The 60,948-nt window shown below is 37.1% G+C and overlaps 4 protein-coding genes and 1 non-coding gene across 5 annotated transcripts in view; 3 read left to right on the plus strand and 2 right to left on the minus strand.

The window, feature by feature from the left end:
• LOC126912502 (uncharacterized) overlaps nt 1–599 on the minus strand; it is a 2,307-nt gene extending 1,708 nt beyond the window's left edge. The window contains exon 1 of the mRNA XM_050704916.1: nt 1–599. This exon is cut by the window's left edge and continues 1,428 nt beyond it. Within this exon, the coding sequence (XP_050560873.1) occupies nt 1–436 (436 nt within the window). The 5' untranslated portion in view covers nt 437–599.
• Nucleotides 600–23,238: 22,639 nt separating this feature from the next.
• LOC118264853 (uncharacterized) lies at nt 23,239–24,411 on the minus strand. The gene has a single exon (XR_007707267.1). It is a non-coding gene; the product is annotated as an uncharacterized LOC118264853 (transcript).
• Nucleotides 24,412–38,070: 13,659 nt separating this feature from the next.
• On the plus strand, nt 38,071–38,727 carry LOC118264854 (uncharacterized). The gene has a single exon (XM_035577513.2). It carries the CDS (start codon nt 38,071–38,073, stop codon nt 38,725–38,727), a length of 657 nt encoding a protein of 218 aa, XP_035433406.1.
• Nucleotides 38,728–43,823: 5,096 nt separating this feature from the next.
• On the plus strand, nt 43,824–46,678 carry LOC126912506 (centrosomal protein of 112 kDa-like). Its single transcript, XM_050704950.1, has 2 exons — nt 43,824–45,446; nt 46,505–46,678. The coding sequence occupies exon 1, from the start codon at nt 43,925–43,927 to the stop codon at nt 44,567–44,569; it is 645 nt and encodes a 214-aa protein (XP_050560907.1). The 5' UTR covers nt 43,824–43,924; the 3' UTR covers nt 44,570–45,446; nt 46,505–46,678.
• Nucleotides 46,679–47,840: 1,162 nt separating this feature from the next.
• LOC118264699 (coiled-coil domain-containing protein 18-like) lies at nt 47,841–57,772 on the plus strand. Its single transcript, XM_035577299.2, has 4 exons — nt 47,841–48,004; nt 49,522–49,575; nt 50,697–50,765; nt 55,424–57,772. The coding sequence occupies exons 2-4, from the start codon at nt 49,522–49,524 to the stop codon at nt 56,453–56,455; spliced, it is 1,155 nt and encodes a 384-aa protein (XP_035433192.2). The 5' UTR covers nt 47,841–48,004; the 3' UTR covers nt 56,456–57,772.
• Nucleotides 57,773–60,948: the final 3,176 nt, after the last annotated feature.

Genomic DNA, 60,948 nt, shown 5'->3' on the forward strand with positions numbered 1-60,948 from the left:
CCCGGATCATGGACTCGCGCAGGGTTCCGAACTCGCAATCCTGGCTCTTTATCTCCAGATCGGTGATAAAATCGTCGATGCTTTCGGATTGAGCTTGCCTCCTCGTAAAAAACATGTACCTGCACATGGTAAGATTCTTACGTGGCTCAAAGTACAGGTCGAATCTGACCTTGACGTCTTCTATTTTGGCTTCATCCAGGCTGATGTTAAAGGTATTGAAGATTTCGAGACCTTTAGGGCCAATACTGTGAAGCAGAATGGCCACCTTCCGCTTCTCCTCCGACCTGTCTAGACCTGATGCCAGCAGATACAGCTCCAGTCGCTGCCACCATTTCCTCCACGCCTCCGCGTTGTTCGCGGTTGCCTCCGACGACAACTTAAGACACTCCAGACCGGCCACACGGCACCTCGTGTCGCCGACGTCTTCGGTAGACATTTTGTTTTTGAAATTTTCCGTTAACAAACGAATCTTCTTTATTTCGTTGTTACTTTCACTTCTGACACCATGTATTGTTATTGTGTTTATTAAATTAAACGACTTGATGTGAGATGACTTGTATTTTACATTATATTACAATGTTAATTATTTTATATATAAGTAGGTGCGACTGCACTCGACACACACTAGAATGACAGTGGTCGTTGACCTCAGACCATAGTGACGGGTAATGACATGAACGAATGATACTAAACTAGTGATGTAACAACATTTGTAAGTTTTTTGTTCAACAAGCGGTTAGTTTTAATTAAAGTGACCTCTGTATAATCTTATTACCAGGGGGCGGGTAGAATGGTAGTGGTCATCGCCAAAACTATCTAATTAGGTCAACAATGGCCTTTATGTCGAACTTCCGAAACCCATTCACTGTATAATGAAGTGCAAATTACTAAACTACCATTCTGTTATATTGGTGTTCATTTTAGCAAATAACGGATCGTCGAGTAAATTTTACATTTTATATGAAAAATATATTTTGTTACTACAATAAGATACCGTCTTATGGTTAATCAAACAAACAAAGTACATTACATAAATGGATCCTAATTAAAGCACAAAGGACCAAAAACCAAACCTAAAATTATATTAAGACAACAGCAAAAATATATTCCAAGACATCTGGAGCACGTAATGAAATAAATATTCAAACAGACGAAATACACAAGTCGGTTATCCTTGTTTATCGAAAATGTTGCTTACAATGCTTCAATTTGAGTAGAAATTACAATAAGAACAAACTTATTTTCTCTATCTTTAATTTACAGGAACAAGACGAAATAATTCTGGAAATCCGACAGAGAATCTAATTTAGCCAGCACTAAACACGTGTTTCGGCGAAATTTTATCTCTTTTGGCTAGAATCAAAGTAGCAATTCTCTTTCACGACAGTTTGCATCGGCTTTAGATTTGTCGTCGAAAATTCCATTAAGCGCTGTGTCGCGCTGTGTAAAGTGTTAAATTCGATAAAACCGCTTTCATGGCGGCGCGTGGCGCGGCGAGGCGCGGTGCGATGAAACGAGCGACTCTGTCCATATGTGTTGTGTAGTGAGAAACTAGTTTTGTACCTACGTTTGGGATAAATGTGCCTTTTGCAATGTAGTTCCAGGTACATCACTAAATACATATAGCTACACATTTTATGATATTATCTAATATCTGTCTTATTATTATAAGTGTGCAATCATTCTCTCACATAATCCAATGGTCCTATTACAGCAAGGTGTGTCAAATATTTACTGCCAAATGTGAAACCGAAAATTGAATGAGCACCAGATTAATTAATCTTTGGATTAGAGCTCTGATTAGTAATTACTTAATTAGGAGAACATAAATGAAAGGTTGCGCTGAATAGGCTTCTCGTAAATTAGTATCTGTATCAAATACTGAAACGTGAGGTACCAGGGCGCTAAAAATCTATAGGAGGTTCTTATTAAAAGTTAATTACTTTCTATAGTTATGAATTTCATGGATTATGTGAGCTCAGGATCGGTGAAATGATGTAATTTTCAGTTGAATCCTTAAGTCGGACAAAGCATTTGGAATTCTAGTACTGAATCTTTTTGCATCTACTATAGAAGTAAAATAAAGACATTATATTTGAAAAGCAGGCACTATACCGCTGTGCGCGAATATATCAGGAAATGGCCAACAATATAACGTATGTAACTAAGCTAAAATATGAAATAAAAGTCGTTACAGTAACACATCACACATTCAGCCGTAGTGGCTCGAGTCTCGAGTGCTTCTGTCTCAACTGTCTAACTGCCTCTGTTTACAATATGCAAATGGTTTGCCTAACTTTATCCATCGCGTTTAACTCAAACGTAAACGCGTAAGTATGAGTAGAAATATTTACGTAACGCTGCTACGTTGTCAGTTAAATATTGTGTGTTATTTGCAGTCTTTGCGTTACGTTTTTGGAGGTGAAACGTTGCGATAAAGAAATGTAGTTATATGTTGATATATTTTTATGAAATTAATATGTATATCGATAGTCTGATAAGAATAGGTGTGTTGATTTCAAACAGATTTGTTCTGTATACATTGGTATTTTGAGCCATTAACATACATGCAAAACCTTTTGATATTGTAAAGACATCATAGTAATTTGTTTCTTATTCCATTTACTGTTTAAAACAAAACGTTATACTGTACAATTAATCAAAGCAAACATAAAAATAACATTTAAACAACATCATAAAACAGTTTTACTTGCATTACAACCACATAAAACGGCCCACTGGTGCAGAATTATACGCTCCGGACAAAAAGACCAAATTACTTTTGCTCTTAAAATCTCCATTGTCTAGGTATAACAATTTTCTTTAGGCCTCCATTGAAACCTTTAAAAGTGAGCAAAAAATTGTGTGATTAGAACAAACCTATTATGTACTTAAATTTTTATTCTTTATTTTTTAATTCAATGTAAAAGCACTTAGTTTAATGTTTAAAGTAATTCTGTCGGTGCTTTTTATGTTAAATTTAAATTGTGTAACGAACTATTATAAATTACATTTTTTAAACCTAAATCGTAAACCAATGTAAAAGGTTTTTTTAACATAAAATTGAAAATGGAACATTAATAACTTAGACGTACATAATATACCTATAGGTAACCCAAGTAACCATTACTACAGATACATACATCTATGAGGTGGCCATTTCAATGAGATAAAAATGTTAACAATTCCGTATTATTACGATATTTTTCAATATGACTACAAACGCTCCAAGGTAATTTTAGTACCTATTTCTTCTTACAATATGTTTTTATAAATATTACTTTGAATAAACTATTCTTTACCAAAAAGTCTTTTATTAGCAAGAACACGGTTGTTTCATTCATGACACAACAGGATCTCTCTCCCAAAGCGAAGGCGCAACTTTCAGTCCAGATTTTTGTAACATCATTTCACGTCCATTATTTAAATTTTAACGTCTACAATGTGACACCGTTACACTTCTACCTGAACATTGTTACGTCTGAAAAGGATACGGAGAGAAAGGACCAGAATGTTTTGTTTAACATTTTTTGCTGTCCTGTATTTTTTTGGAGAATACTTGCTAAAGTGCTTTTTGTGAACTAAAAATGTACGAAGAATAGCTAGTAATGCTAAGATTGCTACATTTTTTCCATTTACTTACAACATCACAATAAATTCACACGGTGTATTGAAGACGGTAATGTGCTACGAGTGCTACGAATTGTGCTACGTCGTGCTACGACTACTACGACGTGCTACAGCGTTTACAACACTGAATATACCATGCATCACACGGACTACTAATGTCTATATCGACTAAGAACGTGCTACAATTTGTGCTACACCGTATTACAATGACTATAACATAAAGTATAAGTATATTTATTATCATAATTATTATTATCTACAAAAAGTCCTCTGAAACTCTCTGAAAGTCTCTCAAAAGTACTCGACAATAGCAGTTGTAGAATGCAAAATACCTTCTCTGTAAACACAAAACTATAGCAAAATTCGTCACGAAATCAAATGAAATACTTCAAAAGAGCCTTGAACGTGGAAGATAGCGAGAGATTTGTTTTAATATAACCTTCCCCTGACCCACTATTCGTTCCCAAAGGACCAATATTTCCCTCGAATTTGATTCCAAAGATGTAATTGAAATAACTTAGGGTTGGACAGAGCTACGGGAATATTTCTGCTTGTATTTACTATTGGCGGTGTTACATTAAATATTGATTTTATATTATATCGGTAATCCCAAGTATTTCATAGGTAACCTTGTTTTACAAATACAAATGTTGATATTTCGTGTTTGAGTATTAATTATTTGTGTTGTGTTCGCCATGTTGCGGTAATAGGTGTTAATTGTTAATATTGATGTAACGTAAATTTTCAATTAAATCCGTTTTTGATTAAATATTTTGTGGTAATTAATCAATTTTATGTAAACAGTTTACTTTAAATATTTATGGTATAATAACATATTGTCAATTTTCCGCGGTCCTTCTATAAACGGTTAACAAAAGTTAATTTTCAACAGCATTTTACTTAACATAGGTATTAAACGTAAAAGGATTTCTTGTTTCAGGTTTACTACTCCGAGCCATCATACCTTTCAGCAACAAGGAAATTTCAACAACATACCTTTTGTTACAAATTCCACTAGGATTATGTACTACAGGAAGATAAAAATATTCCTTTACAAAATAATATAAGTAAGATTTCCTGTAAAACTTACGTACTTTTCGTGTAAAATCTGTCTATTTTCCGCAGAAAGTCTTGACATAAACAATAACCCAATAAAAATTACGTCATCTACATCTACATGTCGATTTAAATGACAATTTGAACTAAACTGAAGCCTTTAGGTACACAAATATTTCAGTACCTAAACACACAGTCACTATTTATCAGACCGAATGATTTACTGAACAAAAACTGTTATATACTATCAAGACTGACCAGGATTTTTTCAATTTTCATCTCTATCCTTTTGTGACAAAGTTGAAAATCAGCTGGAGATAGACAATTTGGGGTAACTTGATATGCTGGTTGTAGCGAAATAAATCGAGCGTGAAAAAATATAAAAAGTGCTGCGACAGACATCGTTTGACGTGACGCCGTGACATCACGGGGTAATCTTGAAACATGCCTGTCATGTGTCGAGGGTGACGTGGCCTGGTTGTTGCGGCATTCCGGAAGGTTAGAGCTATGTTGTTGCTTTATCATCCAGGAAACATTATAATGGAACTATCTTTTCGCTGTAACCATTTTTCTATATTTTTACACTAGCCTATGTTGTCACGTAGCAGATTAAACAACAATATAAAAAAAATATTTAAAAAATGTCTCCAGTGGTATAACCACGTCGTAACACGTAATCTGTGATTCAATAATTTAAAAACAGTTTTTTTTTTATATTTAAATAAAACATTAACGTTAACATGCAAAAAACATACTGTAACACCTCCCCAATTAATATGCAAAACAAAAATTTCACCAAAAGCATCATAGCCATACGTTTACAATACCAATGAGCAGGCACCACAGGCACCACAGGTCGGAACACAGGCTGTACCATAAAACTTGTTACCTCTTGATTGGGATCAGTAATTGGTTGGAATTCCACGCGACACGACCGATGCGAGCGTACGTGCGTCAATCAAACACGATGCGTCGCGTCGCGTGACGAGGCGTCATAATGTTACCTGTTATTTAGTAACGGTGTTTGTGGTCGGTGCTGCCATTCATATGTGAGGGAAGAGTGGTAGTTCTGTATTGGTTTTGGTATATACATACATGTGTATAATATGTAAAAAATAATATGTACATTCTACTTCCTGACTTGACAAGGTGTCAGTTCTTTATCAATAAATTAAGATTGTACCAAGAAAAAAAAATGTAAAAATAAACTGTTGGATTATTACAATGCTAATTGATAGACAAATCAATATAACATTTCAAAAGTGCCTAATTTAGGATTAATTGAAATAAATGGTTTGACTTTGACTTTATTGCCAATTAAAGAGTCAGGCTCAGTTTTAGTAAAGCAAAATATTATCATCATTGACAGTTACAGTTTATAATAATACATAAACATCATACATAGCATCCTGTTACATGAGATACATAGGCACTTTTATTGATGGAGAGTGTGTGTTAGTATGTACATGGGCATTTCTGCATGAATCGGTAACCTGCAGATCGATGTGAACAACTATGTTTTAATACATACATACATATCGTTACGCCTTTAATCCCCGAAGGGGTAGGCAGAGGTGCACATTATGGCACGTAATGCCACTGTGTACACCCACATTTCACAATTTATGTTGTAAGTCCCATGTAATAGATGGTGAGCCTATTGCCATAACTAACCACTAACATAACTAACCATAACCATAACATAACTATGTTTTAACTGGTCGCATTTCGCCTCAGACTTGAGAAATGGACATATACTCATAAGTACTCATATTATCTACCACGTTTAAACGTAATCTGTACATGGCACTTGTTTTTAGCGTATGAAATATATTTTGTTTTACTTCTTTTAATTTAAGAACAGCAATTGACATTTCATTAACTTTTATTTTAACCATATACAGTAACCAATACAAATAATTATCGTGTCATTTCAAATACAAGTACCATTTCAAATACACTCGATGATCCCAGAGCGCCTCTGTATGACACCTGCGGGATAGAATTTCCAGCAAACTAAAATTAATCATAATATCTCGTTCAATTTTGGCCAAAAACATACAATAACTCCATATAATTATTAATTTCATCTCGTCAATATATTTGCTCGCGTTAATGTTAACAACGAAGGCCTCGGTATTAATAACTTTGTCGAATTTTAATTAAAACTTGTTGGTGAAATAATAAATGTAAACGAAATATTTTATATTCTAAATAATTCAATGTACCTCTATAGTACTAATGTAGTTAGTGAGCACAAACGAACTGAACCCAGTACCCAGCTCTACAGTTAATTAAATATTAATCTTATAAAATGAATTGTATATTTTGATAGTATCTATGTATTGTTTATGTAGTCAGCCATTTTAAAATTAATAATTTGTTGTTCATATTTGCTAGTTTGTTAAATGGCTGGCTGTGTTTTATGAAAATATTTAGTAACGATAATATATCGTTGTATTGATAAAATAAATTAAGTTTAGCTGAATGCATCATTGAAAAGCAGAATATTTTTTAACGAAGATAATTAGTTACATAGTTTTTCTCGTTCATCAAGTGCTGAATCAGGATGATGGGTCTCTCTTAACAGAAGAAATCATCCAATGACTTCTCCCGCCTCCTGCCTACCGCCGCCACAGACGAGTTCGAAGTTGCAACTTAAAAGGTTCAGGTTTATTACAGAACGCTGCTGCCCGATCTCAATAATATGCATAGGGTCTTACTTCACTTTTACGCACCCGCGAAACAAATAGAATTGTTGATAAATGTATTCGTCACGGGCGTCCGTAGAGTGATTTCTTGCATAAATTCTTCGTTCAGATTCCAATAATAGACATTATAAGACCTAAATCAGTCAAAATTTTGACATTATTTGGCAGTTCGCTCCTTGGCAGCCGGTTGCCCAGCCACCACGCCAACTGTGCAGTCAAATAATTACAAATAAGACAAATTATTATACATAGCTACATTAAATCAGTCGCATGCTCACCGTCCGAGATACATAATGAACAGCCATTAGATTATAATACCTTCCTAATCGTGTCCTAATCGCAGCCAATCATCCGTGAGCATTGCTCATTAATTAGTTCAATGATTTGTAATGACATATAGCCCATAACATTTTATTGGTTACAATTAAACCAAACATGCAAGGGATAATTTATTATTGCTTTGTGTTACAGTAGATATATCTTTAATATCATCATCATACCTATAAGCGGCCACTGCTAACCACTACTCAGGCTCAGTTATAAACATTAAATTTAAGCGAATTTTCAAAATAGGCTTTGCGTCTATTTTTATCACAAGCTGTAACCATAACCGTAAGAAGACATAAACCCTTATTTACAACCTAAAAGTTACCTAAACCTAAAAGTCAACCTAACTTCAGTACACGGATCAAAAGACCAACACAACACTTCGCTTAAACAACCAAAGTAAAAAGACCAAAGTAACTCGAGCACTTACGATACTCTTGGAACTTTATAAAGGTATTAAAAATTAAAATGAAATTGGAAGGTAACGAGGTAGGTGGCCGGTTCTAAAAACCCCCCACTTGGCATAGTTAGCATAATGTTTCACCGTATTAATTTACATCTCCCTCTAAGATGAGATCTTGAGGCTGCGCTCAGGGAGCCCTCACTGTTCAAACTACTTCAAGCACTCTGTTATAAGTATAACTAGTATAAAAAAATACATTCTAGAATTTTCTCTAAATGAAAAAGTGTACGGGGAACCATTTTATTTTATTTCATCTTGGCAACAGGTCTAAGAGGAGCTGAGGGTGTATTTTTAAGATTTTTTAAAAGATTTTACTTAATAGGGTCTATCTCGTTTGATGTTTCAGTTATGTATAATAACAATAAAAATATTACCCAAATGATAGGTCACAGAGTGTTTAGAGTAAACTTGCATAAATTTTGGTTTTTAGAAAAATCTAAAAAGATACAAATCTGTTAACCCGCCACGAGAGACGCACCCGTCAATTGTATTACAAAACTCTTGACGATACAGTGATATAAGTACATCTTAGGTAATAACTTGACCCTGATTCTAGGCTCCTAGAAAAAATAAAGCTAGTCTAGATTGTCTCCCAGGACTCTCAAGGTCACGTCTGGACCAAAAATAAATATTCCACTTGGTCCCACAAATCCAAGGGCGCTCTGTTAGTATGAAATACAAAAATATTATTTATTAGGCCCCAGGGAATACACGGACCGCCACATATGTGTTACATATTAGAATATACTGGAAACGACTCCCGGGACGAAATTGACAAGTACATACAGGTGATTTGTAGGTCAGATTTATATATTTTACAGAAAATTATCTTTAGATTTTGATTTGCCTTTATTCTCCAAAGATGTTTATTCCGCTTGTTTAAACGTGCACATCGCCATGTGCATGCCACGCCCACCTTTGGCCATTTATATAGGGAGTCTCTTGAAATCTCCGATGCTTAAATTGCTATAAACTTGCTATTACTAAAAAGCTAAACTTGCAAAACCTAATAATACTGTACTGTGTGTGACACGTCGTCCTAATAAGTAGCGTAATTTAGTTGTATAAGACACTTAAAGTTATTTGTAAGAATCACACGTGTCCTCATTTGCTCCCGAACTCTCTTCATTGCAATACTTTGCTCACCGTTAGAATCGTACCATGCATATATATCGTCACGCCTTTTATCCCTGATTGGGTAGGCAGAGAAACATTAAGGACGTACTGTACAATATACACCTTCTTTTCACTATTTGTGCTAAGTCCCATATAATAGAGGTTGAGCCTATTGCCATATACCAAACCCCGTGCTACTGCTGAAACATTTTCGAAAACCCGAAAAAAAACCGATGTCCAACAGTCGCGCTTGCAACCACTCAACCAATGAGGCAGTGAAATCGAACCATGCTTACTATCAACAAATAATATTAAATCGTTCAGGAATACTTATTAAATTGAAAATTCTAATTTATACGCTAGTCAAAGAGAAAATCCGATTGTGGTTTTGCCTCAAAACCACCGGAAAAATCCTCACCGCATTCGAGACAGATAGATACAATAAAGTTTGGAACAAATTGTAGGGAACTGTAAATTGGGAAATCGAATATTATTATTATAAATACTTAATTTCACATCGTTTCTAAGGAAGGAGATGTGTCTAGAAAGCACACAATCCATTTTGCAATCATTGATAAATATTAAAACACTGGAAAACCAGCATTAATTTTCTGGCCTGTAAACTTATTAACATAAATTTTAAGCATGCAAAAACCCAGGAATCATTCAATAGAATAAATAAGCAGCACCAAACACATGTCACGCACTCATCACACAAACAATAATTGTCCATCGTATTTTTATTCAAAAATATCCGGCTCGAGTGTTCCCGGAGCGTGGCAAATCCGTAATTTAACAAATTCGCTGGTCCCTTATTTGTTCGGCTTACGACACCCGGTCCGGGTTTCTTAATCCGGACGCCGCCATTTATCACCTTTTTAGTGTTCCGCACCAAATTGTAAAACGGTAACCACATGGAAATGCTTCTGTCTCACTCAATCTGCTAAGTATATGGCAGCACTAATGCTTTTAGGGATCTCATTGACTAGATTTTGTTGAGTAATTATTACTGAAGTTTTCTAAAAGTACAAGTTTTAAAGGAAACGAAAAATCTCAATCTACCAATTTGCAACAACGCAACAAAACGTCTATACAGCTAAACATACGAATACTAAACCAATCAAGTAGTTACTAACTTTGATTTTACAGCTAATTTAATCTTCTACCAAACATTTGAATAAGCACCAAAAATACAGAATATTTTCCATACAATATTTGGCTAAAGGACTGTTGACTACACAATATCGGAAACTCTATATATATTAGCATACATAAACATACATACGTCGTACGTACTATCACGATTGGCAAAAAACTTACTAAAGACATATTCACTGAAGTGAAATGTTATTTCTATCCCAGAGTCAACACACGATGAAGTCATGTTCGGATAATCCCACGACATAACATTTCTCCTGTGTCGTGGGTGCGTTTACAAACATACAAGTTCACATACACATGACACCCAGACCCGAAACAACAATTTGTGGATCACACACTGAATTTCTGTGCAACAGCAGTGGACATTACAAACCACGCCCCTCTCTATTTTCCATTTAGCGTTTCCATATTACAAAAACGTTGCCAATTGTCCACATTTTAATATACCACTCTCTAATCTATCTAAACATGTCTATCACTATAATAAAACATGTTAACAACAAAGTTAAAATCCACATTACGTTTACAAAGCTACACGAGCAGAAACCAGTCTATCCGATACTTTGGAAACAAGATGGCCGCCCTACAATATCCCAATCACGTGAACCCGTTCGTCACAGTTATGACAGTGGAACGTATTAGTATTCCTTGCGAGTCACTTCTCCATGAAAAATCTATTTCAACCAAATAACCTACCGATATTTACTAGTACTACAGTTCTCAGTACGGAGTTAGGATTTAGGAGATAGACAGGGCTTAGCCCAGCCCAACAAAGAAATTGTGTTTCTCCAAAGTTCGGTCAAGCGATTTTCTATTGAGTGGTCAGATTTAATAGATGTTTATTGTGTACAAATATTTGTTGTTGTTATATAAATGTTTACATAAAAAACACTTTATTTATGGGTACTGAACTGTAAGGAATAGAGAATTTTAGATCTTTCGAATAAGTAGGCAAATGTAGGACAGATTTTCAGTTTCGATTATGTATTTGTTAATAATATTGAATATTTGTAAAATAAATGTATGTCAGTGTATAATTAGGACGTATTTGTTCAAGTTTTATTTCAGCAAAATATACATAGGTATATTTATTCATATAGAAATATACTAAATACTGATATAATTAAATAACCACGGCTGGCTAACTAACAAATAAGTATGTTAAAATAACGTTTTGGGTTTAAAATAAAAACTCACAACACAGAAAACATTTTAACGTGAAAACGACGGACGAATTATTTAAAAATAAAACGGGATTTGTGGACTTAATTTCACAGTTTACTTGTCACAAATGTCAAAATAGTTTCACGAACAACACTATTAAAACGTCCCCGGGATTCCCGCCCCGCGAGTCCCGCGATCCCCGCACTAATTTCGGGACAGGTATAAAAAGGTTTCAACATAAATATAATCCAGTAGTTTGGTATTTCATCAGTTTAATCTGGATTATCACTATTTTCAATTATACAAAATGGTTGGACTGCGTGGGCACACCTCGTGCGTATTTGGTTATTAAATACTTAATTGCAATTGTGGTTTAATGTGTAATTCTTGGATTTATCATTTACAGAAATATTAATACTACTACAATATTGTGCAAGATAAACTTGTATATAACTTGCATCAGGCTATAATTCTGGTACTAAAAAAATTTGAGTATATACCTATTAATACATAGTTATTTTCATATACCTACGTGATATTAAACTTCAAGGCTAAAAATACGTCTTCTTCACACATCCCTAATTATTCTAAGATTTAATAAAAGAAGATAATTAATCATTGTAATTAAAATCAAGTTCATATCACCCCAGCTGTCATGAAAAGTAGCTGATGTCACAATATTCTTCAGTTGACTACTCATTTAACGCGAATCAATTAAATCCCGTAATTAAAAAGTCGTCGTTAAGTCGCGAGGGTCTAGTACAGCGAAAAATGTTCCCTATTCATATAAACGGAATGAATATTGTCTTTATGTCCATTATGTATTGTCTGTATGTCTTGGTGATGGAAATTAATAATGGTTTGAAATGTTTAATGCTCATTCCGAAATTCCTAATAATATACACATTTACAAAATATCATCTACTATACATATATACATCAGTAATGCGTTGAGCAATTACCATACACCAGGCATATCGTGCTATTACTGTCGTCATCATCATCATCATCATCAGCCTGTTTCCGTCCACTGCTGGACATAGGCCTCTCCAATGGCACGCCACGCTATTACTGTCAATTTTACGAAAAGCCTGAATAGTGCTACGCCTAACCCATAAATAGAATCCAAGACCTTTTACTCGACACTAGCACTTACTGCTACACTAAAGACAGTCTTAAAAATATTTCTTGCATTTTCCTTTTAATAACAAACACTCAAAAATGACTCATAATAATAACCAAACTAAGTAAGAACAGCGAGCCAATCTGGCGTCTACAGCAGACTATCTGGTGTCACGGTTGAAATGTCAATCTAATCCATTGTGGGCCATTGTATAGCATTGTGTGGCCATCGGCCATGATGGCGCGCTCACTCACTGTCTCAGTAACCAGTCACAGCTAAACCTTCAATAGATAGTTTAGTGGCTAAAGAAATTTGTGTGAAGTCATCGGTGTGAGAGGATCAGAATGAATTGTTTTGGCAACGCTGTGTGATTTGTACTGTGTGAGTAGTATAACTTAGTTACTCATTGTACATGTCTGATTATGTGTTTGCCAACTGTTAAATAACATTCTTAAATTTATGGGCAGTATAAAAAATATGAAAATCTATGATACATTATATATCAAATAATATTTCTAATTTTTCATAAGTTACCTGGAAATAACCAATAACTAAAACCTAATTAGTATTTAAATATACCAGAGCTACACAATAATCATTTTATGTCGGTTTCTCTAATCCGCCTCGTAATGATAATGGATATAATTGGTGGTTTGGATAATTATTCGTAACACAATCCCTTGGTGTTTCTATAACTAATTAATTCTGTCAGATTCGTCTGTGATTTAACCTGATGAATTCAAATGAATTAACTAATGTAATGATTGCACAGAACTCTCGCAAAATGCCATGTACTGCCAAAAACATTCACCAAAACCCGTAAAGCATTTTAAAACCTATTCACTAAATTTTAAAAGCTAAAATGAAATAAACGGGCGGACTCGTCGCCAAGTTACTAGTGAACAATAAAACAGATATTGCGGTCCGTAATCCGTTTGATTCCAGTTATTACCAGACCGATATTACCGGTTCCAACTGGTTTCAACCTGATATTAAATTAACACCCGAACACCGATGCGGTGGACAGAGATTTGTTTCTTCTGTAAAGTTCCGTTTATTAAATCAAAGATTCCAAGTTGGACTGGAGGGAGTATATGTGGGGATATTACTGAAATATAAATGCTTGTGTCCATTTACATGTGTTCAATCATAATGATACCTTAAGACCGTGATGTATGCTTCAAAATTATAATAAAGTATCATGTCTTCTACGATAGGTGAAGTATACAGTTTGTACTGAATGCGATATTTTGTGAAATGTGAGATCGTAAATTGTTTGTTTCTACAGTTAAGCTCCTTTTTAAGGAAGATTTTATACCTATCTAGCATCGTATTAAAATTTTCAGGATTATATCGGATATCGGTTTCATTGAGAGGCAGAGTCAGGCCAGGTAGGCACACACGAAACAACCTCACATCGCGAGCTTGCACCTCGCGGGCGACGCGCCGTAAGCACGATGGCAGCTAGCTGTAGCCACAATACGAAACAGCGCCTTGCCGGAGCTGAGCCGGAATTGTGTTTGTTAAGTACGTTTTAATCATTCAAAGTAAAATACAGTCCTGACAGGACAGTAGATAATCATTCCTCTTGAAATACTGAAGACAGACTAATCTGGTAGAGACCAGGTGCGACCCAATCTTGTTTGGAAAAAGACCTGCAGAATGAAAAGATATTTCTCCAGTCCTCGTGAAACGCGACTTCAAAAGAATGTTTTCAAAAGAACATTCAAATTAAATTCCTATCTTTGTGATCGAATAAACGATGCATTCAGTGGATTCGTTCTTGTTTCCTGTTCTATGTGTTTTCTTTTGTAATTACAGTTACAAAGGTCGGTGTACCTTTTGTTGTGTAATTAAATTTTAACAGTGAACTATAAATATAGTCAGAAAATCTAGAAATTGTCGAACTAATTAATCTGCAACTAGTGATTTAAAATCAAACTAATAACCAATCGTCTTCTCAAGTTCAAAAATATACAGATTTACGAGAAATTGTCAAAGAATCTAAACAAAGGAGAAACAGTAGCAATAAGGAAACAAGAGACTGGAATAAAATGTTACTGCGTGACGTTGTTAACTTTATTATCACCAGTGTACGCTTGTTATGCTGTCTTGTGTCTGGAATATTTTATAATACAGCCATAATCCATAACGTGGCATCACGCTCTTTATTCTCCAAGGGGGTAAGAGATGCCCACATTGATAGATTATATAACTGGTAAAAAATGTTCCTATCAATGTTCCTATCAGTCGTGTCTTGACTCTGGTGTTTATACAGGAGACGAGTCTTACTAATGACTGTTTGCAAAAACCTAAAAATCCAAAGTTTTTTTCTGTACCGGGACGAGAATGAAATAGAACATTTCTGTATACTGCTTCAGTGTGGCTTGCTCCTTGACTTTACTTGTTATGCCCTTAAAGTACATAACACACTTATAACGTCAATACAAAAAAGCCGACGAGGGGTAGCCAGCGAACCGTGCTTACTGGTCGCCGACAGTGGCACAAGCGAAACAACGTCGCATCGCGAGCTTGCACCTCGCGGGCAACGCGCCGTAAGCACGATGGCAGCTAGCGGTAGCCACAATTCGAAACAACGCCGTGCCGGAACTGAGCCAAAACCGCGTTTGTTACTAGAACGAAACAGAACACTTAGAAATACTGCTTCAGAGTTACTTGCTCCTTGACTTTAATACCAAGTTTAACAACCGAATTAATTATTAAAACTTGTAACAACAAACAGCGTCAATTTCAATATGGAATATTCAAATACTTGTTACATTAAATTATTCATAGTCCTAAAACAATTGGAATCAATTTCAATAGTTCAGTTGTACGTACCTACTGTTTCATGGAAAATACATAGCGCCTATTTCGGTACCAGAACGGTTCAGCAAAAGGCTTTTCAAAAACTTACTTTAGCTTTAATAAGACTTAATGCCGCAATCAGAGACATTTAATGATTACTTAAACTATTCCTTCGTAACGATTTTATATCGAAAACAATTGCTAAGGACTGGGTCAAGTAACCATTAAATGACTCTGAGTACGGTGGTTATACAACGTAATATAACGTGACACCAATTCTAGAAGAGGTAGGCAAGGTTGCATATATACAATGCAACACCCAATTTTCACCATATGAGAAAGGGCGAGCCAATTGTTATATACAGTGCATATTTTCACACTCTTCATCCTTCAGAAATTTTCAAAAAACCCTTCAACACTTCAATAAATGATAAATGATAAATGATAAATGATATTTATTTTGCAAATAGGTTATAAAATAACACTTTTACACGTCAATCTCTTAAATAACTAGATGAGGCCGGCATTTCCTAACGACTACTCTGAGAAGAAATGCCGAAACAAACTCAGAGGTCATAGTCTCTTTTAAAGTCCAGACAAAATCAATTAAAGATGTCGGAGAACCGTGCAAGATGATTCTGTAGTGGTCTTTTGAGGAAAGAACCACAACAGTTTGAGCGGACCTGTTCAGATGGCAGCACGCATGTGTCAGTTTACAATCAGCTCAGCTGACAGCTGTTGCTGAATGATCCGACGAACAACACCAACCAAAAGAACATTTGGGTAGGCCACACAAATGCTCAAACTGTCAGAATATAATTTACTAAAAATAAAATGACTAGCAAAAGTCTCACACGGTCCTCAAACTAACAATTTTAAAAGGAATTATAAAAATATAAAAGGAAAAAAAATATATAAAACAATGTCAAATTATGTTCATGTCAAATTGTATAAAAAATGTAACTATATGTTACAAACATGTCAGCAAGACCTGTGTGGACATTATAGCAGTTCATTCCCAAGCCTGACTATCCTCCAAGTAGTCTTTTATTTTATAAAAAGCTTTACTACATAGTTTTTCTTTAATAACATTTTTAAATTTACTTAGGTTTAAACTTTGAATATGGCTGGGAACTTTATTGTAAAAGCGTATACATTGACATCTAAACGAACCGCTTATTTTCTTAAGTCTAGTAGTAGGAACAACATATTTATTTTTATTTCTAGTGTTAATATTGTGTATATCACTGTACTTTTTAAATAATTTTATGTTTTTATGAGCATACACTATATTTTCATAGATATATTGAGAGGCAACAGTCATTATATTAATTTCTTTAAATAGTTCCCTGAGAGAATGCCTCGGACTAAGATTATAAATTGATCGAATGGCTCGCTTCTGCAGCACAAAGACAGACTGAATGTCAGCAGCATTCCCCCACAGGAGAATACCATATGACATGATACTATGGAAATAACTAAAGTATACTAGACGCGCTGTATTTACATCAGTTAAATTTCTAATTTTTTTAACGGCATATGCTGCTGAGCTGAGCCTTTTCGACAACTTATCTATATGTGGGGCCCACTGTAGCTTAGCGTCTAGGGTTATACCTAAAAAGATAGCTGAATCTACAGGGTCCAACTCCCCGCCCTTGATTAGCACGCTGGTTTTGACATGCCTAACATTTGGTGTTGTGAATTTAATGCATTTAGTTTTTGATTCATTAAGTAGCAAGTTATTGGCACTAAACCAGCGTACTATTTTTGAGAGAGCACTATTTACATGATCACTGACTAATTGTCCACGTTTGAGTTTAAATAATAAAGAGGTATCATCAGCAAACAGTACTATCCCATGGTTATCCTTTACAAGGTAAGGTAAGTCATTAATATAAATAAGAAATAAAAACGGACCGAGAATTGACCCCTGCGGAACACCCATCCTAACAACAGACCCGGCAGAAATTTTCCCGTTAATCTCAACTCTCTGAATTCTATTACTCAAGTAAGAGATAAGTAGGTCCAGAGAGCTGCCCCGCATTCCATAATGGGATAGCTTCCTGATCAGTGTTTCATGAAGGACACAATCGAACGCCTTGGATAAGTCACAAAAAACACCCAATGCGTCCCCTGAGTCCTCCCACGCGTCATATATGTGATTAAGAAGTTCAACACCGGCATCAGTTGTTGAACGACCCCTTGTAAATCCAAACTGGTTACCATGCAATAATTTATTTCTATTAAAAAATCTTTGCATCTGATTTAGAATAATTTTTTCAAAAATTTTACTGAATGTAGGTAGTACTGAAATAGGTCTAAAGTTAGTGGGGTCGGAAGTACTACCCGATTTAAATAACGGAGTTATTTTACTATTCTTCATGAGATCAGGAAACACACCACGATCAATACAGTTATTAAAAATTAAAGCTAATACAGGTGCCACAATAGTTATTACAGAGCTGGTAATGTACACAGAATTACCCCAAAGGTCAGCAGTCTTTTTCTTATTCAAAGTATGGAACGTTTTAATTATATCTGTATAATCTATGTGTTCAAAATTGAAACTTGAATGGCAAGCTACAACATTTTCTTTTAGTAAAGATTCTGCGACAGTGGGTGATGAATTCAAGGACCTGGTAGTGGAAACAGGAATGTCCGAAAAGAAGTTTTCAAATGCGGCTGCAACTTCAGCATCTGATTTAATTACATTATTATCAATTACCAGATTATATTCACTACTTCTCCTTTTAGATCTTCCTGCTTCACCATTAATAATACTCCAGGTCGCTTTAATTACATTGGAACTGTTTTTTATTTTAGAGCTCAAATATAGTGATTTAGCAATAGAGCAGACTTTTTTAAACAATTTAGAATACTTCTTTACATATTCATTAAATTCAATAGTGTTTATAAATATCCTCTCGTTATAAAGCTCATATAGGCGTTTCCTACTTTTATAGATGCCAGTAGTTGCCCATTGATTGAAAGGCGCATTGCCATGAGCTGGTATGGTTTTAGGTGTGAAGGTAGATTTAAACTCGGTATGGTAAATATTTAAAAAATCATCACACAAGTTATTTGTATTTTTATTCCTTAATAATAAAGGTAATTTGTCAGAGAGTTTAGATTTGAATGTTTCAATGCGTCTTTCAGTCTTTGGGTTAACAATAATATGTGGTTTCGACACTTTATTTACTTTATTTTCTATTGAAATTAATTGTCCACAATGATCTGAATCAAGCAATGATATAATTTGTTTATTAGTCGGTACAATATCAGTATAAATATTATCTAGACAAGTAGCACTAGTAGGAGTTATCCTAGTGGGCTCCAGAAACAGGTTTGTTAGGTTAAACGAAGCAAATAAACTTACAATTCTAGTACTTAAGCTAGAATTTTCTAACAAATTTATATTAAAATCGCCACAAGTAATAATGAATTTATTTGAACTACTGAGTTTATTTAACACTTCATCTAATACTGTTTCAAAACAGTCATACAAGCCAGTAGGTGGTCTATACACACTTAAAACAATAAACCGCTCTAATTCCACACAGGCTATTTCAACAGTACGTTCAACAGAGTAACTAACTATATCCTTGCGTTCTTTGAATTTAAGATTGTTGTTTATTAAAATTAGTGAACCACCATGTATAGCGTTTTCTCTGCTGAACGAGCTACCAATCTGATGATTACCAAAGTTGAACATTAGCTGATGGGATTTCAGCCAATGCTCAGTAATGCACAAAATATCAACATTATTACAGTTTAAAAATAATTCTATTTCTAATTCTTTACTCATGAAACCTTGGATGTTTTGGTGCACCAGATTGATAATATTACTGTTAAGTATGCAAGAGGATGACTCTATTGTCTTGCTTTTTAATTTAAATTATTAGTAATATCAACATTCAATGTCACATTATTAATATTAAAGTCAATATTAGAAGGTTGCTCAATAGGAGTAACCTGTTTAGCCAAGTTCTTGGCTGTTATTCTAATAAAATATGATAGCGACACTGCTATTCGTCTTAAATAATAACGAGAAAGATAGTACCTATCTTTCGTCATATAATATACACTTCGCCTGACCTGGGAAACGAACCCATATGACCTTATTTAGGGAATATACTCAAAACTACATAAGTAAATAAAGGCCCTACTATAGTTTTCAATGTATAAATACATGGTAAGCTATGTATATACTATATAGGCAGTGAAGGCGCATTCAATTGACTTGTTCATTGTCGCCGGTGTCGGGTCGTGACGGCGCAATCAATGGAGCGCCGCGCCGTCGACACATTCCTCCACAATCATACGGCGAGATCGACTGCTATTCGAATCATATCTGTTTCCATTGCCCTGGAGACTGGGAATGTTGAATATGTTCACGCTTCGATGCTTATGTTTAATAGGCTAGATTTATTGTTGGAAAAGTTGTTATTTTGGTTTTTAATGTTTGCAGTGTTTAAATGAGATCATAGTTACATACAGTGTTGGTCAATTTGTACTTAATCCGGTTTAAATATTTTACTATTGAATATAACCAACAAAAATTCTGATGTCCCTTAGCCTCAGAGTAATCATAAATTCATTCATGTCAATATTTCACCCAAAACATATGTACATGTCATACTGCGAAACATAGCATTGTAATACTACTTATAGTTCAAAGTCAAAACATTTATTTTAATTAATCCTTAATTAAGCACTTTTGAAACGTCAAATTGAATTGTCCGTCAATGTGTCTGTCAGTAAAGCTAGGTGCTAGTTTCAAAGTTTAGCTTCGAATGCAGTACCGTACATCAATTTACATAATTCATCATTCATAAGAGAGCTAATAGAGTATCCATAGCAATAATTTTAATTTTACAACCGTCTACAACCAAGATCTTTTAAAAACTGCAATGGAGAATTATTAGCTCAGCATTATATTTTATGATTTATTAAGTTAACAGAAATTGTTTAAGAACTGAATGAAAATAAGTTAAACCGTTTTTCCTTAAGGCTCATTAAAATTATACGCGCCGTTATTAGCATTTGGCTTCTGAAATATGACTACCTACTGAAAAATATTTATAACTTATTAAGTAGCGTTTTATATTTTTTGGACGATAAAATTCGATTCATTCAATTATTCTTTATGTTTTTCATATGGAAAAAGTATCTCTACACTTTTTGCAACTTTCAATTTTTATTAATATTTTATCGAAAACGAAAATATGAAACCATCGCTGTAAATATTTATTAAAAAATAAAACAATAGTTTGTACTGCCATTTGTTTAAAAAAACCTCCCAAGAGATGAATTAAATTAGCTAAAATGAACATCATCATCACCATATTATACTGTCAGACATTCAATCTAAAACATCCTTTATATCTCCCATACATAACACTTTTACACTTCAAAGAAGACCCTCATATTAACGTGTCGTGTGACATAAATACAATGTCACACTGACGTGTCGTATGACAATGAAAACACGCCGAATGTAACAACAATGCTGGCTGATGAGTTCGCGCGCCCGATATCTTCAGTTGCTGGAACTAGCTGCCTTATTACAGCTACTGTTCAGTAGGCACTGCGTAATGTGGACCAATGGATACGGTCAGTTGCTCACTTGTGATTGGGGTGAGGATGTTGATCCTTATTTTGTTAGGGATAAGATTGCATATGGGGTGGCAGGGGTCGTTTTGTCATGAGAATGTTATAGTGTACAAAAAGGTGTGTGGTGCATATTTTTTAGACAATATTATTCATCTTATCAATCTGTTGAGCTTCAAGCTTATTGTTTTACAGTGGGAACAAAAACCAGAAGATAAAATAACTGTGTATTTACAAAATCAACCTCATAATTACTACTTATTTACATGTATGCGTAACTCAATAGCAATATGATAGATCGATACAGAAGCCAATTATCTATCATTCATTGGTCATATCACACGTTATTTGATTCCGTCATCGATATCATAGTAGATGGTCAAATTATATCCAAATACATCGGATACGTATCTGTATACTATTAGAGAATCTTATATCATATCCATTCGTGTGTAAAGTTCAATTTCAAATGTATGAAAACAAGTAAAGAAGTCAAGTATTCACATAAAAATAACAAAGCATACCACGTTACATAAACAGCTATAGAACTGCACCCAACATGGCAACATTGCTATTTACATTTGACAAACAAGGAGTATTGCTTTTGTTCCATTTAAAATGTCCATTTCCCAATACTATTTGTTTTATGTTCTGTTCGCATTATGCGCATTTCATGGACCACGAATATTCTCGTATATTATACTTGAATATTCAATATTTATGAGTATTGTGTTCCTTTTATGGTATAAACTGGTAATCGAGCAGAAGGATCACCTGATGGTAAGCAATCACCGCCGCCAATGGACACCAAAGATGTTATAAGTGCGTAGCCAGTGCTTTTGGTTTGGGGATTAGGAATTTAAGGGTTGTTGGGAAATCGGGTATTGGATGGGGGAAAATCGGGCCTCCGGCAACCTCACTCACACTACGCAAGCGTTGTTTCACGTCGGTTTTCTGTGCCATGATATTACTCCGGTCGAGCCGGCCCATTCGTGCCGAAGCATGACTCTCCCACACTTATGGTATTATGTTACTCTATAAGTTACTCTATAATATGGTTAAGCTACTGAATAGTTACTACTATGAACTTAGTTTTTCGTAATTTTTAGTACTAAGCTGATTATTAGTAAGTGTATATCTTCTTCACCTCTAAAGACTTTCTGTATATACAGACAGTCTTTATGTAAAGTTGAATGCTGAAAGTATGAGTATCTGTTGTACATAAATAAGAATTTACCGTTATGTCAGTATCAGCCATTGCTTCATGTAAAATACTGATATTGGACTGAATCTGAAATGTGGATATAAATCGTCCGAATAAATATGTTGTTTCACACCGCAAAACGAAGGAAAAGCAGACGGAGATTATTAAAAAATATATGAAACGTAACTATTTCAGACTTCTTGACGAAAATGCGAAAATTTTTAACGAGGTCACTTGTTCTGTTCCGAAGTCTGTGCAACTTTTTAATTTTAAGATATTTCCATGATAGATGTGTACTTGCCTGTGAAGATATTCATAATTTTATTTCAGTTACATATTTTTAATTTACTTTTAACATTTACAGAAAATAATACGTTTAAAAAAAAGTCTTATGAAATAATACCTAATAAAAAACATCTAAAATGTGTTCAGGTATTTCATAGGACTTTTTTAAACGTGTATTATTTTCTGTCTAAACAACATTTAAAATATGTAAATCTTAAACAAAAAGGAATAAATACAGTATTAAACTGTATTCATATGATTAAAATTTACAAATCAAGCAAACCATATCAGATTTTGATTGCTTCTGATCGTGAAACTAATTAGTATGTAATTAAAATCATAAACAAAATTTTAATTAAAACGTCTCGTTGTATTTGCTATTTTATAATTTGATTTACACGATATTGGTGCTTAATTTTTATAATTAAACGATACAATGTGTGCATATATTATTTTAAGCTTCAAATTTGTATTTATTGATTTACATCAGGCAACGAAGGCCCATATTAATACAATCATACTATACTAAAACCATAAAAAAGAGTATAAATACATAATTCTTATATTAATGATTAATAATTTAAAAACTCACACGAAGCGTCGGCGTCGTGTTACGCTGCGTGGTGTCGCGTAGCCTTCCTCGGAATCTCCGATAGACGACACCCTTCGGCCAAAACTCTTCCTTGAGGAAGGTCTCGAAGTGATGAGTTGGAACTCGCACCATGAACGACTTGAAGTTCGTGTTGTGGCGCGACTCCAACTTCTCCACCCTCAAGGTCCAGTTGGTCTTGGACCGGACATACTCCACGATCTGCTCCACCGTCGTGGTGTGATGTAGACGGGACACGTACAGCTGCGTCGTTGGTACTGCAGGACGCAGCAGGATGTTGGGTCCAGTTTGTGCGGTACCGCACTGATTCCTACAAGGTGGCTTCTTTTTCTCCTTTCTACCTTTATGAAGCCATCCTTGTCGCACGTGTCCTTCTTCGGACTAGTCGGTGGCTGTGGTTTGCCACGAGTTTGTTGACCCCCTTTCGCTTTCATCCGCTTTGTTTGCGTCACAGCGGGCTTGTTGGTGGCTGCAACTGCTGCGTAGGCGCGATTTGGGGTCGATGTTCCTACACGAGCCTCGGCCGCAGGTGTTGACACAGCGGTGGCGGCGGGACGGCATGCATCGTCAGCGACATCGGCGACCGGTGACGCACTCGAATTCGCCGACTCGAAACTGATGACGGACGCATTTTGCGCCCCGCGACGAGTATTCACATTCTTCATGTCAATTGACCCACTTACAGAAGTAGCATTGCGCAACAACGCCACTTCACCACGCAGGTCATTGATGGTAGCCTGGGACGCTTCCATCTTGGACTTCATGTCTTCCAGGCTTGCCTTTAGACAAGTTATGTCTTTCAGCAGCCTGGTGACATCGACGTGATCAAACGTGACGGGAGGCAGCTTATGTAAGTCCCTCGCCACGAATTCAGGCACGTCGTCAGGATCAGTCCTCTTCAGCAGGGAGATGATGTCCTGCAGGCTCTTGTCGCCACCGTCCCTTCGGCGGGATGGCATCTGCTCTAGTTGTCCGAGCGACTGGAAGAGCATCAGCTTAGCACTGCAAACCTCCTCCTCTTTGTAGGCTGATCTGCAGATCTGCACGATGCTGACCTCGTCCATGTAGTCGATGGCATGGATAATATATGCCAAAACTTCGTTGACGATGAGTGGTTTAGAACTCATCGCGACTGAGACGGGCAGCGGCAGTGGCCGCGCAAAACGCGAATAAAATATTCGTACAGTGCAGCGAAAACGCGACCGTTCTCGAGCGCGCATCGCACTGGACTGTGTATCAAATGTATGACTACAATACATTTTAAAATAATATAAAGACTTTACTATATAAATAATAATAAACTTAGATAAAACTAAGTTTAAAATACTGTGCGAAAACACACGTGCGAACTTCCATTTTGTAAGTCGAGTAATATACCTAAAGCCTTCTTAGGCGAATGGTTTATGTTCAGGTATAAGGTTTTAGGTTTTAGTCTGAAAAATACTGTGCAGAAAACCGCGTCAAACAGCTTTAGCCAAACGCCAGATAATCGCGCACAAACATACATATAGGTCAAACTAAGAACCTCCTTTTTTGAAATCAGTAAAAATATGCGTGACTTTTTCGTAGATAATATACTCATACTGTACGGTACCAATGCATTCATTTACCTTTTTTAAAAGGCCAGAAGTACAAAATGTTACTTTCCTAAATAGATTAAGAGAAAGGGAGAAACTGTTATGTTGAAAAAGAAATTCCTTCATTACAATTACGTCGTTTTATCTGCGAGTCTATCTCTAAGTCGTTACAATAAAAATATTTAAAAGAAAGAAAAACGTTAACGCCGAAGACGTGACCTATTAAAAGTCTTTTCTTTATTTCTACTTCTTTTATGTGACACTTTGCTAGTACATCGTTTTCAAATTCTGGGAAACTGAATATTTCACTAAAACTCCTAATTAGTTGACATGACACCCAATCTTAGGGCGCTTTCACATTATCCGATCCGATACCATTAACTGTGTCTACATACGTCATATTTTCGATTAAATCCATTTCCTCGAGAATAAATTGGATGCATACTTCATACATTTTACTTATCGGCCTTCGATAGCGATATTGGATCGGATCATTTGAACACTCTGTAATAGTGTTTCCACACCGTTGCTACGAACTGCTACGCTTGACATTGTGCTACGCTGCTACGGCGCTACGCTGCTACGAGTTGTCTAAACGTACTTTGTTTGTCAAAGTTCGCTTGAACTGTCGTCCTTTCTTGTGTCTGTGAGAGATAATGTAATTACATGATGTTGAAGGTGGTACTGTAAGTAATTATTATTAGGTTATTGTTGATCATGTAGTATTATTTTTATTAGTGTATTAATTTGTCCCTCAAACTCAACGTCTTAAGTAAGAAGTAAATTCTAAGTACAAATTACTAATCTGTAAGTGTAAAATAAATCTTTCAGGTTAACACCTGACTTTGAAAAGTAAATCAATAAAAAAATTACGTTCACGTTTACAGTAAAAAAACATACATAACGATACCTTAATTGGCAAACCAGTGAACTCCATATTTCGTCAATTTTTTTTTTTTGTTTACATCGTATGGAACAAAAGGTATGATAGAGTTTTAAGTGTCTCCTGAAAAATTTGCTCATAAGGAGTTAGCTGGTTTGCCAATTAAGGTATCGATATTACGTTTTTAAAAACACGATGATCAGCTAAAAATGTTTGGATAAAACAAATAGTTTTAAGCACCATAGCTTGCATCTTGATGCCACATCCACTCTTCTTCATTCAACGGCAATAGATTGTGTTGCTCCGCTCAGTCTGTCTGTCTGTGTGGAATAATTAGTAGCTCGAGGAGGTTGAGGTTAGTGGATAAATATGAGGATCAAGACGATTCTAGTAAAGTACACGCGAATTAAATTATGAGTGCATTGCTCCTGAAACAACTGTTTATTTAAAACATTACTAAGTACTTATGTGTAAAATTATATACTTAAGTTTACAATGTTAACAAAATATGTTCCACATTAATTCCTGGCAGAGTTTTATAATAACTTATTACATATTTCACTTAACTAAACACTACATAATGTACTAATGTGTGTCACTTTCTTTGATAAGCTAAAAGTTACAACCTTTACTGATAAATCACAAAGAGAAAGTTGTTTTATCTGATCCAAAACTCAAAGGCAAATAATTCACACAACATATTGTATGAGTTGTTCAGCGATAATACGCCACGTGCTACGCCGTAGGCGGCTACGATATAACTTGCTACGCGCTACGAGCTACGAGCAACTCCTATATGACTTTCACAATTCAATAACTTGCGAAGTAACGCAATTGTTATATTTAAAGTTGACATTCTAACTGGGTAACTGCGCTCTAGTTAAATGTAGTTTGCATTGTCAAATATAACAATATTACTAAGGAATGCTTAAAAATATTTTGTAGATAGAAAATATTCAAATACTTTGAAAAGCTCTTCCATCTATGAAGAGCCCAACGACCCCTATATTTGGCCTGCATTAGGTAAATTCGTCGCGTTTTGTCTTAAGTTTAATTAAAGCGGCTAACCTTATTAACACAATAAAATTTCGAGAGAGACGTCTTTGAACTTCTCCGTCATAGCAAATGGCTTAGTTTGAGCAAAAAACAAAATGGCGACGACGTCGAGTTTTATTATTCGTGAGCTCGCGAGCCGATGTAAAGGGCTGGGCAGGTCTCTGTAGAGTCATCTATTAAATTACTGATAAAATAAATAACGGTAGGTGGAAAGATTTCTTTCTTTTGTTGTTTCTATTAGCACATAACTCTGTGTGATTGTGAGAGTGACATTTCGCTCGGTGGAAATGTGATTTAGTTTTGGTTGTTACAGTTTTATAGGATTTCTAGATTACGTTCGTAGAAAATAGTAGAACTATACAGCGAGTTTATAGCTTTCTGTGGTAGTGGTAATGCTCATGCTTAATTAGTTTTTGGAATTCAAAATGCCATACCTCAAAACATCAGAATTATACATAAAACCTTTCAATTAAATTAATTAAAAAGTTTTGCCACCAACACACCGGACAGATGTGTGGAGTCAGCAGGCGAGCTCTCACATCTGTGCTCCAAGGGAGGTAACTGCAACGTGCGCCGGCAGGGGGCAGCACTTTACAACACATTTGTTGCCTTGTTGAAATCCTGCGGTAATTCAGTTTACGAGGCGGGCCGTACTTTAGACGAGATTTCCGTGTTTTACTGAGTACGTACCCGTGCTGGCGATGTCCTGTGATTTTCCAGGTGTTAATAATTTATGTGATGCTTCACGAACAACTTTACAGGTACATTATTTTAAAATGTGTCAGCAATTTGCATTAATTAACTCACAACTTTGATGATTTTGGTTTTACTGAGCATGAGTGTTATTTTATGTTTATATCAGGTAGGTTTATAGCTTTTGGTTTTATATATCCCTGTTTACGACTAAAGCATCAGCAGTTTAGCATAAGAGCTCTTGGAATCTGGATGGAATCGAAACACAAGTTCTTAAGAGAAGATGTTTACTCAAAGTTACTTCTAACTCAACCAGGACTTGCCTTGAGCAACCATATTGTAACGTGCAACAGAGAAGCCTTAAAAGACGTTCAGAACCCGGAACGACCAGGCACACGACCAAAATGCCATCATACTACAAGTACTTAAACTAACAAGCAGTTCCGCACAATAATAATACCGGAGCCGATGTAACGCTCTTCAAATACCGAGAATTTCCTCACATCAATAACTGTGAAACCCTTCATGCCTTCATATTAAGGTCGAAGTTTACCGTTTAACTTTAACAAACATAACAAAAGTAAGCAACCGACGTAAACTGAATGTTGGAAACAAGTAAAGCGAGCAACAGTTGTTCCTTCTCTCACGCAAAGTATCGAACTTCACTCGAAGGAAATATATGAAAAAGATGCCTTTTATATAAAATATATTATATTATATAAGTTTGCGTAACTTTTTAACGTAGTGAAATCTTTTCCAAGTTACTGAATTGTTATGGGTTTTGATGTATTATGTTGACGACAATAACTGGAAGAATGCTTTTGTGAAACTTATTTTTGGTTTGGGAATCGGTTTTTTAAGCGGATTTGCTCCTGGCTAGTAGATTTGAATACCAAATTAAATATGCTACGGAAAATCTAACATTAAGTACATAATTTTCATTTACTACATTTCTACTATAAAGCAAACAAAATGAAGTCATATTTTACATCCCATAAAGTAGATTACACAAACGAAGACACTATAAACTTAAGATGTGAATCTCTGTCACCAATATTTACACAAGTTACACATGACGACATATGACAATATACATACATACATACATATGTAGCGAGCTTAAATATTATGTTGATTCAGGACCATATCCAACTAAACTATTTATTTTATACTGCTATGTATATCTTACTTCCCTATTCAGGGACTATCCATCTGCTATCAACACAAGATTATGATAATAATCAAGGAAAATATAAAAAAAATAAAGAGACATATAAACACATTACGAACAAATATTGTCACGTCTTCAGATTTATACGAACAAGTACAGATTTGCACGCTTTGATTGAAAAGTAACGAAATTGTGCTCGCAAAGATCACTGACTCACAAACATATTCAATAAAGAAATGTAGCAACGAAATGTGATAAAAAGAATATGTGAGGATATATGTTATTTTAACATTGCAACGTATTTGATGTTCCGAATCTTGATTACTTTGAGCTAAGATGTGGCCAAATTGAAGCTTAATAAGTTTGTTTTTTTAAAAGACAAAATCTTTCCAGATCTTTTTGACTCAACCCGAACACCATTACATACATTGTCACCCATAAGGTCCAGTTTCAGGGTACAAAAATGGCATCATTTTCCAAGCTGAGGCGTTTGGCTCAGAGTTTATCATTCCATTTTGCTGAGGCGCTATTCAGGATAACATGAGGATAACAGGCGGATGGATGAGATTTTGAAGCAACGAGAGTCAAGGAGCTAGTACGGCTTGTGCTTTTTCGTGGATAAAAGAACATGGGTCAATGTAATTTGAAAGCTGTGGGACTTGAAATTGTTGTTGTATTTTTCTGATAGCAGTTGGAACCTTGCTGGTCACCTGGTGATCACTTGGACGTCGACTTCAGGAACAAACTGTATAGCTTATTTTTACGTGTTGACGTATCTATATGAGACAACCCCCTAAAAATAATAAAAAAGGGCCTGCTGACACGTAAAGTTCACTAAACCCATTATTTCTCACAACCCATAGATGATAGATAATTTATATTGGTTTATTCGTAAAAAATATTACGTTTCTCCTCAAGTCAACCTTGTAATCTTAATAAAAACCGTACTGAAGTAACAATTGAGCCACAGTCTGTAAACTAAATGAAGTATTAACAAATAAGTTGCGAGAGCTCAGAAACTGGCTGTAGCAATATCCCTCGTCATTTATCACTGAGAGGCAGATATTATATGTGCGAGTAAACACATACATGTTACTGTACAGTTGTAAGGAAAAGGGGAAAATTAAATGATCCGGAAAATTGTGAACTGTATAAAATTTTTGGTAAGTATGTATCTACATATTTTATATGCTCGTAGATATGTGACTGTATAAATGTGATTAGAATATTTCATTTACAAAATTTATAAGAGGTAAGCCTATTATCATACATCGGGCACCAGTTCAGGTTTTTTACTATGACTGAATATTTTCGTCAGTTTATAATCTCATCTATGCAAATGAAGAACATTTTACTATCTCTATATCTCTATATCAAATATATAAAACGCAGTCAAAATACCCATTTCCCAATATCAAACTCAACCCGCAACACAAACACATATGTACACGTACAAACGTACATACAAACACAGAACATATACAATTCTCAACAACGAGCGAACCGGTTCATTAATTCTTAAGCACTTTCACGTTAACTGATGCCTGTTAATCATAACTATGAATACGGATTAAACATCAACTGAATTATAGAGTAGACCCGAATTCAGTTATCTATTAATCAGTTTGCTCCTTGCCTATGAATAAACGAAGTAAGCTCCATTGATTCATATTGCCTTGGTACATCGATGTTAAGTTGGTGTGATTATTTTTATTTTCTGATAAAAATTATGAAAGATAAATGAATAATTTTTGCTCAACTCTAAATAAATATTAATCTTATTTTTAACCGACTTCTCAAAAAGGAGAAGGTTCTCAATTCGGCTGGTATGTTTTTTTCTATGTATGTGGGGCACCGACTTCTAAACTATCAGTGGGTAGGCACAAGCGGTACGATGAATAATAAAATAGTAGAGTAGAAAGAGAGAGAAAAAGTTTTACCTTTTGGTATCTTTTTTAGTTTTATTTTTGAGAACCGCGGAATATTATACGTTTTAACCCTTAAATTGGCACTGTACTCCACTAATACCATAAACTTTAAAAAAATCTAATGACCCAAATATTTAAAAAAACCTAATTTTTTATATTAAATAAGTAGCAATAATTGTCAATCTTGGTAGAAATTTATTGTAAATTGTGATAAAATCGAAAATAATTTGTCAAATTCAATTTTTTTTCGAAACGGTCTGGTGTCTCTGCGACCCGGGTAAGGTTTTTATTGTTTTCTTTACTTTTTCGTTTGGGAGTTCTGGGTTTTTGGCTTTGAGGCACAAGGGGGCCTAACAAGTAACATAAAATATTCGATATTATTGCTCTAATTTACGTAATAACAATATTATAAGGTAGAATCAAAGTATGTACTCCGTGAATACCGTTGCCAGATCAGTACGAAATAGACTTTGGTATACACGAAGTACATTGCCAAATGCATAGTGTTAATCAATTTGTATTTTATTTCTATATTTTATATATTATAATAACAAAAGTTGAGTTTTTTTTTACGTTTGATGGGTTGACCTTTGGCTGCTATCTCGCCTGTTCGTACGTGATGATGCGGCCTACGGTGGAGTCACGTCTGCCCATAAGCAACCTATTCACGCGGACTTTGAAGACACCCAGGTTATACCCATCAGGAAACACAGATTCCGGCAAAGAATTTCACTTTCTAGCAGTTGGCATAAGGAAGCTTGAAACAAAGCGCTTGGTGCGAGTAGGTGGGATATCTACAGCGCCATCTAGTGTAATACGATAAGCAACAGTCATAAACTAGAAGACAGCTACATTAGACAAGTGACGCCATCTACACACAAATTTAAGAAATAAAAGTGCTTGCCAGTTTAAGGGTTAATAAAATAGTTTAACTAGTAATGTAACAAACATACAGCGCCATCTAGTGTACGATAAGCAACAGTCATAAACTAGAAGACAGCTACATTAGACAAGTGACGCCATCTACACACCGCAGGTTGAACTATCTGCGTCAGCGCCGGTCCGCATCACCACTACAGACAACTACGTGTAGATATTGTGCACACATGTAAACAGTCTGCCTTTATAAGCAGAACAATCTTTGAGTAAATCATCATTCGACTAGCTAGAGGATCAGAGTTCGGTAGCCACGCAGCCAATTCTGAGCCTAAGTAAGACTAGTACCTGTTCGATAGCCTAGCGGTCTTCAGGAACTAGCCAGCTAGGGGAGGTTGAATGGCGATAGCCACGCAGTCCCTTTCATCCCTCCACTTAGGGTTGCTTTAACATTATTACATGAATATTGTAAAAGTGTAACTTTATATAAGACAAGTTGTCAATAAACTATCGTCTAGTACAACGGGGCTTTAATTTCAAACCAGCAACCCTACATTGGCGCCCAACGTTATAAAATAGCCCACAGGATAAAATATATGTTGGTCTATATTAACGCCCAACGTTATAAAATAGCCCACAGGATAAAATATATGTTGGTCTACATTGGCGCCCAACATTATAAAATAGCCCACAGGATAAAATATATGTTGGTTATATTAACGCTCAACGTTATAAAATAATCACAGGATAAAAATATTTTGGCCTAATCTTATATGTGTACGGCCTACCTTGAACATTGGAGTACCTGCATAGTAAAGTACCCACCTCATTGGAAAGTGAACAATAACTCGGAATGGAATCATCCACAGAATAAAAATATTTTGGTCTACCCTCATATTTTACGATCTACCTTCTAAATTGTATGAAGTGCCCGCACACTTACTAAAGTACCCACAATATTGAAAAGTGAAACTTACATCGAAAAATTATTAGAAATGTCAAAACCAGAGCAATTGTCGTCCGAACAAGTTCTACTTCTATCTGATTTGCTTTCAAAAATTACTACAACGATGTCTACGAAAAGTTTTGCACAGTGCCGAGCTAAATTTAACGGCGAAAGGTGTTATAATAAAGTGGAAGAATTTCTAACAAGCATATCGGTATTTAAGAAAATTGAAAAAATATCTGATGATGATGCATTAGACGGTCTGTCTTTAGTGTTAACTGATAAAGCAGCCACGTGGTGGATTGGAATAAAATCCGAAATTAAGAAATGGAGTCAAGCAATCGACGCAATACGGTGTGCTTTTGCGCCGAAAAAACAACCGCACGAAATCTACCTAGAAGTTTTCGCAAAGAAACAAGGTAATGAAAACATAGATGATTTTGTCTGTGAAAAGCGAGCCTTGTTGGCTCAGTTGCCAACGAAGCGGCAAAAAGAGGAAGAACATTTAGACATGGTTTATGGGTTGCTGAAAATATCATACAAGAAGGAGATAGCTCGCAGTGACATCAAAACATTTGCTGATCTACTAGAACGCGGTCGCCATCTTGAAAGCCTTGCAAAAGAAGATGAAGAAACCACAAAAATTACCACGGAGCGTAAGCCTACAAGGAGATGTGCCTACTGCGGGAAGAAGGGCCATACTTTGGAAATATGTCGCAAAAGGTTAGCAGACAGTAAAACAACAAGCACAGATATAAAACCTCAAAACAAGTTAGCTTGTTATGGCTGTGGGGCGCCAGGTGTGGTAAGGAGCAACTGTGTGACGTGTAAAAATCAAGAAACGCCGCCTAAACCTGTTGCATTCTGTACAATGCAAGCAACGCTGGAAAGCAATGTAAAAATACCGACGATACCTATAAGTATAAAAGGTGAAACAGGGTACGCATATATTGATACGGCTGCCCGTACAAGTATCGCTGGCACTCAACTATATAAAAAACTAATTCGGCACGGTACGTCATTCGTCGAGCGCTCCGCTGACATAACTTTAGCAGATGGTACCATTAAAACGACCACTCTGTTAACAGCAACAGTTGATGTAGTAATGGGTGAACGCATATTACCTATTGCTTTCTCGGCAATACCAGGAGCTAAAAATAATCGCACTCTTCTTGGCATCGATTTCCTCGAGTCTTCAGGTATTGTGCTGAATCTGCCACAGAGGGCGTGGTATTTTGTTGATGATCCAGATAAGATCTTTACAATGTTGCAACTCAAGAATGAAGACATACCACTGATTGCAACAAAATCAATAAGTTTCAACATGGAAACAGATGCAACACTGGACGTAATCGAAACCACAAAGCTCGATATCAAAAATGAAGAAGAAACACTGTCAGATTTTATTAAATGGGCAAGAGAATTGAACATGGTTTCTCCTATGATGGAAACACCCTCACCGGTTCGCGACGAAGACGGGTCACCGAAAAACAAAAGACCCCGATGGATGCTTCAAAAACTGGACACGCCACCGCGCCCAGTACGTCCAAGAGAACCAGCTGATGATAGTTCTTGTATTGATCCTCGCATTAACTATTTAAAAATAAATCCAATTAAATTGTATTCTCTTGATATTTATTTACAATCCCACGAAGGTAACTTACTCACAATTAATGAACGAGTAGCTTTCAATGAACTTTTAGCAGAATATAAAGATATATTTCAAAGGAACACAAGTCCAACACCATTTACACAACACATAATAGATACAGGCAATCATCCTGCTATAAGTAGCAAGCCATATAGATTATCGCCTACTAGACAGCAGCAGCTTCGAGAAAAACTTGATGACATGATCAAAAACGACATTATTGAGGAATGCGATTCCCCATGGTCAGCACCAGTCATTTTGGTTCCTAAAGGCGAGAACGATGTCAGGGTCTGTATCGATTATCGAAAATTAAATGAAATAACTAAGCCCGATAGATATCCTTTACCACGCATCGATGACTTATTACATCAAGCAAAGGCTATGGCTTATATGTCAACAATTGATCTACAATCAGGCTACCATCAAATTTTGGTACGGCCAGAAGATCAAGATAAGACAACTTTCATTTCCCCGTTCGGAACTTTTCGTTTTAAACGGATGCCGTTCGGATTACGCAATGCGCCTGCTACTTTTCAAAGACTTATGGACAGATTCATACGAGGTCTAAAAACTGAATTTGCACTATGTTATCTTGATGACCTAATTATTCGTTCTGTCTCTTTCTCTCAACATATACAAGATTTAAGAGAAGTGTTTGATAAGCTGAGAGAATATAAACTACATGCAAACCGAAAAAAATGCAAATTTTGTTGCTCTAAAGTAAAATACTTGGGACATTTAATTGTACCTGAAGGAATAAAAGCGGATCCAGAGAAAGTTTCTGCTATTTCTAAACTGCAGGAGCCTAAAAATCTAAAACAATTGATTGCATTCCTTCAAACAGCATCTTGGTATAGGAGATTTATATATAATTTTGCTGAAATAGCAAGACCATTGACTAACTTAACGAAAAAGAAAGTTGTTTGGCAATGGAATACACAAGAAAAGGAAGCCTTTAATCAATTAAAGATTGCACTAACGACCGCCCCAGTGCTAAAACAAGCTAATTCGGATGTGCCATTTACTATAAAAACAGATGCCAGTCAGTATGCTATAGGAGCAGCTTTGGTGCAGGGGGAGGGTAAAGATGAACACCCTGTAGAATATGCAAGTCGATTGCTTACTCCTGCTGAATGTAACTACACAGTGACAGAAAAAGAAGCGTTAGCTATAGTATGGGCTGTATCACGCTTTCGAGGCTATATAGAGGGCACACGTTTTATTACAATAACGGATCATCAGCCCCTCAAATGGTTGATGAACCTGAAAACTCCTACTGGTCGGCTAGCTAGGTGGGCTCTTCAGCTACAACCGTACGAATTTGTCATTCAATACACTCCAGGTCGCACAAATGTTGTTGCTGACACATTGTCACGACCACCATGTTCAAACCATGATGATAATAAATGTACAATCTGTCGTTTCGAGGTGGAAATTCCAAAACTAACTGAAAAGCACTTACGTGAAGAACAATTAAAAGACGAATATTTAAAAACCATTATTGAAACATTAGAAGAAGGAAATGAATCGAAAAACTATGTAGAATGGACTAAGAAAGGTTTCTTACTACACAAAGGCGTTTTATATCGTTATACACCAGAACAAGATGACGAGAACGCAAAATTATTGGTTCCACGACATGAAATACCAAATATACTTAAAGTGTTTCACGATGACCCAACTGCTGGACATACGGGTGTTGAACGAACACTACAACGTATAACAAATAAATTCTACTGGAAGGGACTCCGAAAAGATATTATAAAGCACATCAAAACATGCGTTGAATGTCAAAAATACAAACCCACAAATCAAAAACCAGCTGGACTATATCAATCTTCTGGGTGAAAAATGACTTTTTTTTGTCTTTAGTGAAATTCGTATTTGAAAAAAGAAATATTGTTCTGGATTATTTTATTTTGTATTCAATAGGCAGTTATTGGGTTGTGGCAAAAATATAATTTGCCTAGGACTATATATAAGGGTAGAAAAAAATACATAAACCTCAATTTTTCTCATATCGCTCTACTTTTTTTACTGACAAAAATGCTTATACACTTGTAAAAATAAGTAAGTTAAGTATGTAACTAATTTTATTTAATAGACTATTAGTTTTATTATTAACATAGAGCATATTTTAATACATAACCGACGTTTATAATTACTGAGAGGCACAAACATACTTGTCTCGAAAAATGCTCTCATATCGGTGGCCAAAAGTAATTTAAACCTAACTTTACATTGGCGGGTCCGACAGCGTCCCCACCCCAATATTATTTCCCTCGTTAGTGTGCGCTAGCGCGCAGTGAAGACGGACGCGTGTCAAGTCGCTGCATTTTCCCGCCAATAACGTAAGTATGCCATTTCAGTTGCTCCCGGACAATTATTTTATGTTATCGGTGGTTCCATTTTTTCAGTGTAATGAGTAGTTTTATTATTATTGTTTGGTTCTAACAGCATCAGCAAGTGAATTAACTACATTGGCTGTTACTCAATTTATCCTAAATATAATACATTTTCTTTAATCTTCTAAAACGTGTGTTTTATCTCACGTCGGTGTTCTTCATATCGGTGTAATCGGTGGCATTTTTTACCACCGCTACATCTGATAATTTACACCGAAATGATAAGAAAATTCAATCGGTGTCCTAGGTTATCATATCGGTGTTATGGACGTAGTTTCTTTCACATCGGTGTATGCTTTATCATATCGGTGGATTGTTTTATCATGTCGGTGGATTGCTTTATCATAACGGTGGATTGTTTTATCATCTCGGTGTCTTTTTATCATATCGGTAGATCCTGTGTAATTTCGTGCGGTGCGGTCGCGGCGCCAGCGCCGGAGCGATGTTGATGTGGCTGCGGTTATTATAAAAACTTACTATATAATACTAATAATGATTTATTAGTATTGGGTTATTGGTAAAACACTAACAACCTCTCAGGACTATATTAGTGACACCATAAACAACAACTTTTGTTTTATGACTTTAATGTTAAACTGAAAAGTCTGATTAATTAGGTATTTAGACTTACAGTTATTTTTATTGTTATTATTGTAAAACAATTAGCTGGATCGTCCACAGTAATAAATGTGTATTTTGCAATTTTATCCCTTAAGAGATTTTTTATTTATCTTTGTGCTTCATTTTAATAAAGACATTGGTAATACAAATGTATATTCTTTATTAAAACTCTAAGAACCTATAGTAAAATAATTAAAAAGAAAAAGTAGAAAGTAAATATAATAAAATAGGTATAATTTATTTTTAAATCAATTCTCGTTGGATGTATTCTTCTTTCATGAGACCAGACAGTTCAGGTCTTCAGTTCGTTCACCCTTGTAAAAATATATAGGCACCTATACTAACTATATTTCAAAGATAGATAGATTATCATATCGCTGGATATGTTATCATTTCGGTGGATAAGTTTATCATTTCGGTGGATAAATTTATCATATCGGTGGATAACCTTTTCATATCGGTGTACATAAAAAAAATCGGTGACGGTTTATCATATCGGTGGAAACCAGAATTCAAACTGATTTTTCTTCTAAGTTTTACATGATATGTTGATGATGTTAAATTTGGGAATATATACTATCCTAAAGATTACATAAAACCTAAAAAATAAGCAAAATATGTACATAAACAAAAAAAGCACCGATATGATAAAAAAAATGGCATTTGTTGAAATTCACCCTTCTCCGAATTATCACAGATTTGAGGTACTGTCAATTGATCTGTTCGGTCCGTTACCCAAAGGACCTCAAGGGGAAAAATGGATATTTATTGTGGAAGACACAGCCTCACGCTGGGTAGAATTATTTGCCTTAAAAGAAGCTACATCTGAAAATTGTGCTATAATATTAATAAATGAAGTATTCCTACGTTATGGTTTACCAAGAAAACTAGTTAGTGATAACGGAGTACAATTTATTTCGGCTGTCATGCAAAAACTTACATTTTGTTTTGAAATAAAACAGGTATATACACCTGTATACCACCCAGAACCTAACATGGTGGAAAGGAAAAATAGAGATATGAAATCACAAATAGCAATTATGGTTAAAGAAAATCACCACAATTGGCCAAGTACATTACCAGCAATACGCTTCTCGATGAATACAGCTATGTGCCAAACCACAGGCGCTTCGCCATCATATCTTACATTTGGTCGTGAACTACGAACTGTATACGATTTAACACATGATTTAAGTACAATTCTTGAAACTGAAAATTTTGTGAAAGAAATCACGCCTACTATGAAAAAGTTAACGCAAGATTTGGCATTAGCAAAGGAAACTATTGAACAAAATCTGGAAGCAAGCTGTAATCGAGCAAATGCTAAAAGAAGAAAAGATCCTGGATATAAACCTGGTGACTTAGTGCTGGTTGAGACACATCCAATAAGCAGTAATGAGAAACAGTTCACAGCCAAATTTGCTCCACGCAGAGACGGTCCTTATGTTGTCCTTAAGAAACATGGAGTATCCACATATGAGGTAGCAAACCCAAAATCACCAGAAAAATCCATGGGAAAATATCACACTTCAGCATTATGTAAATTTGAACAAAGAGATGATAACGTGCCCAAACCCTTAAATCCCATAAGAAAAAGAGGGAGACCAAGGAAGATGGATACTGATCCTGGTACTCAGTCGGGACGACTATAGAGTACCAGAGGGGGAGATTGTAACAAACATACAGCGCCATCTAGTGTAATACGATAAGCAACAGTCATAAACTAGAAGACAGCTACATTAGACAAGTGACGCCATCTACACACCGCAGGTTGAACTATCTGCGTCAGCGCCGGTCCGCATCACCACTACAGACAACTACGTGTAGATATTGTGCACACATGTAAACAGTCTGCCTTTATAAGCAGAACAGTCTTTGAGTAAATCATCATTCGACTAGCTAGAGGATCAGAGTTCGGTAGCCACGCAGCCAATTCTGAGCCTAAGTAAGACTAGTACCTGTTCGATAGCCTAGCGGTCTTCAGGAACTAGCCAGCTAGGGGAGGTTGAATGGCGATAGCCACGCAGTCCCTTTCATCCCTCCACTTAGGGTTGCTTTAACATTATTACATGAATATTGTAAAAGTGTAACTTTATATAAGACAAGTTGTCAATAAACTCTCGTCTAGTACAACGGGGCTTTAATTTCAAACAAGCAACCCTACAGTAATAGATTTGTAATCTATAAATTTCTAGACTACAAACAGAAGCAACAATTTTTAGCTTAAGTAATTTAGTTTTAGCGCCGTATCGTGAAATTCCTAGAAGGACTTAAAGAAACAGGAAAAGACCCCATCTTCTTCCCGAATGGAAGTTTCTAGAGAATGCCTACGTGATGTTGATTTTGTAACCTAAGTTCTGAAGCCAAGGATCCATGTTTAATAGAAAGGGTGTAAGTAGTATTTATGTTATTTGGTACCTAACTTTTACTGCTAAAGTCGTTCTTAGTGTTAACAAAACAAGATCTTTCCTAGTTTTTGTTTGAAAATTGTGGCCTTGATATGTTGCATTTAGTTAAACCCCTCAAACTTCCATATTTCTTTGCGGTATGTTACACTAGCTTCAGCTAGCGTTTTCGTCAGCGTTTCCGTGGGATAGAAAGTATCTTATCAGTCAAGTCAGCTCATCTGTCTCTATACCAAATTCCATTAAAATCCGTTCAGTAGTTTCAGCGTGTTTGACGGACAAACATCCAAAAAACAAACTTTCACATTTATAACATTAGTGTGATAGTGTGATAATTTAAGTTGCCATATCCACATATTATGTGAGTTAAAAAATAGACACTCTAAACATTAGATTCATTGAGCATTTTAAATTCCCTAAGGATTCTCCTAAGTTAAAACTTATTAATAAATCAAAAAATGTTTTACTTATTCACTGGTTTATAACTCAGTTTCAGTAAAATAGTGAAAAATATTTATACATTTAGGTAGCTACTAAGAATTTCATATCTTTTAAACGTCCATAATATATTTTTTTACAAAAAGCCTTAAAAATATTATAGCGAGTTAATAAAGTAGCGGTTTGGGGCAATATTTCAGGCAATACGTTTCTAAAAGCTTCATGGGATCCATAAAAGTATATTCATCTTAGTACTATATTAATTCACAACATTCTAGATAAAAAATAGGTACTAAGACATAATAAATGAGCTTATAAAGTAGTGAATGAAATATTCACTCAATATGATATCGTTTCAAAATAAAATGTTGTGGTATTTTCAAATAATAGACGTTGAAATATGTCCTTGTTGCATATTTTATGGACATCATAATAGTATTAGATAGATAGATATTTGTAATAGAAAATATTATTTTAGAAGATTTATATAAAATGTAACGTTACTTTTGTTTAATGACTAGCAACGTCACACCCTTTATCCTAGTAAGGGTAGACAGAAGTACACATTACGGCACGTAATGCCGCTATACAATGTACACCCGCTTATAAGTCCTATGTAATGTGAGCTGAGCCTATTACCATATAATGAGCACAGTTCCAGATTCGGTACTCGTAATACTATTGACAAATTTTTCGAAAAGCTGAAAAAAAGCCCAACAATGCTTTGTTCGACCCGGCAATCGAACCCGAGAACCCTTGCCACTCGACCAACAAGACAGTTTAATACTTAACTAAAACATTACAAAATATTATATTAAGTGGTAATAAAATTAACTGTTACTGATTCATTCTATTTTAATTTTATACATAGGTATCTGTGGATACCAAAACGTTCACATAACCAAACAAAAATGAAACATTACTTTAAGAAAGTACACCAAAGAACATGCAGAACAGCGAGCGAAGGAAATGTTCGTACATTTCAGACTAAGCTAAAATCTGAGCGTTCAGGACGTGGAACAGAGAATTGCAGGCCGCGGCTACTTTATGTGCACCGCCAGGGACGGCGGTGCATGCAACAATGGAGGCTGTACGTGGTTGCACTACGGTCAAGTGGGATTACACGTCACCTGTCAGCCTCTGCGGAATATAAAACATTTTTTAAAAATTGTTACTTGTCAGATTGAACATTTTTATTCGATTTGAACGTATACATAAAATATCTCTGCCATTAAAAAAAAAAGAAACCTTGCTTCATGTTAGAATTTTGTCGTGTGTCGTGAATGCGTTTACAGACACGTACAAGTTCACACACCCAGACCTGCAACAGTAATTTATGGATCACACAAAGAGTTGCCCCAGGCGGGAATCGTCACACTACACGTTACGTGGCAGCTCGCAAATTAGCTATTGTAATAAGACTTCTGTACCTATATTAAAACAAAAACTTTTCTTTAAAGTTTGTTCGTCTGGACTGTTCTTTGTTTATCTGTCAATTATGCTGAAACTATTGAACGGATTTCGATGAAATTCAGTATATAGACAATGAATAAGTTAAATTGGGTAATAGGATATATAGAAGCTAGTAATATACCTATATAGAATTAAATAATCAAACGCATTCCGTGCTCAGCAATCATGTTTGCAACTGCCACAAAACTAGCAATGTAGTAAGTTAGTGTATTGCATAGAAGTTACTACAAAACGAAGTGTAGTGTAGTTAGTGAGTTGTTCCCCAGATAACGTGTTCATACCCCCACTAGTACCCACTAATACCCACGACAAAGTTTCATCTTGTACACTTTCAGCCCGTCCCCTAGTTGAAAGATAATTACTCTTTGGTCGGTTAAATATGAATTGCGGTTTAGCTTCACCACAGTCGAGAAGTTTTTTCTGTGAAGCTAATTTTTTCGTGGTCAACTTTTTAAACAGGTTTTTAGATTAATTTTAGGATAGTTTGTGTTTATGTTTAGTTTTTCATATATATATATTATATATATTATATAGATACAGTAATCTAAACTAACACATTATTTACAACTTAAAAATACCAAAAAAAATAAAGAATAAAAACTAACTTAAAACTAAAATAAAGGCAATAGGCGTGGTTAGGTGTGGTTAGGCGTCGAAGTACTCGTCCGCATCGCTGTCATTGGGGAACGTTCCCAGAAGACTGGCCGCATTGCCACGTTGTATGGCAATGCTTATCTTTTGACCGAAGAAATAGCCAGCCTTCTGGTCACGCGTAGAGTCGAATAGCTTATGTGCAATTTCTTTATATAGAGAATGTGCACCAGGACCCCATGGCCCAAGTGTTTCGACCCCAAACGGCTCAAAACAATAATTGCCAACTAAGTTAGAATATTTGCGCCGCTTGAGGTCCTCTGCCGCGGAAGCAGCCGCACCAGCGCATGCAGCAGTACTTAGAAGGTGAGATGGCGCAAGGGTGTCTACACACGTAGCGTCCCACACCAAAGGCCTACCCATCTTCCAAGGCAGCAACGACATACCATCTGGTCTCTTGCCATCATCACGTACCAAACCATTAGGTTCTAATACGGCTGGTACGCCGGCTGAGGCGAGAGCACGACGAATAATGTCGTTGATGCTGGCATGACGACTTATGCGGCCTGCACTTCTACGACATGAAAGACCATGGTGTCCCGAGCCATCGACTCTTTCTCCACAGTGGCAACAATGCGGAGAGACACAGGGAGCACCCAACCGTAAGCACACAGCTAGCCGGAACGTAATGTCATCCAACATAGTTCCTATGTAGGGTGACGGGAGCGCCTGAAGCCACAAACCTGATTCCCACTCTCCCACAGCCAATAAGCGAGCTCGCTCTGCAGCATTAGAAGAAGAGTTGATTAATGACTCACGAATAATACTGCACAGCGGCACGTCCCATTGTCTCTGAGAAGAAGGGTGAACAGGTAAATCAGTAAGTGGACAGGCCATTTTCCAAGCTTCCACTGCATCAGTCAAACACGGCACCTCAAAACTAGCCAGTGATGGAGAAAGAATTTTCCTGACTAATTCAGAGGTACTGTGGACCGATGAGAGAAATGCTGGTAAGCTAATACTTGAAATTTTGCGGACGCCGAGCCCACCCATGCGAATGGGAAGGGTAGCTTGTTGCCAAGCACGGTCATCCAAAGCCACATTAAGTATGGATGATAATGTGTGTCTGATAATTTTGTCTACATTTTCCAAAATATGTGAATTTTTCCATATATGAGATGCGCGGAGAATATAAGTAAATTTTGGTCCAAAACAACAATACCGAATCAGAGTGAAAGCCGAATGTGAGTTGATTTTGTGTAGTCTATCCGAAATATTATTGAAATTTTCTATTTTGTCTTCGATGAATGAAGGAAAACATTCATCGAATATTGGGGAACCTAGGAGGTGAAGTGAATTTTTATCCTTAATTTTGATATTGGGAGCTATTTCCTGAAATTTTGATAAAATCGTTTGTCGGTCAGTAGAGTTAGGTATGTAAATTTCACATTTAGATAAATTTAGGTCAAGGCCAATGGAATTTAGTCTTTCTTTTAATATGGTAAAATCTTTTAAAACAGAGTTGACGTCACCTCCTAGAGTTCCGTCATCTAAATACCATACGTTAAATTTGGAATTTAGTTCCCGAATAATAGGATTTATGGCTAAACTAAAAATGGCAGGTCCAAGAGGGTCTCCTTGTTGACAACCGACGGCCGATTCTATTAAATTGTCCTTATATAGTAATTTTGAAGGGTTTCGGTAACATTGCCAAAGAAAACTGTAAATTTTAGGGGTTTCTTTTTGTATTTCTGTCAACAAGGCGTCCCTGCTTACTGAATTAAAAGCGTTTTTATGTCAACCTTCATTTACTACTTTACAAAATATTTTCTACAACAAGATTGAAAACGATATACAAAACCTCCAAGCTACTAAAGAAAGAGTGCGCGCTGAGACCGAGAATAATATCGCTGCACTTCAAAAAAAAGAAGCGCAGAGAAGAATGGAAATAGAAAGAGAGATACAAAGCCTCCAAAAACACGAGAAGAGAGTACGTGCTGAGACACATAGCAATATCGATGCACTACGACAATATGAAACGCAAAAAAGAATAGAAATTGAAAACGAGATACAGAGACTCCGAGAAGATGAAGAGAGAGTACGCGCCGAGGCCAACAGTAACATCGCTACACTGCTGCAAGCTAAATCTGATGCCCAACAGAGTATAACTCAACTGGAAAAATATTATGCTGAGACAAAACAAGTACACGAAGCAGATATTGAGGACTTGACACGACAAGAAGCTAAGGAAAGAGCTATTATTGAGGAGAATATTAAAGCGTTGCAAGATGACTTGGCTTCGAGACAAGAAGAGTTTGAAATTATCATGGACTCTCTGCAACAAGAAGAGGACCGAACAAGGGGAGAAATCGAAGCTGAAATTGAAAAACTGGACGATGCTGAGACCAACAGGAGAGAAGAACACAATAAAATTATTGATGATCTAAAGCGTGATTTTCTTGAAAAAAAATCTCAAGTAGAGTCTGAAATTCGAAGGATAAGTGAAATTGAAGCTCAGACAAAAGAAAATATAGAGAGACACATACAAGCTATGGAAGCTATACTAGCTGGTACCAGAAAGAGGTAGTGCAGTAAGCAGATATTACGACCAAATACATCCTACGAAACAAGCCACTTTATTTTAATGAATGGAGCTCTATGCACTTGTGCGCGCTCCAGTAATATATATTTAAAATACATTTATTTTGTTTTTGAGAGCCATTCTCACGGCCCAAGGGACTGTATTATATATGTTACAGTCATAGTGATTAAATAGCAAGTATTCATAATAACTGGTAATTGTAATAAGTACCAAATTCACTAGAAAATGTAAAAAAATAATCACTTTATCTAGACATTATTCATAATCAGGAGTCCAAGTTAGTCAAAGTAATAATACATGTGTAACTCAAAATGTCATAAGAGCCTTACTTGTAAGAATAACATGTAAGAATAAAAATTAGTCTTTAAGATCAAATACTAATTTGTTTTGGCATAAATTTGATTCGCATTACGTTAGTAGGCCTATTTTTTTTTTTTGTTGACGGTGGGAAACCTTCAAAAGGCGCCTAGCTTTTTGGGGATAAAAGACTAGGGAGTGTGGGATTTTTACCTCACTAAAACCACCCCGGTGGCCACCCACAACACCTGTAAGGTGCACGGTGCAACGCCTGTTACGGCACTTCCCTAGGGAGACGTTGTGTCTCCCACGAACCTTGCTGTGCAAGTTGCACGGCAGCACGTGACCACTGTGCCACCGTCTTCCCTGAGGTCACTGGGTGGGCGCCTAGAGTCCTCACTCTATGCGCCCGTGGCCCCAAAGACGTTAGTAAGCCTACTGACTAATGACTTATGCAGGAAATGGTGGTGGTGATATTGTTTATTTGTAAAGGACATACTATAGTCAGTACGATATGTGCTATAAGTTACTGAACTATGTGCTGTATTCACTCTGTATTGTAGAGGTATTTTTTTTTTTTTTTTTTTTGAGTGGGGAAAATCATCCAATGACTTTTCTCGCCTTGGGTGAGGCGAGAGGGAGTGTCAGACTCTTACTGACTAAAAACCACCCCGTTCCTTCTCCTGCTTTTCGAGCCGGAGCCCCGGTAAACCCGCTAGGTAGTCCGCAGCTCCGGGTCAGGCATCAGCCCTGCTGGGCCCCATCTGTGGTGGTCTGATGGCTCTTTGAGGCGCGCGCGGAACGCGACGCGCCGCACGCACGGGTCTGGTTCTGTTCGGGCGGTGAGCTACCCTTGCTCGCCGTCCGCAGGCCCGCACTTACGGTGGCCGGAGATCGTCTCGCGATCCCCGACGCCCGGACTGTCTCTCGCGACGGCTGGGGCGTGAGGAGGTTTGTTCTCTCACGCGCCCCGCCTCCTCCTTAGCTAGCATGACTGCTTCGCAGAAGGAGGAGACGGCATCCCAGTCCCTCTCGCTCCGCACCATGGCCTGAACCAGTGCCGGGCGCGAGAGGTCGCCGTCGCCGACCACATCCCTGAGGACTTGGCGGTGCTCAGCCCACGCAGGGCACACCGCCACCGTATGTTCTACCGTGTCCTCCGGGCGGTCCTCACAGTGATGACACCCGGGCGTTTCCTCCCGCCCAATAAGGAACAGGAACCTACCGAAACTCCCATGTCCGGTAAGCACCTGCGTCAGGCGGTAGGTGAGGACGCCGTGGCGCCTCTCTAGCCACTCCTCAAAGAGGGGACTTACCGCTGCGATGACAGCGAGCCCAGCCCTCGGTTGCGACAGTCGTTGCTGCCATTCCGCCATGAGATCGCGCCGGAGCTCGTCCCGCCACGCACTGATCTGGCGCGGCAGTGGAGTTTCGCCCCGGCGACACGCGTCGGCGCGCAAACTGAACACGCGCGCGAGCACCTTCGCCTCCAAATCCCACGGCGGTAATCCGGCAAGGAGGTTCGCCGCCTCCCCGGAGATCGTGCGATATCCACGGATCACTCGGATAGCCATGACCCTCTGAGACGTGAGCAGCGTCCGAGCTGGCCGCCGCATTGTAGAGATATACATACTGTACATCATGTATTAGCATGTCTCACGACTAGTGACACTTTACTGGATCTGTACCTCTGCTATAATTAGTTTGTACCGACCCATTCACAAATAAAGCAATTTGAATTATGTATGCCATTTTTTTATATTGTTTTTCTCATAATTATAATATATTCCTTATGAATCAGTGTTTTATTAAGAGTTAATAAAATATGTCCTAATTTTTTTAAGAAATAACCCCGATGAAGTAATGAGAAGTTATCACCTCCACTAATTTAATTTGTCTTAATATTATGATTTACTTATTTTCAAATAATTGAACTGAAGTACCTAACTCGCGCACTCAGAGTCATTTAATGGTTACTTAACCCAGTCCTTAGCAATTGTTTTCCATACAAAATCGTTACTAAAGAATAGTTTAAGTAATCATTAAATGTCTCTGAGTGTGGCAGAATTCATTAGTATAGACGACGAATTTATTAATGTTTTATTTTATCTTTGGGTGTAAATCATTTGTAATGACCATTTTGACATCAAAGTTTGTCTACGGGCAATATTTCAAAATATAATGTAAAGTTACATTAAGAAAATTTACAGCTAAAATAAACAATTCCGCATTCATTTAATGAAGGCCAATCACAAGATATGTGAGTTTTATGATTAACTGACAGTAAAATACTTAATTTATTCGACATAACAGTTAGCAATAACGTCTAAAATAATATAGGACAAATTAATATAATAAAATAAAAAGTAAAACATTAAAAAAAAATGAAAAAGAAACAAGGAAACACTCTAGACTTATCTGAGTGATATACTTAGGCATGAGACAGATATATCAAAACGAATTTGAAATCCGATTGCTGTCAGAAATCGTATCGTATCGATATTGCAATATGAGAAAATTAATTTTAGAAAACTTAAAATCATAGGTTACACGAATAATAATAAAAAACACGAATATAGAATAATCTGAAGTCAAACAAACCAAGGCAACAAATCTAACGTATGCGTTTTCGATAGTTCTCATATTCATTCGTTCTCTATCACTCTACCAAACGAATACTTAGTTGGAATGAGAGACAGCGAGTTTCATTCTTCCTTTCTTTCTATCATACGATATCTGATGGAAGAACAAAAGAAATGAAGCGAATTGTCCAGTACCTAAGCAAGTTCGAATTAGTTTGTTTGCGTTTGCGACATGACATCCGCTACTGAAATCGATTTCTAAAATCGGTTTGTGAAATCGGATTTGTATCGGCTTGCGAAAAAATCTAAAAACGCCCATACCTATTCCTAATTACGCAGTATCATGATATGATATGGTAGATATGACGCATCCCGAAGCCAGCTTATCGACTGACTCGAGCCAGTTGGAATGCAGCGACGGACAGTTTAGGTGTTTGTGTTTTATCAATCTTTCAAATTTAATTACTTTGTAATTCACAATATATCTACAAATTGAGGTGAGGTTGGATTCGGCAACATCTTACTCTTGTGTGACCTGGAGGTAAGAGATTTCGTGTAGTTTAAGAGATTGAGATGTAGTTACATGTGTCTCGTGCTGTTTCTTTGTCATTTCAGTGGAACAAGTTTAGACGTGTCAGTGTTACTTGTAGGCATTACTGACATCTAGTGTTTTGATGGCAATACTGTACCCTTAGTATGAGTTTGCTTTACATTTCAAAGTAATCGAAAATAACAAAGACTCCGATTGGTTGGTTTATTCGAGCCGAACAATCTGTTGTTTATATTATTTTCATATTGCACCTTTTTAAACGTTGCACGCATCTTGGATTTTCTCCTGTGCTGTGAGTAGGGTTGCCAGCATTTTTTGTTGGGGTTGTCAAAAATCGCAATTGATATTTTTATTTAGAGTTTATTGTTATTTTTTTATAATATATATTTAATGAAATAAGATTTACAAATATAGTTAATTTTGTCATTAATACACGATATTTTGACATTAAAATAAAACTAAAAGAAAGTATTTTCTCAATTAAAAGTTATGATTTACTTGAATATCAGTTATCATTAACGACTATTTGAGTAACGACTGTTTAAGAAAATTTAAAACAACAAATATATTTTTGTGTGATAAGTAATTTGTCTCGTAGTAATCGATTTTAAGAAAATCGATTAAACAACACCCTCACGCACGCCACTTGGACATCCCTTTTTGGTTACTTCGTGAATCTTCGTGCTTATTCGGCAATACTCGGTACCCGGTAATATGTCTCTGTCACACGTTAGCATCTGCGTTGTGTTAGTGTCACTATCTCTGTCTTCTGTCTGTCTTGAGTGCAGTCGGTTACAAAACTTTTCGTATATTTCATTATTACTGTTGTTAATTTTTATTGTTAAGTTTTTAAGTATTTTGTTAGTTTTTGTTTTGTGTTTAAATTTGTTTATTTTAATATTTGGTTTATTTGTACTTTGTTACTGATTAGGGAACTTTATTAGTACATTAGGTTTAAAAAATTAATATTGCAGTAATAGTTTTCTTCACGCTCACTTCAGACGCGCCTAGTTACGTTGACGCTATTGTACTTTAGTATTCAAGTATAAAATTAGGTATTACATATTTGCAACTCATACATTTTTGCCTACACTATTTTAATTAAGCAACGGCGGGCGTACGGAAATATAGTATTTTTGCGTACCCTATATTTCTTCAACAGTATACATATACAAGTACCGAGCCTCGAAATATAGTACAATACAATATAATATAGTACGATTGGTAACCCCAGCCGTGAGTTCGTTTACAAACATACAAACTCACACACACCGTGGTGTGTACCAGACCAGACCAGGAACAACAGCTTAAGAAAAACCTAAAATATAATATAGATTTGCAGTCGCTATTTAATTTCCTTTATATTTACTGCAGATAAGACCGATAGTATAATCTATAGTGTAGGTCACCAAATGTCGGCTAATGCGCTCTGTCAATAATAATATAATTAGAGAAATAATATTTATCATAAGGATATAATTTATGAAATATTTATTTATATTTTATAGATGCCTGTAACCGAATCTGAAGATGACGATGTTAGCGATCTGTGCGAGGTGTTAGTGAGTAATAATTACATTATTTTTATCTTTACACAATATAGGTATAACCTTAATTTTAACTAGGATCACTTGACGACCCTTCAATATTTGATCATAATTGATGTTGAACACATAGCACGTGTCAACTAACCACATACACAGGTGATTTGGTTCGACGTTTTTCTCTTGGGAGGTGATATACAACAAATTTCCTTCAAAATTAAATGGGGTCCTTCAAAATGAGACGCATATTTAGTTTAAAAGTGAACGTTACTGAGACAAGGAAGCGTGTGCCGGTCGGGCACGTATACATTGTAGGGCAGGTCACGTTGTATAATATTTTGCAAATAAAGATGTTTTTGAAATTGCTCTTTTCTCTTCACATTCTAATTATATACATATATGTTAGTAACTTAATAAAGACACTAACATATATTCAATATCATACCACAACTGCAAAAAAACAATCATTCAATAGCTGACAAACAAAACTTACAACGAAATAGAGTCAATTTTACATACTGTCACATAGTTCAAAACATATGAGCACAATCATGCACACAAATACATACGCACCTCAATCCTCCATCCGCACGTTAATCCTCCCCCACACACCCACACCCACACACCCACACCCACACACCAGAAACACACATACCCACACACACACTTAAGAGCGCAAACTAAAAACTAAAAGATAAATTTTACTTGTTCATTCTATTTTGCCAACTGTTTTGAATTGTTACTTTTCTCACACTTATGTATGTCGTTACTGTAAATTAGAAAAACGGAATTACCTATCACAAGCAAAAACTTGCTTAAAAGGCAATTCCTAAAACAGTACATTTATTGAAATAAGTGGATGAAATAAATAATTTTAATTTTTAATTTTTTAATTATCATCAAGTTATTAATTTGTTTTTAAGAATTTTATAAATAATTTAATGATTAAAACAATCAACAAACGAAAAATGTTGCATATCTCAGAAACTAGTCACTTTCGGACCTCAGGGTTAATTTTGTAGGAAATGTTATCACCTCCTGACCTCCCGGAAGGAATACGTCAAATTACAAGCCAACCTGTATACATATGAGATACATAATGATGATATAATTATAATGGAATATTTATTTATTTATAGATAACTGAAACAGAACCTGCAGCTGACGCTGGCGACGGCAGCGGTCCGTCCAGGGAGACAAGGGATTCAGTGAGTTACATTGTAATATTTCTACAAATCTTAGTTTTCTTTGTAATTCTGTACCTATCTATGTTCTACATAATTATATCTTATAAATGCGAAAGATTGTATGCTTGTTTGTTACTTCATCACGTACGACTGAAGCGATCGAGATGGCATTTGGAGCAGGGATAGATTATGAAATAACATATAGGCAATTTTTTTCCCATGGGACACGGGCGAAGCTGCTGGCAGAAGCTAGTATACATATGTATATACCGTATGACTGGTGAGATACGTTCAATACTTATGGAGAGTGCTCGGTACTCGATTCTCGTTAACTTGGTATAAAAAAATAGGTGCTTTATTTTTTATCGAAATGTCTCTCAAACTAAGTGAAATTTGAATAGGTTTGGATATAGGTAGGTAACAGCTGTACAGTGTAGGTACCTATGTATGTATTCTGCGTTGATAGCGCACTGCGCGACCCGTGCGTCCGCGCGGTGTCCAAATATGTATTCCGCAGTTAAATACTGGACTCTCGGTGTACTGTGTACGAAGTTTACTAAGAAGTTATTTAATATTTCATTTTTATGTTATTTTATTTCATAATATATGTTCGCATACTATCACGTCCTCAAATATTGAAGGTATCTCACCAGTCAGTCTGTATAAAATGAGTGACTGACTGACTAACAGACAACGCCCAGCCGAAACTACTGGCCGTAGAGAGCTGTGGCATGGGCATTCGTCAAGGGGTGTAGTAGGTAGCATTAAGAGAGGATTTTTGAAAATAATAACACTGAGTCTTTTAACAAATATTGGAACTTAGCCCTATGTAGCACATGTTGACTTTCCTCCTGCGAAATTGCATTAATATAATTATGTATTATGTATCAGCTGGAGGCTGAGTCACCCTCGTCCGTAGGAGAGCACCCAAAAAAACGAATCCCTACACGTGGCCTCTGGGTGGTGCTAACCAGGTGACACTCTGGTGGTAGGCTTCGGCCGACGGCATTATGACCACCCACCGAGCAAAACCGTGTCGCCAAGCGGCCTAGCCGTGTTCCGCGATGCTCGGTGAAGCCGTATGAGAGGATGAGTCGAGATGTTTGCTCCACTATGGGTAGACCGATCTGGCGCGCGCTGGTGTAGCTTCATCGGGTGGCCAGTCGCGGAGGGTAGCGGGATCCGAGGCACGGTGCACCGCTGGCCGACCGCAGATAGTTGGGGGCCCAATTAGCGTGCTAGCCACACGTGAAAGGCTGCCCCGCCATCTAGCGAAAAATCCCATGGATACGCCATCGTGCCGGTTGGCGACCGGACGAGAGGGCCCGATGGATATTCATGGGGGGCTCGGGCGTCCCCGCAGTCTCCAGGCTGGCCTCCCATTGATGTAGCTAACTGCAGTGCGCGTCTGGGGTCGCCTGTGTGGAGGAACATTTCACTGCCATCCTCTCAGCAACCTCACACTCCTTTATGAAGACAAGAGCAAAGAAAAGGGTTAAACAGCGGCTGCACTCCTCTCCCTCAAAGTGCACCTCTCTAACATCCGAGGCTTGCACTCCAATCTCAATGCGGTCCATCACCATCTGGAGACCGAGAACCCCACGCTCTTGTTTCTCTCGGAGACCCAGATCAGATGTCCGTCGGACGTATCATACCTGAACTACCCAGGCTTTTCCCTGGAGCACAAGTTCGTTCCCCGCGCAGGCGTATGCCTATACGTCCAAGACGGCATCTGTTACCGGCGTCTCCGAAACTTTGAAGACCCCAGTTTTTCAACCTTGTGGATACTGGTGGACACAGGCATGGAGAAAATTCTCTATGCCTGTGTCTACCGGTCGCACAGCGGAGATTTGGAGACGACCAGATTAGCTCAACACCTTGTGGAGACGGCGGATGCGGCTCGGCAGAGGTACCCTTCGGCCCAGTTGGTGTTACTGGGGGACTTTAACGCCCATCACCAGGAGTGGCTGTTCCCATACCAGTGCACTGACCATGCTGGGAGGGAAATGCGTAAGCTTGCGCTAACGCTTGGCCTGACCCAGCTGGTCCAGGAGGCCACAGGGGTGCCCGATGTCGACTCGCATACTGCCAACTGCTTAGACCTTCTGCTGACAACTGATCCAGACAGCTACTCGGTGTCAGTTTCTTCACCCTTGGGTAGCTCTGACCATTGTCTGGTGAAATCCGTATCCACGTACTCCCCACCGGATCCTTGTCCCAGAGGATCTCGGCGGATGTGGCGGTACAAGTCAGCAGATTGGGATGGGATGCGATCTTTTTTTGCATCCTATCCTTAGCGGCCTGTCTGCTTCTCTACTGAAGACCCGTCAGCTTGTGCGGATGCCATAACGGGGGTGTTGCGTCAGGGCATGGAATACTACATTCCATTCTCGGACGCGACATCTTTCGGTGGGACTCGTCCATGGTTCGATGCCGACTGCAGACGGGCTGAAGCGCGAAAGCATGCGGCATACTTGGCATGGGCGGATGCCAGGCGTCGTAGGGCTGACGACATTCTTCAGAGGAAGAGAGCCTATAACCGGGCTGCCAAGTCATGCAAAAAGGCATTACGGATGGCTCGGTTCAACCACATTGGCCGAATAGGGAACAAACTGGCTTCTTACCCAGCGGGTAGTAAAGCGTTTTGGTCCCTGGCCAAGGCGGTTGAATCGAACTTCTGCCGCCCTTCACTCCCACCTCTCCTGGGGCCTAACGGGACACGGGCACACACCGCGGTAGAGAAAGCGAACCTGTTTGCTTCTCTATTTGCGGAATCTTCACGTCTTGATACTGGTGGCGCTTTGCCTCCTTCTCTCCATAGAGTTTGCGAGACGAATATGTCAAAAATTCGCATCCGACAGAAGGAGGTATATAAGACGTTGCGTAATCTTGACGTGAACAAGGCCAGTGGGCCCGACGGAATCCCACCCGCCTGAGTTGTCTCCAATCCTGACACGCCTGTTTCGACTTTCTTTGGAGACTGGTCAAGTGCCGGTTGCATGGAAGCTGGCCAACGTGCAGCCTGTGCCCAAAAAAGGTAGTCGTGCCGACCCTAATAATTACCGGCCAATCTCAGTCTCAGAGTATGGAACGTGTACTTAACAACAGGCTCCTGGCATACCTTGAAGGTAACGACCTCCTCAGCGATCAGCAGTATGGGTTTCGCCGCAACCGATCCACTGGGGACCTTCTTGCGTATGCCACCCACATTTGGAGCGAGGCCATCGAGAAGCACGGGGAGGCAATAGCGGTCTCTCTCGATATATCGAAGGCCTTTGACAGGGTTTGGCACGACAGCCTTATCGGCAAGCTTCCTGCATATGGACTTCCCGCTGATCTGTGCAGATGGATTGCAGATTTCCTGAGGGATCGGTCAATTCGAGTAGTCATTGAAGGCTGCTCGTCTGACCAATTTGGCATCAACGCCGGAGTCCCTCAGGGGTCAGTACTTTCAGCAACGCTCTTTTTGCTGCACATATACGACCTGCTTAAGCCCGGTATCTTTGGGTATGCAGATGACAGCACAGTTGTTGAAAGGTATGTGTCCGATGCGCGGACTAGCGGAACACAGATCCGGTCTCTAAGAGAATCCATGGTCGAACGGTTGAACTCGTCCTTGAAGGCGGTCTCCGATTGGGGTGACGCCAACTTGGTCAAGTTCAACGCTACCAAAACCCAGGCGTGTCTATTCTCTGCCAAACGGAGTCAATTTCCGCTGGCTCCGACTTTCCGAAATGTGTCCGTTCCGGTAGCGGATCATCTTGAGCTTCTGGGCGTAACTCTATCGCCAACGCTTAACTTCGGCTCTTATATAGAGTCGAAGGCGCATCTGGCTGGTAGGAAGTTGGGTATCCTCTCGAAGGTGAGACGGTACTTCACACCGAAACAACTGCTGAGCCTGTACCAAGCGCAGGTTCGGTCATGTATGGAGTACTGTTCTCACCTTTGGGACGGCTCGGCCAAATACCAGCTGGATGCGCTCGAACACATTGAAAGGCGTGCCAAGAAGCTCATCAACGATGATGCGCTTGTGGAGGCCCGGCTTCAAAGCCTTGAACACAGGCGCAAGGTCGCAAGCCTTTCCGTTTTTTACCGGGTACATTTCGGAGAGTGTGCGGGGGAATTGCACAACTTGATTCCCCCTAGTCCTTTTCATCATCGAACCACAAGACAATCGGCGAGGCGTCCCCGCTTCATGGTAGATATCCCACCCACTCGCACGAAGCGCTTCGCTTCAAGCTTCCTTGTGCGAACTGCTAGGGAGTGGAACTCCTTGCCGGAGTCTGTGTTTCCTGATGGGTATAACTTGGGTGTCTTCAAGGCCCGAGTGAATAGGTTGCTTATGGGCAGACGTGCTCCACCGTAGGCCGCATCATCACTTACCATCAGGTGAGATAGCGGCCAAACGTCGACCCATTAAATGTAAAAAAAAAAATGTAGAATACTGTGAACCTATGTGGAGCTCTGAACAAACATGATATTTATGTAAAGATACTTCACAGGGTAGCCTACAAACATTATTCCAGGTGCGCTTGTGTCTATATTTAGGTCCATTCATGATTTCTAGAACTAGATTCCAGGTCTTCATCACTTACCTCCTGTACCTTAATTTTTTTCCGCTTTAAACAGTGAATTAACGAAATACATTATCTTACACACATTTTCTGTTTTTCTCTCAGAACAAGAAACCACAAAATAAAAGAAAAAATAATGGCAGTTCAAAGCATACGGAATACGAATCAAAGAAGAAAAAAGTACAGGAAAAACGGGCGGAACTCAAGCGTAATAGGCTAGAATTGAATGTTATAGGACTTACTATTAGAATACAAAATACATGTAAACAACTGCAGAATCAAATAGACAAATTGGAAAAAAAATTGGAGGATTGCGCAGAAAACAATAATAACGATTTAAATAAATTTAAAGAAACCAAAAAAATGTTACTACATGAAAAAATGTTACTAAAAAATGTTACTAAATTGAACACAATTATACAACAACAAGCGAAGGGGGAGGAGGAGAGGGAAAATGAACTCAAAGAATTGGAAAGTGAAATATTAAAAATCGAACAGGCAATACAGGAGCAAGAAACAAAGTATGAAAAGGAGAAAAAACAGAAGGCTGAGGAACTCGATCAATTGAAAAACCAATTTAAAACAGAGACAGTTAAAATTGAACAGGAAAAAACAAAGCATAATGAGGAGATAAGTCAGATAGAAACACAAATACAAGAGCTAAAAAGAAAGTATGATGAAGAGAAAATACAGAAGGCTGAGGAACTCGATAAATTGAAAAACGAATTTAAAACAGAGAAAGTTAAAATTGAACAGGAAAAAACAAAGCATAATGAGGAGATTAGTCAGATGGAAACACAAATACAAGAGCTAAAAAGAGAGTATGATGAAGAGAAAATACAGAAGGCTGAGGAACTCGATCAATTGAAAAACGAATTTAAAACAGAGAAAGTTAAAATCGAACAGGCAAAAATAAAGCATGACGAGGAGATTAGTCAGATGGAAACACAAATACAGAGCATCAGAGAAAAGAAAGCTCAGCTGGAAGACCAACAACAAACACTGCAAAACTCACTGGATTATGAAACGGAACAATTTCAAAGACAAACTGAAGCTATGCAGAAGATCGAGGAGTTAAAACAATCATACGAAGCTGATATTGATGAAATGAAAATACTACGAAAGAAAAAAATATAATAGTCAAAGGTAACATGATGAGGGAAGAAGAATTTTACAAAACCATGCAACCAGACAAGGACGAGATACGCAAAATTGACTCCAAATTTGATGAGCTACAAACCAACACGGCCAAGAAGAGAGAACAATACAATACAATGATTGAAAGCCTGAAGCGTGGCTTGGATGAAAATAAATGTGACAAAGAACTTGAGCATGTTGTTACACAGGATCCAGAAACTGTAGGTATTGCACAATTCGAGGATAACGAGACGAACCAGCAACTGACGGCTCAAAACCAAACAATCAATCAAGTGAATGCGCAAAAGACACAAAATGAAGAACAACATATTATGGAAGAACTCAGCCAGAGTACAGTGAGTAACACGCAACCACCAGCTCTTGGATCTTTGACGTTCTCAGTTACAGCAGAGCTGCTGCACCCCACGCCAGGACCTAGCGGTATCAACCCTGGCGATGTGACAAGAGCGCAAGCGTCACCCCCGCAGCTACCAGTTGCCGATGGACCCAGCCAACAATAAGACGTCAGCTTTTGGCTGGCGTCGCTTTTGGTAGCTGTCAGTTTATCAACAAACGCGTCAGCAATCAGTAGCAACAGAGACTTTACTCCTATTAATTTGGACACTTTTATACCCATCTTAACACATTCGAAACAACATTCGCTCCCCCTTGGGCACGTGTGACGTTTGTAACACTTTCTCTGTTAGTTTACCAGCCCTTGGTCCCACCAATAATTGGGGGACCGCTCCTAATTATTTCTTACTTATCAACGATTTCTTCATAAGTATCACATGCTTGGTGTTAACATTAAAGTAAATTGATGTTTAAGTATTTAACTATAAGGCAGAAATTAGAAATATAGCGGCGCGGGGGCGGCGGTATACAGTCCGTATGAAAGCGGTCCCCCAACGAGACGTATTTTTTTTTAGAATTATTAGTACATTCTTAGGTACTTTAAGATTAAGTTTCTTTTATTATTTTTTACTTTTTAAAGGGAAATTAAGTTTTTATGTCGGGGGTTTTTTTAATTTTTAATTTAATTTTTTATTTTATACTTTTTATAGGTAGGTTAGGTTAAGTTAGGCTTAGTATATTACATATACTTACTATAATTTCGATTCTTGTTAAAGTAAAGATTACATTCGAGGTCAATCTCGTTCGCTTTTATTTTATTTTTTTTGACTTATTAATTACTAGTTTTTGTTTCTGTATAAGTAGGCTAAAGATTACATTGGTGCAAGATTTTTTGTTTATAATAAAACGTTAAATTAAAAATTTTATATTTTTGTTATTAAATTTTTGATTATTATTTTTTTATTTAATTTTTTATTTTTGTTAATACGAAAAAATAATATCTTTCAATATCTTCTTTCAGTGCGGTTTAATTTGAGACCCCATTCCAGTATATTTGCAGACCTTCGGCTAATCTCCCCACTTTCACCGCCCATAACTTTAAAACGGCTCAACCGATTTTCATCAAACATGTCTAAGAACACTCGCAGATAAGTCCCCTTTCATACGAAAAAAACTAAATTGAAATCACTGCATCCGTTCGGGAGTTATGATGCCACAGACAGACAGACAGACAGACAGACACGTCAAACTTATAACACCCCTCTTTTTGCGTCGGGGGTTAAAAAAGCTATTACTCAAAAAATCTTTTAATTTGTGTAATGAAAACCTCAGATCCATCAGTTACCGTGTACCAACAAATTCCAGAAAGAAAAATATATTCCGACATTTTCCCACAGATTATTAAACCCCGTCAATTCTCGTACAAAACATCACGACTTCCATATTTTAATATTAAAACGGGCTATTATTAAAGCTCTGATCCGCTTACTTTAATATAAGTCCGGCCATCACGGGCTATTCCCGCGATAATATTTTTTTTATATTCCCCCCTAATGAAAAATTACGATCGTCTATGACTGGTTGGGGAGCCAAGGCTACAGGCTACAAGTAAAGAATAAGACTTTATGAATATCCCTCCGAGTTACTCGCTTTACGATCCTTCAATGTTTCTCTTGAATTGCTCACGTCATGATCGTCAGGGGTAATTGCACCCTAAGGTAATAAATTATAATGTTCATTTTTGTCTGTAAATGTTATGTGACTTAGGTCTGTTTTTACCTGCTTAAATATTACATTGTAAGAAACTTAGTAACTTGATGTTGATGAAGACAGTCTGCGTTTTGTCTTGTGGTGGTATCATAGAACTCGATACTAATGTACAGATAATCAATCAAAATCTGACAATTCTAAACAACAATAGTGCTCAAAATGTGAAACTAATATGCGGTACAATCTTAATACTTGAGAAATTGAGACCACAATCCGCCAACCCACCTCAAATTACTAAAGCGATAAGACATTAGGAGACAGCCGGAGAATGGAACCGCTCACAACTATCGCCACAATTGCGGTTAGTCACTGGATAAGTGGCTGGTACACAGACTACACAAGCTATGCATGACCAGTGTAAACTAACCGCTGAATGTACTAAAAGATCATATAACGCGAGACCACGATAAACTGGTTTTGTATAGCCTTATATGTAACTATAACGGGTGCTCACACCGCCATGTGCTACATTATATCATTATACATCTTTAGGCATTCAATGTGCGGTTGAAGATATAATATGTCTTTAAATAATTAATAGTCGTGTCTATTTCCCTGTCTCACTAATAGTATAGAGTCCTCCAATATATAAGTACATTGTAGTTACACCATAGCATTGCTAACTGCGTATTAGAATCTATATAAATTGACTGGCAAAATGTGAATGCTTTTTTCAAAGTCAAAGTCAAATCATTTATTCCAATTAAACCCTAAATACTTCAACTTAGGTACTTCTTAAACGTAAATAAAGAAAGAAATAAACAATAGTCTTTCAGTCTGTCCATCAGTGAAACTAGGTGCTCGTTCCAAAGTGTAGCTTAAAATGGCGAAGAACGAGTAAGAAACTCCTTTCATTACTCTTTAACACATTGAACGCCGCGGTGGTCACCGTGACCAACGGCTTCTATTGGCAGTCAAAGACCAGTCATATGAGACAAGCATCCACTGCTGAACACAGGCCTGCATCCCCCATCAAACGATCAGATAAAGATCCCATAGCTCCTACTGGATGAAACAAGCATCACAAACCAACATCTATTCTCGTCACGCGTTCGATATAAAAAACAGTCATTTCTAACGTTCTACGAACAAAACGCTCGTTCCGTATTTAAAATTATTTAAATAGACAATAACGTACGTGACTATTGTGGGAACAATAAAAAATGCGTCCAAATTAAAATGGCCGCTCGTATCGGTTCTAGAACACTTTTTCAAATATTCTATGTTACAAAAATATGTTTTTTTAAGGTTTTTTTATTTTATTTCAAATGTATTAATATTATTAATTGGAAAACAAAAATATGTATTCGGTCTAACGTTTTTGTGATAGTAATTGCAATAGACTCGCTGTCGGCCATTATTTGGATCGATTTATAAAAGTTATGAAAACAAAACCATTTGGAAATATTTTCACATGATTGCGTGTCATATAAAATTGTTCAGAAGAAAACTGTGCCTTACCCTAGGTATTTGCAGCTCAGCATACAGTTCATCAGTAGGGAAACGGACTGGTTTGTATAACATGACTTTCAGAACCGCACGCTGCGCGTACTATTATAAAAAACACAACTGTTTCATTTCTCTTTGTATGTGTTAATGTAATTGGTATAAAACCGTGTTGACAATAAACATAACTTATCTCTTTAGATTACTTTGAACAATGGCTCATAAGCAGTTACCACATAATTACAAGTAATACCATAAAACCTTCAATATTTTTACTTCCTCGATGCTGTAATGTACCTGTAGTAGTAAGCTACCTTAGTAAGGGTTCATTCTAAAGCCTTTTGCTCCTAGGAAGTCTAGGAACTATTTATTGCTAGGCTAACCGGCTTTGAGCACTAACGCAATCAAGACTCGCCTTCAGATTTTCCTTTGGAAACGTTTTAAAGGCAACCACATTGACTAGCTTAGAAATATAGATTGAAGATTGAACTTCATTAGTTTAAAGAGTTGTATGAAATGAAGTTATTATTTAGTGATCATAGTTATTATTTGACAAGGAACTCGACTGGTTTCAAGCCATGCTATGGCTCATATTCATTAACAGCATACCGTGGCGACAGTCGCGCTGCTACTGGTTACGTGAGTAAGTTTCATTGAACATTTTTGAATGAAACCTTTTTACTTTTTAATTTACACTGTTTAACTGAGAATTTCAAATCTAAATTGTTGTTGATACGTTGCGTGTTCAACAATCATAAGTGCGTCAGTCAGCGAGACTTTGATTAAGAAAATTATTATTTAGGTTTGTTCGCCTAAAACAAAAACTTATTCTCGTATCACAAAACTTAAATCAAAGCCTACAATTTACTTTATACAAATCCAAATCAAACCTCTACATCGGTACAAAACAAGTTTTGATTAAA

Source organism: Spodoptera frugiperda, chromosome 26 (genome assembly GCF_023101765.2).
Source record: "Spodoptera frugiperda isolate SF20-4 chromosome 26, AGI-APGP_CSIRO_Sfru_2.0, whole genome shotgun sequence".
NCBI lineage: Eukaryota > Metazoa > Arthropoda > Insecta > Lepidoptera > Noctuidae > Spodoptera > Spodoptera frugiperda.

Coding starts and splice junctions, on each gene's coding strand:
- LOC118264854 (XM_035577513.2), top strand. CDS start 38,071: ATGGTGGAAAGGAAAAATAGAGATATGAAATCACAAATAGCAATTATG.
- LOC126912506 (XM_050704950.1), top strand. CDS start 43,925: ATGGAAATAGAAAGAGAGATACAAAGCCTCCAAAAACACGAGAAGAGA.
- LOC118264699 (XM_035577299.2), top strand. CDS start 49,522: ATGCCTGTAACCGAATCTGAAGATGACGATGTTAGCGATCTGTGCGAG. Junction 49,576..50,696: donor GCGATCTGTGCGAGGTGTTA/GTGAGTAATAAT, acceptor ATTTATTTATAG/ATAACTGAAACAGAACCTGC. Junction 50,766..55,423: donor CCAGGGAGACAAGGGATTCA/GTGAGTTACATT, acceptor TTTTTCTCTCAG/AACAAGAAACCACAAAATAA.